The following is a 65,997-nucleotide window of genomic DNA, read 5'->3' on the forward strand; positions in this document are numbered from 1 at the left end:
TGGTTGGCCCACTTGGAGAGGTTTTCAAAGTGTCACTTATTTATTTGCCATGTGCGTATGATTTGGCAATTTTGATGGTTAGATACCAAGAGAATAGTTTGGAGAAAAAAATCTTTTGCAGTGCACCGATCTGGCAGTGTGCTACGATGCAGCTTTGCGAGCTCAACATGTGGACACGGCAACATTCAACGGGGCCAAGCTCGAAAGGAAAAAAAAAAAGAAGTGCAATCGTGCTCGCATCATTGAAAATCACCACATCCATGTATCGAGCTCGCAAGGCCGCACTGCAGGGGTGCACTAAAAAAATTTTTATCCATAGTTTGTATTGCTCATGTGAACATGTCTCAATTTTTGTACCAAATATGACCATGCATCTCTTAATTTCTCAATTATTCATTTCACTAAAGTTTATTGCATTAGCACACTTGTGTCTGCCTCTTTCCTCTCCCTATAAAATGATTTTCTTGCCCCCATGGATTGAACCAAAAGGGAGGTATTGATTGACTCTCGCATAGGTGTACAAGTTGTGCTCCCAAACAAAGAGCACTTCCCCTATAATAAAATAATTTTTCACCCAAAAAAATAAAATAAAATAAAATAGCTTCCACACTTTTTTTTTAGGGTAAGAAATAGTTTCCACACTGCTACTTTTGCCATTTGGATAAATGAATTGGTCATTCTAACTGTTAGATATGTTGAGTTTTAAATACGAATTGCAAAAAGGTACAACATAGCTTAACAAGGTGGGCCAAATATTTACCGCATAGTAAATCTAATAAAGCCCAAATTATATGGACAAGTTGATAATAAGATCCTCTATTCATATGTAAAATTTTAGCCTAAATAAAGTTTACCAAATGACAAAATATTGAATTGAAAATTATGATTATGGAATAGTGCACAGTCTTGGCCAGAGTTCTGTAGACATGCATGGACGTACACGAGGATACAAGTTGGTAAATATGAGGGTATTTTATTAATTTAGAATTAAAGTTTGACATGTAAATAATTCTAGTAGCACAATGAGTAGGTGTCCAAACCATTTAAACGAATTTTTGTTCTATTAATTATTGTCACAATGGTTTGCTATTTTTTCAAATGTCACAAGATGTTTATTTTGCCATGTTGATTATCGATATGTCCATTATGACCTTTGGATATGAAAGACATGGTCTAGATTAGCTACGTATCAAATTTGAGAGCCTAATTTAATCAAAAACCCCCTTTTTGTAGTGGATGGGCTGCTATCCTTCTATCCAATTTGCGTTTTCACTCTGTCTCTTCAAGTTGTGGTGTTTCAGGGAATGTATTGGCACAAAAAGCTTGAGGGATCCCGCAAGGATTTTACTGCGCTATGGCCCAAGGACTCCAACAGGTAGAGATGTGGATTGACTGTGATAAGCTGCGCAAGTGGTTGGGCCAAGGGAATTCTCGTGGGTGGCCGTTTGAGCTATTTGATATCATCTTACCTATTGTCCAACTTATGTCTCATTTATGTGTCTCTTGTATGTAAATCTAAACAATGACATATAAAATAACCAGGATCTTATCATAATAATGTATATTTGTTTTTATTTATTTAACAGTTTATTTCTTTCGCATAAAAAAATAAAGAGTGTTTCATCCAGGGCTATGACGCAACCAGTCGGTGCTTTAGATGCTTAGAAGGCAACCAACAGAAGGTACCCTGGTTTGTTTATTAGGCAGCTTATTCTGAAACCCTTGAAACTAATTTGCATGCTCTTAACTATAAAATTGGGCTCCTGAACTGTCTTCAGACTTGGAGAAATTAACCAGAAGAATGTTACAACCTGAAGTTGAATGGTCCATTTCTTCCTTGCCTATGAGAGTTCTCATGCCTGTTTGCATGTACATGTTCCTGCATTGTGTGTGTGCGTATATGTTTAGAAATCGAGGTTCAATTTCTGTAATATGGAATATTTTAATTTTTATTGGTTCACCCTCCTACAAGTAACAAAAAAAAAAAAAGAAAAAGAAAAAGAAAAAAAGAGATTCTTAAGGTGAATAATCATAGTTTATATTCTGGTAGTGGCTAAATTATGATTAGAAACCTTTGTTCTGTTTGCCCTCATTATTTTTTGTAAAACTGCATTACATCTGATCTATGGTTTGGTGGTTCTGGAAGCTTTTGCACTGGCGATGAGAGGTTGCAGTGTTGCAGTTAATGTTCAAATTGGTTAGTAGGTGCATGCGATTTTAATTTTCTTTTCTTTAACATGATCTATGAGTTTTAACTTTTTCATGTTTTTCCTGATAGGAAACATAGCTTTAGTGTTGTCTCTTCAATCTGTGGTGTATAACAATACTTTTTGGTTTTTCTAGGACATAGGTGCTAAGTTCATGGAATTCCAGTAAGTTCTTCATCTCTAATCCTATTACTCCATTTTGTCATGGTTCTGGTTGTTTCAGGTATTTCGTTTCATGCATATTTATAAGGAGATCATGTAAATGTTGTTACTTGTATGGTTGATCATACTCATGAAACCTTTTAGATTTGCACATTTAGTTGGATGTATTCCTCATCTTGCCTCTAGCCTGCATTGCTCTTTTCAATGACAGCCTAGAGTGGTCAATGAGATGGCTGATGAGTTGAAAAAAGCAAGGCGTTTTACTTTTGAGTTTTGCTATGGGATAATGGGAATACCATTCCATTATGAGGTGTGGGCTTTTATAGGGGGTGAGGGTGTAGTTCTTTGTTGTTGTATATTATCTGTGCTCTTGCCTCCTTGGAGGTCTGTTATACCATATTATCTTTCTTTTAATAAAATTTATGTTAATTAAAAAAAACATATTGTTAGTGTTACCAATTAAAGTGTTCCATATGTTTCAGATATTCTTTTTTCCCTTCAAATTATATTCCTCATAGATATCTTCTGAACTTTTGACTCATGAGGAGGTTTGATTTATCTGTTGCTTGATATACTTGCAGAGCTTGTGTGGGTATCCCTTATTATTGTACACCATACTTTTGCAACATCAGGTTCTGATGGTGCTTTCAATTTTTGGGACCAGGACAGTAAACAGAGACTTAAGGTTTGGTTACCTTCTTTCTGTTTTATACGTATCTAACCCCAATAGTTGTTATTAGTTTCATTGAATGACAATTATTTTTATATGATATTTCACTACTAATTACCAGCCTGTTTGTGGAGGATAAGCAAATTCCTAATGAGAAGATGATGTAGAGAAGATTCACCAAAATCTGTGGAATATGAGTTGGAACCTAAGAAAAATGCTCACTTTGGATAACTCTCCTGGTGCATGGTCTGAAACCCAACCCTAAATTGAGATTAGGGCAGAATTTGCAAAGGCTCTAAAAGGACAGAATAGGCTAGTTAGGAAACAAGAAACACTGACTACAGGAACTGGGTAGGCCACCATAACAGCATGTATGATTAGAAGATTAAAACAGAAATGAAGGAAATCGAAAGCTCATTAACAGAATGGGGGATATTTTGTTACTCAAAACTACGGAGCTGTTGAGCCTGAAACTTGGGTTGAGTAACTCTTTAGATCAAACCTATCAGTGGTTAAACCACGACAGATATCTCTGGCTAATAATAGCAGGGTGTGATCGGGGCTGATATGGGAACTAACAGAAACAGAGCAGGGGTGTGGAAAGTGGTAACAGCAGGTGTTAAAGTAGTGTTAGAAGATCAGAATCAATAGAGAATGAGGGGGGATTAATTATGATTAGAAACCTTTGTTCTGTTTTCCCTCATTATTTTTTGTGAAACTGCATTACATCTGATCTATGGTTTGGTGGTTCTGGAGGCTTTTGCTTTGGCGATGAGAGGTTGCAATATTGCAGTTAATGTTCGAATTGGTTAGTAGTTGCATCCGATTTTAATTTTCTTTCTTTAACATGATCCATGAGTTTTAACTTTTTCATGTTTTTCCTGATAGGAAACATAGGTTTAGTTTTGTCTCTACATTCTGTGCTGTATAACAATGCTTTTTGGTTTTTCTAGGACATAGGTGCTCCATCAGACAAAACCTGGATAAAAGTCCTAGTCCAATACAGCGAGGCCCACGATTATCTGTTGGCATTTTCATTGGTAATTTTTGTTCAATTTCAATGCCTCGCTTCACTCTGTTCTATTGAGTTCATTTTTTGAATTGCTATGCTTAGGTTATTCTCTGTATCCCTTCTTTCTTATATTTAAAAAAGAAAGATAGTCATTGAAGGGAAAGGAATTTTTTCAATAATGATTAATAACTCTCGTCTCTCTCTTTTTTCCCTCTAAACAGTTGTGTGCTTGTACAGGAGGGCCTAATAACCTTGAAGTGAGGTTTGGGCCTTTCTTGGCTCTAAAGTGTCACTAATCCGTGCTGTGATGTACATGGTGGCACAATGCTTGGGTGCAATGTGTGGTGTAGGGCTAGTTAAGGCCTTCCAAAGTCTTACTATGTGCAGTATGGTGGTGGGGTGAACGAGATCGCCGATGGCTACAGCAAAGGTATGGGTTTGGCAGCAGAATTTATTGATACTTTCATCCTTGTCTACACTGTTTTCTCTGCTACTGATCCCAAGAGAAGTGCCAGAGACTCCCATGTCCCTATAAGTTCACCTTGGTGGGTGGGACAGCCAGGTTTCTTTATCGCCTCCACAATTGAATTTTTTCCTTCTTCCTCTTTTCTCTTCTTTATTTTTTAGTCATTCCCTTGCAGTGCACATTCTAATATGCGTTATTTTGAAGTGAAGCTTGTGATCTAATCTTTATGCATTTCTTTTTATGGGTGAAACTTGATAGGGTTTTAAGAACCGACTTGAGTTTAAAATCCTTAGTTGGCCTGGCAAACTTGGAAAAAAAGAAAAAAAAAAGGGGAAGCATCATTGCCCACATTTTAATTTAGCCTTGTAAATTATGTCTGCAGACCGTGAAGAGGGTGCTTCTCAATATTTAGCAAAAAGATATTGGTTCCTTAATTACAAGCTCCCCTGGTGAGGATCCGACGATGTTGGTGAATTTCTAAGATCTTCTAGAAAAAATATTCGTTTTAGATCCACATAAGAGAATGACAGTATCTCAAGCATTGAGGCATTCATTCATCTCAGGCAAGTGACCAAAGATACTGATTTTATGACCCCAGAATGCTGTTGAGCTAGATACATGTACATTATGATCTGAATTTATTTTTAGCTCTCTAATCATTGGGCATTTCTCTGTCTTTATCTCTCTGTGATTGCCTAAGAGGATCGACACACTGTTATTGGCGTGGATGAAATGCAAAGAAGATGATGTTTGGTCTGAAGACCTTCCTACATGGCGGTTCTTTCAGTGTGATGGCTTCTGTTTCTATTGTAAGACAACTCGCCAAAGGCGTTTACATCTCTTTTAATTATTCTTAATGATGGGCTTTGAGAAGATTTATCACATTTATCCCCCCCTTGAAATTTTTGTTTGAAGTTTGAAAACAGTGTGCTGCAACCTTTTGCAGGCTTTAGTGCATTAGAAATTCACACCAATGCTAGTTACTAAATTAAACTCAATGAGGTTGTGAAAAGTGTTCCTATGGCTTTTGGAAAAGATAGACTCGAGTCACTCGACAGAATCTTTTCCTTTCAGATAGCGTCCATCTTACATTGGATTTCATCTTTCCAATATTTAGTGGATACTTGGATATTAATTTTTTTTTTGTTGTCTACATTGTTTTTCATTTATCCAAATCACTTGGGTCCTGGAGTCTAGTTCTATTTTTCATTCAGGGTTTCATCCAGGGGAATGACGCAACCATTCAGTGCTTTACATGCCTAGAAGGCAACCAAAAGAAGGTACCCTGGTTTGTTTTTTAGGCAGCTTATTGTGAAACCCTTGAAACTAATTTGCAAGTTCTTAACTATAAAATTGGGCTCCTGAACTGTTTTCAGACTTGGAGGAATTAACCAGAAGAATTTTACAACCTGAAGTTGAATGGTCCATTTCTTCCTTGCCTGTCGAGCTCTCATGCCTGTTTGCTTGTACATGTTCCTGCATTGTGTGTGTGCGTGTATGTGTAGAAATAGAGGTTCAATTTTTGTAATATGGAATATTTTAATTTTTATTGGTACCACCCTCATACAAGTAACAAAAAAAAAGAAAAAAAATAGATTCTTAAGGTGAATAATCATAGTTTATATTCTGGTAGTGGCTAAATTATGATTAGAAACCTTTGTTCTGTTTGCCCTCATTATTTTTTGTGAAACTGCATTACATCTGTTTTATGGTTTGGTGGTTGTGGAGGCTTTTGCACTGGCGATGAGAGGTTGCAGTGTTGCAGTTAATGTTCAAATTGGTTAGTAGTTGCATCTGATTTTAATTTTTTTTTCTTTAACATGATCCATGAGTTTTAACTTTTTCATGTTTTTCCTGATAGGAAACATAGGTTTAGTGTTGTCTCTTCATTTTGTGGTGTATAACAATACTTTTTGGTTTTCCTAGGACATAGGTGCTAAGTTCATGGAATTCCAGTAAGTTCTTCATCTCTAATCCTATTACTCCATTTTGTCATGGTTCAGGTTGTTTCAGGTATTTCGTTCATGCATATTTATAAGGAGATCATGTAAATGTTGTTACTTGTATAGTTGATCATACTCGGGAAACCTTGGAGATTTGCACATTTAGTTGGATGCATTCCTCATCTTGCCTCTAGCCTGCATTGCTCTTTTCAATGACTGCCTAAAGTGGTCAATGAGATGGCTGATGAGTTGAAAAAGTAAGGCGTTTTACTTTTGAGATTCTGTTATGGGAATACCATTCCATTATGAGGTGTGGGCTTTTGTAGGGGGTGGGGGTGTAGTTCTTTGTTGTTGTACATTATCTGTGCTCTTGCCTCCTTGGAGGCCTGTTAGGGGGTGGGGGTGTAGTTCTTTGTTGTTGTACATTATCTGTGCTCTTGCCTCCTTGGAGGCCTGTTATACCATATTATCTTTCTTTTAATAAAATTTATGTTAATTAAAAAAAATATATTGTTAGTGTTACCAATTAAAGTGTTCCATATGTTTCAGATATTCTTTTTTCCCTTCAAATTATATCCCTCATAGATATCTTCTAAACTTTTGACTCATGACGAGGTTTGATTTATCTGTTGCTTGATATACTTTTAGAGCTTGTGTGGGTATCCCTTATTCATGTACACCATACTTTTGCAACATCAGGTTCTGATGGTGCTTTCAATTTTTGGGACAAGGACAGTAAACAGAGACTTAAGGTTTCGTTACCTTCTTTCTGTTTTATTCTTATCTAACCCCAATGGTTGTTATGGGATTCATTGAAAGGCAATTATTTTTATATGATATTTCACTACTAATTACCAGCCTGTTTGTGGAGGATAAGCAAATTCTTAATGAAAGGATGATGTAGAGAAGATTCACCAAAATCTTTGGAATATGAGTTGGAACCTAAGAAAAATGCTCACTTTGGATAATTCTCCTGGTGCATGGTCTGAAACCCAACCCTAAATTGAGATTAGGGCAGAATTTGCAAAGGCTCTAAAAGGACAGAATAGGCTAGTTAGGAAACAAGAAACACTGACTACAGGAACTGGGTAGGCCACCAAAACAGCATATATGATTAGAAGATTAAAACAGAAATGAAGGAAATTGAAAGCTCATTAACAGAATGGGGGACATTTTGTTATTCAAAACTACAGAGCTGTTGAGCCTGAAACTTGGGTTGAGTAACTCTTTAGATCAAACCTATCAGTGGTTAAACCATGACAGATATCTCTGGCTAATAATAGCAGGGTGTGATCGGGGCTGATATGGGAACTAACAGAAGCAGAGCGGGGGTGTGGAAAGTGGTAACAGCAGGTGTTAAGGTAGTGTTAGAAGATCAGAATCAATAGAGAATGAGGGGGGATTAATTATGATTAGAAACCTTTGTTCTGTTTGCCCTCATTATTTTTTGTGAAACTGCATTACATCTGATCTATGGTTTGGTGGTTCTGGAGGCTTTTGCACTGGCGATGAGAGGTTGCAGTGTTGCAGTTAATGTTCGAATTGGTTAGTAGTTGCATCCGATTTTAATTTTCTTTTTATTAACATGATCCATGAGTTTTAACTTTTTCATGTTTTTCCTGATAGGAAACATAGGTTTAGTTTTGTTTCTACATTCTGTGGTATGTAACAATGCTTTTTGGTTTTTCATGGACATAGGTGCTCCGTCAGGCAAAACCTCGATAAAAGTCCAAGTCCAATACTGCGAGGCCCACTATTATCTGTTGGCATTTTCATTGGTAATTTTTGTTCAATGTCACTTTGTTCTATTGAGTTCATTTTATTTTCCTTATTTTGGTTTTGTTTCAATTGCTATGCTTAGGTTATTCTTTGTATCCCTTTTTTCTTATATTTAAAAAAGAAAGATAGTCATTGAAGAGAGAGAAAGTTTTTTGATAATGATTAATAACTCTCGTCTCTCTCTTTTTTCCCTCTAAACAGTTGTGTGCTTGTACAGGAGGGCCTAATAACCTAGAAGTGACGTTTGGGCTTTTCTTAGCCCATAAAGTGTCACTAATCTGTGCTATGATGTACATGGTGGCACAATGCTTGGGTGCAATGTGTGGTGTAGGGCTAGTAAAGGCCTTCCAAAAGTCTTACTATGTGCAGTATGGTGGTGGGGTGAACGAGATTGCCGATGGCTACAGCAAAGGTATGGGTTTGGCGGCAGAGATTATTGATACTCTCATCCTTGTGTACACTGTTTTCTCTGCTACTGATCCCAAGAGAAGTGCCAGAGACTCCCATGTCCCTATAAGTTCACCTTGGTGGGTGGGACGACCAGGTTTTTTTTATCGCCGCCACAATTGAATTTCTTCCTTCTTCCTCTTTTCTCTTTTTGATTTTTTAGTCATTCCCTCGCAGTGCACATTCTAATATGCGTTATTCTGAAGTGAAAGCTTGTAATCTAATCTTTATGCATTTCTTTTTATGGGTGAAACTTGATAGGGTTTTAAGAACCGACTTGAGTTTAAAATCCTTAGTTTGCCTGGCAAACTAGGAAAAAAAGAAAAAAAAAAAGGGGAAGCATCATTGCCCACATTTTAATTTAGGCTTGTAAACTATGTCTGCAGACTGTGAAGAGTCTGCTTCTCAATATTTAGCAAAAAGACATTGGTTCCTTAATTACAGGCTCCCCTGGTGAGGATCCGAAGATGTTGGCGAATTTCTAAGATCATCTAGAAAAAATATTCGTCTTAGATCCAGAGAAGAGAATGACAGTATCTCAAGCATTGAGGGATTCATTTATCACAGGCAAGTGACCAAAGATGCGGATTTTATGACCCCAGAAATGCTGTTGAGCTAGATACATGTACATTATGATCTCAATTTATTTTTAGATCTCTAATCATTGGGCATTTCTCTGTCTTTATCTCTCTGTGATTGCCTAAGAGGATTGACACAGTGTTATTGGTGTGGATGAAATGCGAAGAAGATGATGTATGGTCTGAAGACCTTCCTGCATGGCGGTTCTTTCAGTGGGATGGCTTCTGTTTCAATTGTAAGACAACTCGCCAAAGGCGTTTACAGCTCTTGTAATCATTCTTACTGATGGGCTTTGAGAAGATTTGTCACATTTATTCCCCCCTTGAAATCATTGTTTGAAATTTGAAAACAGTGTGCTGCAACCTTTTGCAGGCTTTAGTGCATTAGAAAATTCACACCAATGCTAGTTACTAAATTAAACTCAATGAGGTTGTGAAAAGTGTTCCTATGGCTTTGGGAAAAGATAGACTGAACAGAATCTTTTCCTTTTAGATAGCGTCCATCTTACATTGGATTTCATCTTTCCAATATTTAGTGGATACTTGGATATTAAATTTTTTTGGTTGTCTACATTTTTTTCATTTATCAAAATCACTTGGTTCCTGGAATCTAATTCTATTTTTCATTCAGGGTTTCATCCAGGGCAATGACGCAACCAATCAGTGCTTTAGATGCTTAGTAGGCAACCAAAAGAAGGTACCCTGGTTTGTTTTTTAGGCAGCTTATTGTGAAACCCTTGAAACTACTTTGCATGCTCTTATGCATAAAATTGGGCTCCTGAACTGTCTTCAGACTCGGAGAAATTAACCAGAAGAATTTTACAACCTGAAGTTGAATGGTCCATTTCTTCCTTGCCTATCAGAGCTCTCATGCCTGTTTGCATGTACATGTTCCTGCATTGTGTGCGTGCGTGTGTGTAGAAATAGAGGTTCAACTTCTGTAATATGAAATATTTTAATTTTTATTGGTACACCCTCCTACAAGTAACAAAAAAAAAAGAAAAAAAAAAGATTCTTAAGGTGAATAATCATAGTTTATTTTCTGGTAGTGGCTAAATTATGAATAGAAACCTTTGTTCTGTTTGCCCTCATTATTTTTTGTGAAACTGCATTACATCTGATCTATGGTTTGGTGGTTCTGGAGGCTTTTGCACTGGCGATGAGAGGTTGCAGTGTTGCAGTTTACGTTCAAATTGGTTAATAGTTGCATCCGATTTTTATTTTCTTTTCTTTAACATGATCTATGAGTTTTAACTTTTTCATGTTTTTCTGATAGGAAACATAGGCTTAGTTTTGTCTCTTCATTCTGTGGTGTATAACAATGCTTTTTGGTTTTTCTAGGACATAGGTGCTAAGTTCATGGAATTCCAGTAAGTTCTTCATCTCTAATCCTATTACTCCATTTTGTCATGGTTCTGGTTGTTTCATGTATTTCGTTTCATGCATATTTATAAGGAGATCATGTAAATATTGTTACTTGTATGGTTGATCATACTCAGGAAACCTTTTAGATTTGTACATTTAGTTGGATGCATTCCTCTTCTTGCTTCTAGCGTGCATTGCTCTTTTCAATGACAGCCTAGAGTGGTCAATGAGATGGCTGATGAGAGAAAAAACAAGGCGTTTTACTTTTGAGATTCTGTTATGAGAATACCATTTCATTATGAGGTGTGGGCTTTATTGGGGGTGGGGGTGTAGTTCTTTGTTGTTGTATATTATCTGTGCTTTTGCCTCCTTGGAGGCCTGTTATACCATATTATCTTTCTTTTAATAAAATTTATGTTAATTAAAAAAAATATATTGTTAGTGTTACCAATTAAACTGTTCCATATGTTTCAGATATTCTTTTTTCCCTTCAAATTATATCCCTCATAGATATCTTCTAAACTTTTGACTCATGACGAGGTTTGATTTATCTGTTGCTTGATATACTTTTAGAACTTGTGTGGGTATCCCCATATTCATGTACACCATACTTTTGCAACATCAGGTTCTGATGGTGCTTTCAATTTTTGGGACAAGGACAGTAAACAGAGACTTAAGGTTTGGTCACCTTCTTTCTGTTTTATTCTTATCTAACCCCAATGGTTGTTATTGGTTTCATTGAAAGGCAATTATTTTTATATGATATTTCACTACTAATTACCAGCCTGTTTGTGGAGGATAAGCAAATTCTTAATGAGAAGATGATGTAGAGAAGATTCACCAAAATCTGTGGAATATGAGTTGGAACCTAAGAAAAATGCTCACTTTGGATAATTCTCCTGGTGCATGGTCTGAAACCCAACCCTAAATTGAGATTAGGGCAGAATTTGCAAAGGCTCTAAAAGGACAGAATAGGCTAGTTAGGAAACAAGAAACATTGACTACAGGAATTGGGTAGGCCACCAAAACAGCTTGTATGATTAGAAGATTAAAACAGAAATGAATGAAATCGAAAGCTCATTAACAGAATGGGGGATATTTTGTTACTCAAAACTACGGAGCTGTTGAGCCTGAAACTTGGGTTGAGTAACTCTTTAGATCAAACCTATCAGTGGTTAAACCACGACAGATATCTCTGGCTAATAATAGCAGGGTGTGATCGGGGCTGATATGGGAACTAACAGAAACAGAGCAGGGGTGTGGAAAGTGGTAACAGCAGGTGTTAAAGTAGTGTTAGAAGATCAGAATCAATAGAGAATGAGGGGGGATTAATTATGATTAGAAACCTTTGTTCTGTTTGCCCTCATTATTTTTTGTGAAACTGCATTACATCTGATCTATGGTTTGGTGGTTCTGGAGGCTTTTGCACTGGCGATGAGAGGTTGCAGTGTTGCAGTTAATGTTCGAATAGGTTAGTAGTTGCATCCGATTTTAATTTTCTTTTCTTTAACATGATCCATGAGTTATAACTTTTTCATGTTTTTCCTGATAGGAAGCATAGGTTTAGTTTTGTTTCTACATTCTGTGGTGTGTAATAATGCTTTTTGGTTTTTCAAGGACATAGGTGGTCCATCAGGCAAAACCTCAATAAAAGTCCTAGTCCAATACAGCGAGGCCGACTATTATCTGTTGGCATTTTCATTGGTAATTTTTGTTCAATGTCACTTTGTTCTATTGAGTTCATTTTATTTTCCTTATTTTGTTTTTGTTTCAATTGCTATGCTTAGGTTATTCTCTGTATCCCTTCTTTCTTATATTTAGAAACGAAAGATAGTTATTGAAGAGAAATTTTTTTTTTCGATAATGATTAATAACTCTCGTCTCTCTCTTTTTCCCTCTAAACAGTTGTGTGCTTGTACAGGAGGGCCTAATAACCTAGAAGTGATGTTTGAACTTTTCTTAGCCCATAAAGTGTCACTTATCTGTGCTGTGATGTACATGGTGGCACAATGCTTGGGTGCAATGTGTGGTGCAGGGCTAGTAAAGGCCTTCCAAAAGTCTTACTATGTGCAGTATGGTGGTGGGGTGAACGAGATCGCCGATGGCTACAGCAAAGGTATGGGTTTGGCGGCAGAATTTATTGATACTCTCATCCTTGTGTACACTGTTTTCTCTGCTACTGATCCCAAGAGAAGTGCCAGAGACTCCCATGTCCCTATAAGTTCACCTAGGTGGGTGGGAGAACCAGGTTTTTTTTATCGCCGCCACAATTGAATTTCTTCCTTCTTCCTCTTTTCTCTTCTTGATTTTTTAGTCATTCCCTCGCAGTGCACATTCTAATATGCGTTATTTTGAAGTGAAGCTTGTAATCTAATCTTTATGCATTTCTTTTTATGGGTGAAACTTGATAGGGTTTTAAGAACCGACTTGAGTTTAAAATCCTTAGTTTGCGTGGCAAACTAGGAAAAAAAGAAAAAAAAAGGGGAAGCATCATTGCCCACATTTTAATTTAGGCTTGTAAACTATGTTTGCAGACTGTGAAGAGTCTGCTTCTCAATATTTAGCAAAAAGACATTGGTTCCTTAATTACAGGCTCCCCTGGTGAGGATCCGAAGATGTTGGCGAATTTCTAAGATCATCTAGAAAAAATATTCGTCTTAGATCTAGAGAAGAGAATGACAGTATCTCAAGCATTGAGGGATTCATTTATCACGGGCAAGTGACCAAAGATGCTGATTTTATGACCCCAGAAATGCTGTCGAGCTAGATACATGTACATTATGATCTCAATTTATTTTTAGATCTCTAATCATTGGGCATTTCTCTGTCTTTATCTCTCTGTGATTGCCTAAGAGGATTGACACAGTGTTATTGGCGTGGATGAAATGCGAAGAAGATGATGTATGGTCTGAAGACCTTCCTACATGGCGGTTCTTTCAGTGGGATGGCTTCTGTTTCTATTGTAAGACAACTCGCCAATGGCGTTTACATCTCTTGTAATCATTCTTAATGATGGGACTTTATCTATAGTTGGTTGAATGTGATCACATATTCACGAAGATATTGATTGAACGCAGAATCCATCAATAAAGCATAGTATTTTTTAGTAACTAGCGAAAGAAAATAGGTAAAGACCTCTTAGGGAGTTGCCTAGTTTGGGAGTTTTATCGTGTTAAAAAAATGAGTGCAACTCTGGATTTAGGAGTCAAATACAATAGTTAACACTTAGACAACCCAACACTTTAATATGCATAACGAATTAAAGTGGTTGAAACTTAAATCTGATTCCAAATTAACATCTGAACCAAAACAACCCGACACTATCGCATCGAGCAAATTAAACTTGATGAAACTTAAATTTGATTGCTAATGAGCATACTATGCTAATTTTAAAGGGAATTGCATAGTTATGCTAAACTTTTAAAAAGTTGCTTGGTATTGCAAATTATTTAAATAAAAAAAAGCTGGGTATTATAGTACGGTGATTTTGCAGATCAAAAGTAAACTCAATCAGGTATCTAGTTCAGTTGCCCTATAAGAAAATCTCTTTGACCTGACGTAATCTGTTGGACCAATGGAAAAGCCATGTGTACTGCCTTAAAGAAAAAATGATCCGGAATGTCCGGAAATTGACCACTCTGCCCTATTTTTTCCCTCTTGACTCTTGCAAAATTACATCTTCTGATCCTTACAAGGGTGTGGGTTGGTGAAGCTGCAATGATTTACTGAACAGAAAATGGAATATCTAGGATTGAGATGTCTATGGAATTGCTATTCCTTTGTTGTTTTATCTTTTTTATTTTAATTTTCTAGGGTTATTCTGCTTTGCTCTTGTTGGGTCTTTATAAAATTTCTTGTTATTTATCCCTGGGTGGGTTGTCATTTTTTTGGTTTTTGCTATAAAAAGCATAATATTGTGGTGGTGGAGTTATTTTACTCCCACTTGTATTATACTTCATTTATTAGATACAGTGGTTGCTCTCTCTCTTTATCTCTCTCCCCCCACCCCTCCCAAATGACTTCTATTCTTCACTGATTTTGTATTGAACAGTTATCGTCATGCTTAGTAATTTTTGCAGGGAAAAGGAGATGGTTCACATCTTGAAAGAAGTGGTCTTCATGACAACTGGGACGATGCAGAGGGTTATTACAGTAAGTCCTTCATCAAACCTTTCTTTGTTTTCTTTTGTCATCTGCAAGCAAAAGAACTATTATGTCTCTATGGTATCAACTGGATTTCGGGTTGACCTATCTTTTGCAGGAATTGTACTTTGTTATTTCTCTTCATGGTATTCACATATTCTCTGTGCAGGCTATCGATTTGGAGAAATACTTGACAGTAGGTATGAAGTTACTGCAGCCCATTGGAAAGGCGTTTTTTTGACAGTAGTTCGTGCAAAGAACCTCAAGGCTGGGAAGGGAGATCCTGAAGAGGTGGCTATAAAAATCATACGCAATAATGACACTGTATGAGTTGATGTTACTCTTTTTGCCCTCAGTTTGCTTTAGTTCTAGCTAAATATTGATTTTAACTGGATAGTGCAAGTTACTGTTGACTGTATTTCAATGCACAGGTACAAGGCAGGTTTAGAAGAGCTGATAATATTGAAGAAATTAGCTGGTGCAGATCCTGAGAATAGTCGCCATTGTGTTCGATTTTTCTCAAGTTTCAAGTACTGAAATCATCTTTGTTTGGTTTTTGAATCTCTTCATATGAATCTTTGTGAGGTACTAAAGAAGTTTGGTCGTAATATTGGCCTTAATCTGGGAACTGTAAGAGAATATGCCAAACAGCTTTTTATTGCATTAAAGCATCTGCGGAACTGTGGAGTCCTGCATTGTGACATAAAGCCAGATAATATGCTGGTGAGTTTAAATTATTCTTCCATTACTGGGGTGGTTTCTTTTATGACTTTCTAACAAATGTATGTTGTCCCGTTCAGGTAAATGAGACAAAAAATGTGTTGAAGCTTTGTGATTATGGTATTGCCATGTTTGCCGGAAAAAATGAGATCACACCGGATCTTGTGAGCTGCTTTTATTGAGCTCCTGAAATAAGTAAGTTCTTTGTTTCATATCCCTTGATTTTTTATTTTTTATATATTTTTTTTGGGGGGGGGGGGGTTATGTGTTTGTTGTGATATTGTTTTTTTTTTTTTTTATTGGTTTCTGTCAGTAAAATATGTAAATTTTCTTTTCCTGCTGCAGTTCTTGGCTTGCCATATGATCATCCCATGGATATATGGTCTGTTGGTTGCTGTTTGTATGAGCTTTATTTGGGGAAAATCGTTTTTCCAGGCCCATCAAACAATGACATGTTGCGTCTCCACATGGAGTTGAAGGGATCTTTTCCAAAGAAGATGCTCCGCAAGGTTGAAATTTGATTTTTGTTTTCTTCAGATTCCCTGCAACCCTCACGAGGGGTGTTTAAACCCTTTATTTTTTGCTGCTTTGTTTCCATGGTCATCAATATCTTTAGCTTATTATTTTAGTTTATTGAATGGAAATACTATGTTATGATTCTTATTTTTATTGCTTGTGCTGATTTCAACATCTCTTTCTTTTTCTACAGGGTGGATTTACCAATCAGCATTTTGACCAGGATTTGAATTTTCATGCTACTGAAGAAGATCCTGTTACAAAGAAGGTGAGAAGTTACTTGTCTATGCAATCTGTTGTGATTATGTTTCAGTGACTGTTTCTATTGTTTTACCTACTACTGCAACCACCGTCTTCCTTCCCCCCCCCCCAAAAAAAAAAGAAAAAGAAAAAAGAGAAACAAAAGGGGAAGCATCCTTGCCCTCATTTTAATTTAGCCTGGTAAACTATGTCTGCAGACTGTGAAGAGGCTGCTTCTCAATATTAAGCAAAAAGACATTGGTTCCTTAATTACAAGCTCCCCTGGTGAGGATCCGAAGATGTTGGTGAAGAGAATGACAGTATCTCAAGCATTGAGGCATTCATTCATCACAGGCAAGTGACCAAAGATACTGATTTTATGACCCCTGAAATGCTGTTGAGCTAGATACATGTACATTATGATCTCAATTTATTTTTAGGTCTCTAATCGTTGGATATTTCTGTCTTTATCTCTCTGTGATTGCCTAAGAGGATCAACACAGTGTTATTGGTGTGGATGAAATGCGAAGAAGATGATGTTTGGTCTGAAGACCTTCCTACATGGCGGTTCTTTCAGTGGGATGGGTTCTGTTTCTATTGTGAGACAACTCGCCAAAAGCATTTACAGCTCTTGTAATCATTCTTAATGATGGTCTTTGAGAAGATTTATCACATTTATCCCCCCTTGAAATTTTTGTTTGAAGTTTGAAAACAGTGTGCTGCAACCTTTTGCAGGCTTTAGTGCATTAGAAAATTCACACCAATGCTAGTTACTAAATTAAACTCAATGAGGTTGTGCAAAGTGTTCCTATGGCTTTTGGAAAAGATAGACTCGACAGAATCTTTTCCTTTCAGATAGCTTCCATCTTACAGTGGATTTCATTTTTCCAATATTAGTGGATACTTGGATATTGCATTTTTTTTGTTGTCTACATTTTTTTCATTTATCCAAATCACTTGGGTCTTGGAGTCTAATTCTATTTTTCATTCAGGGTTTCTCCCAAGGCTATGACACAACCAATCAGTGCTTTAGATGCTTAGTAGGCAACCAAAAGAGGTACCCTGGTTTGTTTTTTAGGCAGCTTATTGTGAAACCCTTGAAACTACGTTGCATGCTCTTATGCATAAAATTGGTCTCCTGAACTGTCTTCAGACTCGGAGGAATTAACCAGAAGCATTTTACAACCTGAAGTTGAATGGTCCATTTCTTCCTTGCCTATCAGAGCTCTCATGCCTGTTTGCATGTACATGTTCCTGCATTGTGTGCGTGCATGTATGTGTAGAAATAGCGGTTCAATTTCTGTAATATGGAATATTTTAATTTTTATTGTACACCCTCCTACAAGTAACAAAAAAAAGAGAAAAAAATAGATTCTTAAGGTGAATAATCATAGTTTATATTCTTGTAGTGGCTAAATTATGATTAGAAACCTTTGTTCTGTTTGCCCTTTTTATTTTTTGTGAAACTGCATTATATCTGATCTATGGTTTGGTGGTTCTGGAGGCTTTTGCACTGGCGATGAGAGGTTGCAGTGTTGCAGTTGTTCAAATTGGTTAGTAGTTGCATCCGATTTTAATTTTCTTTTCTTTAATATGATCCATGAGTTTTAACTTTTTCATATTTTTCCTGATAGGAAACATAGGTTTAGTGTTGTGTCTTCATTCTGTGGTGTATAATAATGCTTTTTGGTTTTTCTAGGACATAGGTGCTAAGTTCATGGAATTCCAGTAAGTTCTTCATCTCTAATCCTATTATTCCATTTTGTCATGGTTCTGGTTGTTTCAGGTATTTCGTTTCGTGCATATTTATACGGAGATCATGTAAATGTTGTTACTTGTATGGTTGATCATACTCAGGAAACCTTGGAGATTTGCACATTTCGCTGGATGCATTCCTCATCTTGCCTTTAGCCTGCATTGCTCTTTTCAATGACAGCCTAGAGTGGTCAATGAGATGGCTGATGAGTTGAGCAAGCAAGGCGTTTTACTTTTGAGATTCTGTTATGGGTATACCATTCCATTATGTGGTGTGGGCTTTTATAGGGGGCGGGGATGTAGTTCTTTGTTGTTGTATATTATCTGTGCTCTTGCCTCCTTGGAGGCCTGTTATACCATATTATCTTTCTTTTTATAAAATTTATGTTCATTAAAAATGTTAACAAACAGAATTTAGGGAATGGCTAGAATAATCGATGTGATTATTTAGCCCTTATATTTATAACTTTCATTTGACCCTTGGCACGCAGTTGGCATTCTCTATAATATTCTTGGCCCCAGGGCCATCTCCTACTCTGGCCTCCCTAAGGCAGCCCCTGTCTCCTCCCTCATCTCTGCTGGCTCTTGGACCCCTCACCCTTCCATCAACCCAGTCATCATCTCGCTGATCTGGGCCACCTTCCTCCTTTACCCCGTTTACCCTCCTCCCACGCAGATAAGGTTATTTGGCTCCCCTCCCCCACCGGTCTCTTCTCCTCCTCTTCTGCTTGGAACCTTTCCAGGGTCTCTAGCCTCTCCGTCCCCTAGCATAACTTGGTTTGGTTCAAAGGCCATATCCCTCGCCATAGCCTTACTGTTTGGAGTGCCCTCAGACTCTGCCTGCTCACACAAGCCTTCCTTATTCACCGAACCATCCCCGCTGCCCCCGCTTGTATCCTTTGTTGGATTGGCCGTGAAGATGTCCCTCACCTCTTCTTTGACTGTCCCTTCTCTTCCACCATCTGGAAACAAGCTTTAGCCTCTATTTGGCCGCGCAGTAGAAGGATCAGGAGATTTGATCGTGAATGGCTTTGGTTGCTCAATGCTTTTCCTGGGAGCTCTATATGCGACACTATTGGGAAGCTAGTTTTCTGCACTACTATCCACCATATCTGGATGGAGAGAAACCTCAGAAGATGGACTTCCAAATCAAGGTCTTTTGATGTGATTTGGAAAGCCATCTCCTTTGATGTATCCTCTAAGCTCAGCTGCATCCGTCAGAGACCCTCCACGGATACCACTAGGAATAGGCATATTTTGGATTTTTGGGGCCTTGATTCTGCCCTTTTGTGGTCAGTCACCTCTGCGTAGGCAGGCTGCCCGCCTCCCCTCCCCCTTTTGGTTGGCTGGTTGTCGGCCTTGTGGGCTTCCTTGTTCTTGCCCCTTTCCCCTCTTTGTATATTGTTTCTTTGTTCTCTCTTCCCTGCCCCCTCCTGGGGTTCGGTAATATATTCATTTACCAAAAAAAAACTTTCATAAAAGCACTGCAATTACATCAATAACCCTGTATAGCGGACCATGATAGCTATAGGGAAATAAAAGGGGAAAAATACCAAAACTACCTTTATAATATCGGGTAACATAACTCAACACTCCCCCTCAAGTTGGGGCATAGATATCACACATGCCCAACTTGACTAGACTAGGATGAAACAACTTCCCACTCAACCCTTTGGTAAAGACATCAGCCAGTTGATCTCCAGACTTCACAAAAGGGATACAAATCTGCCCACTCTCTAACTTCTCCTGGATGAAGTGTCTGTCGATCTCCACATGTTTGGTATGGTCATGCTGCATTGGATTGTGGGCAATGCTAATTGCTGCTTTGTTGTCACAGTACAACATCATTGGAAGATGAACAAAACCACGGATATCTAGGAGTAAACTCTGAAGCCACAATAACTCACATATGCCCTGGGCTATAGCACGGAATTCAGCTTCAGCACTAGATCCACCATGGGTAAGCATGATTTGTATGAATCAACCCCAAGCTTGTCTACCATGGTTCTTGTGATTCCTTATGGGACCTTGGATGGTTTGTTTTTAATTTTTTGAGCCTGGATATAATAACTGCGGTTACTTTAAGATGTTAATTTCCACTGCTTCATGGTCACAATTTCACCAATTTGTGCAGAGTGAGAGACCAGCAGATATGTTCTGTGATGGTATATTTGGAGAGAGACCTGCTGGAGTTCGTAAAACTGTAGATGTCGTTCTATTTCCTCTCCTCTCTAATTGCATTAAGCTCTTGCATTCTCACATTCAAAGTGTTGGCTTTCTTCTTTGTTTGCTGAACATTTAATGTAGATAATAGAAAGCTGAACTAGGTTTCTGGAAAATTGTGTATAATAGAAAACTGATTTGAATAACTAAATGAAGTACATGGTTTGTCTTGCCTGAGATAGCATGTTCAACTGAAGCCACTTTGGACCTTCTGATAATCCCATGTTCTCTCCTTTTTCTTGTAATTTGTACATGCACTACATGAGCAGTATGTTATGGGTTTTTAGTGATGGCCTGCGATTGCGGTTAGAGAAATGTGTTTTGGCATTCATGGATGTTTCCATAGTGATGTATTGTAATCCAGCGATTGACAGAATATTTCTTTTATATGTTATCATCTATTTTTCTTATAAATTTGTTATTTATTGTGACTTTGTGAGATTGAAAAAGGTTTCACTGGTGAACCATATCTAGAGACTGCTAGGACTTTATCTATAGTTGGTTGACTGTGATCACATGAAGATATTGATCGAACATAAAATCCATCAACAAAGCAATAGTTTTTTTTAGTAACTAGCTAAAGAAAATAGGTAAAGACCTCTTAGGGAGTTGCCTAGTTTAGGAGTTTTATCATGTTAAAAAATTGAGTGCAACTCTGGATTTAGGAGTCAAATACAACAGTTAACACTTAGACAACCCAGCACTTTAATATGAATAACAAATTAAAGTGGATGAAACTTAAATCTGATTCCAAATTAACATCTGAACCATTAAACAATCCGACACTATCACATCGAGCAAATTAAACTTGATGAAACTTAAATTTGATTGCAAATGAATATACTATGCTAATTTTGAAGGGAATTGCATACGTATGCTAAACTTCTAAAAAGTTGCTTGGTATAGCAACTTATTTAAATAAAAAAAAGCTGGGTATTATAGTACAGTGATTTTGTAGATCAAAAGTAAATTCAATGTATCTAGTCCAGCTGCCCTATAAGAAAACCTCTTTGACCTGACGTAGTCTGTTGGACCTATGGAGAAGCCATGTGTACTGACTTAAAGAAAAAATGATCAGGAATTTTACTTGAGTTCTTGCAAATGGTAACATTTACTGGGCTGATTATGAAGGCCTTTATTGTATCAACTGTGAGGAGTATAAGGTGGTACCCGTCTTTGGTTTTAGGAAATCTTTGTTGCTTTATCAACTCTTTTACCAATATATGCCATGTATGAAGTATAAAAGCTCCTTGGTAGACACATGGAGAGGCTCTGCCAGCTGTGCCCAAGCACATGTAGAGATGAGATTCACCATTCAACCAACCAGCAATTCTTTCAAAGAACAAAAAATTTGGCCCAATAGAATGTGTAATGTTGATCACACAACTATTTTTGTAGATATGACAGACACAAATGTCCGTCATTGAATTGATTTCTTTTGAGTACATATTCTGCCGTATAGGTTTATTGCCATCATTAAGAATATAATGGATGGGGAGGCTATAATCATATTTTCGGTGGAGGATTGTTCCCTGGTGGAAGCCAATCAATTATTGGCCCTTTCCCCTGCATTTGTACCACATGTATTGATATGCTTTTATGTATAGGCTGTCCTCATTGTCTAACTGTTAACTATTATTTCTATTTGCATATATTGTTATTTATGTTCTTTTATTTCATTCCTAGACCTCAAGGAGATTGAATATTGTGTCCACTGTATGTCTTTTCTATTGGCATTGATTGTGCGATTGAATTGAGTATAAAGAATTACCACTTTCAGCATTTGCTGGAAAATGACATTACGACCTTTTAAGGACTTAATTCTTCAAAATATTCCTTTGGATAATTTGATGAAGAGTCATGTTTACATTTTCTAAACACAAAATTTCCTGTATTTTGCTCTAGTTAAAAATGCAGGATGAGAAGGATTTACTTGAAAACTACTGTTGCCCCTGCACCTAAAGCCTTGCATATGAAAGGAGGACAACTTCTTCGTATGCCTTATTGAAGTATCAAAAATCTTTGGAAGAGATTCTAAGTCAAAATGCAAACTCCATGCAGCCTTCTTTTCGTTTGAATGAGGTGAGGATGATAAATTTCCCCTTTTGTTTTGACTGAATTGTTCGCTTTTCCCTCTCTCTGTGTCTTTAATGACTGCTAACATGAAATATAGATAACGGTTTTCAACAGTTGGTTGGGTTAACATTTTTCCCCATTCCTTTACCGACTAGATTATTCTTCTTTTTTTTTTTTGGGGGGGGGGGGGGGAGGGGGGTGTTGGGGGCACACCATTGTTTTGGAAGTGATCATAAATATCACAGGAATCTTAGAGAGAGAATTAAGAATATTATTTTACAAGCTGACCTTACAAGACATACTTTTTTGCTCTAGCATACTATTTTATAGCATACTAGGTGATTGTTTTGTTTTATGAAGGTTGTGTGGAGCAGGAAAAATAAGAATGAATCAATTTCTTTTGAGGCCAAAATAAATGTTTAGGAAGGTGGATATGTTTAGGTTTTCATTTATTTATTTTTATCATTTTTGTATTTGGTGGCAGAATGTAATTTTAGTATGTCAGGCTCAATGTTCTTGTTGGGCTTTGCATTTTGGGTTTTAAATCTTTGTCCAGTTCTTAGTCTGAGTTTTTCATAATAATTTTTAGAAGACAGGGAGAGAGAGAAGGAGAAGGAGAAGGAGAAGGATCGGGACAGGGAGAGAGATAGGTACAGGAATAGGGAGGGGGAGAAGGAAAGGGAGAGGGAAAGAGTTCGGGATAAAGATAGAGGTAGAGAGACTGAGAGTGGTTGGGTGGGCAGACATCTATATGATGGTCATAATGATGCATATGGTGGTCGAGATAGGTCGAAAGATTCCAGGCATTTGAAAGATGAATCGGATTACCACTACAGGAAAGGAAAAAAAGATCCCGTAAAGGCGCCTAGCATCATGGATGATGATCTGGAAAGGCGTGAAAAGAAATCACTGAGGTATACAATGTCAGTCATTGGATGTATCCTAGTTAACTTCAAATTTATCTTATATGCTGCTCTCTGCTTTAGAGATGAAGAGGTAGAAGAAGATCATGAAGATCAACTAGCGGAACAAGAAGAGGAGGATGTTGACAGCATTAAGGAGGAGAGCAGGAAAAGAAGGCAAGCCATACTAGAAAAGTCTAAACAACAGCAACAGCAGTCACAAAAGCAGGTTGTAGCTCATGTTCAAGCCTCAACTAAAGGTGTTGTCCACTTCCAAGCTAATTATGTTTTTATATTTTGATGTTTCGGAATTTTATTTAAAGTTTATGACTGCTTTCTTTGTGGCCTTTATTCATTGTTCATACTAAACCATAAATGCTTTGGATCAGAGAATGGTTCTCTCAATGTTGACAAGGCAGCAGAACAGATACTTCTTCCAAGAGCGCGGTTAATTCTACGTCTGTAGCTTCTTAGGGTAGGCATGATAGTCCCGAGGCTGATGTCCCCGAGCCTATATTTTCTGTATGGAAATCACCTTCACGTAATAGAACATTTGCACATGAGAGCACTTCTGGTGCTGGGGGCTTAGGGGATGGGACTCCAATGGTTTGTAGATGACCAATTAACAGTTAGATATTTTTTAAATTTCTTGCATACGTGGGTAAGCATGATTTGCATGAATCAACCCCAAGCTTGTCTACCATGGTTCTTTTGATTCGTTATGTGACCTTGGATGGTTTATTTTTAATTTTTTGAGCCTGGATATAATAATTGCGATTACTTTAAGATGTTAATTTCCACTGCTTCATAGTCACAATTTCACCAATTTGTGCAGAGTGAGAGATCAGCAGATATGTTCTGTGATGATATTTTCGGATAGAGACCTGCTGGAGTTCGTAAAACTGTAGATGTCGTTCCATTTCCTCTCCCTTCTAATTGCATTAAGCTCTTGCATTCTCACAAGTGTTGCTTTTCTTCTTTGTTTGCTGAACATTTAGTGTAGATAATAGAAAGCTGAACTAGGTTTCTGGAAAATCGTGTATAATAGAAAACTGATTTGAATAACAAAATGAAGTATATTGGTTGTCCTGCCTGAGATAGCATGTTCAACTGAAGCCACTTTGGACCTGCTGATAATCCCATGTTCTCTCCTTTTTCTTGTAATTTGTACATGAACCACATGAGCTGTATGTTATGGGTTTTTAGTGATGGCCTGCGATTGCGGGTAGAGAAATGTGTTTTGGCATTCATGGATGCTTTCCATAGCGATGTATTGTAATCCAGCGATTGACAGAATATTTCTTTTATATGTTATCCTCTATTTTTCTTTTAAATTTGTTATTTATTTGGACTTTGTGAGATTGAAAATGGTTTCACTGGTGAACCATATCTAGAGACTTCTAGGACTTTATCTATAGTTGGTTTAATGTGATCACATCTTCACGAAGATATTGATAGAATACAGAATCCATCAATAAAGCAATAGTATTTTTTAGTAACTAGCGAAAGAAAATAGGTGAAGACCTCTTAGGGAGTTGCCGAGTTTGGGAGTTATATCATGTTAAAAAATGAGTGCTACTCTGGATTTAGGAGTCAAATACATCAGTTAACACTGACAACCCAGCACTTCAATATGAATAACAAATTAAAGTGGATGAAACTTAAATCTGATTCCAAATTAACATCTGAACGATTAAACAACCCGACACTTTCTCATCGAGCAAATTAACCTTGATGAAACTTAAATTTGATTGCAAATGAACATACTATGCTAATTTTAAAGGGAATTGCGTACTTATGCTAAGCTTCTAAAAAATTTCTTGGCATAGCAACTTATTTAAATAAAAAAAGCTGGGTATTGTAGTACGGTGATTTTGTACATCAAAAGTAAACTCAATCAGGTATCTAGTTCAGTTGCCTTATAAGAAAACCTATTTGACCTGACGTAGTCTTTTGGATGTATGAAAAAGCCATGTGTACTGCCTTAAAGAAAAAATCATCTGGAATGTTCAGAAATTGACCACTCTGCCCTTTTTTTTCCCTCTGGACTCTTGCAAAATTTTATCTTCTGATCCTTACAAGGGTGTGGGTTGGTGATGCTGCAATGACTTACTGAACAGAAAGTGGAATATCTAGGACTGAGATGTCTATGGAATTGCTATTCCTTTGTTGTTTTATCTTTTTTATTTTAATTTTTTAGGGTTATTCTACTTTGCACTTGTTGGGTCGTTATAAAATTTCTTGTTATTTAACCCCGGGTGGGTTGTCATTTTTTTGGTTTTTTCTATAAAATGCATAATAATGTGGTAGTGGAGTTATTTTACTCCCACTTGTATTATACTTCATTTATCTGTTTTCTTCAGATTCCCTGCAATCCTCATGAGGGGTGTTTAAACCCTTTATTTTTTGCAGCTTTGTTTCCAGGGTCATCAATATCTTTGGCTTATTATTTTAGGTTATTGAATCGAAATACTATGTTATGATTCTTATTTTTATTGCTTGTGCTGATTTCAACCTCTCTTGCTTTTTCTACAGGGGGATTTATTAATCAGCATTTTTACCAGGATTTGAATTTTCATGCTACTGAAGAAGATCCTGTTACAAAGAAGGTGAGAAGTTACTTGTCAATGAAATCTGTAGTGATTGTGTTTCAGTGACTGTTTCTATTGTTTTTCCTACTACTGCAACCACCCTCTTCCCGCCTCCCCAAAAAAAAAAGAAAAAAAAGAAAAAAAGGGGAAGCATCATTGCCCTCATTTTAATTTAGCCTTGTAAACTACGTCTGCAGACTGTGAAGAGGCTGCTTCTCAATATTAAACAAAAAGACATTGGCTCCTTAATTACAAGCTCCCCTGGAGAGCATCCGAAGATGTTGGCGAATTTCTAGGATCTTCTAGAAAAAACATTTGTCTTAAATCCAGAGAAGAGAATGACAGTATCTCAAGCATTGAGGCATTCATTCATCACAGGCAAGTGACCAAAGATGCTGATTTTATGACCCCAGAAATGCTGTTGAGGTAGATACATGTACATTATGATGTCAATTTATTTTTAGCTCTCTAATCATTGGGCATTTTTCTGTCTTTATCTCTTTGTGATTGCCTAAGAGGATCGACACAGTGTTATTGGCATGGATGAACTGCGAAGAAGATGATGTTTGGTCTGAAGACCTTCCTACATGGCGGTTCTTTCAGTGGGATGGGTGCTGTTTCTATTGAAAGACAACTCGCCAAAGGTGTTTACATCTCTTGTAATCATTCTTAATGATGGTCTTTGAGAAGATTTATCACATTTATCCCCCCCTTGAAATTTTTGTTTGAAGTTTGAAAACAATGTGCTGCAACCTTTTGCAGGCTTTAGTGCATTAGAAAATTCACAGCAATGCTAGTTACTATATTAAACTCAATGAGGTTGTGAAAAGTGTTCCTATGGCTTTTGGAAAAGATAGACTCGATAGAATCTTTTCCTTTCAGATAGCTTCCATCTTACATCGGATTTCATCTTTCCAATATTTAGTGGATACTTGGATATTGAATTTTTTTTGTTGTCTACATTTTTTTCATTTGTCCAATTCAGTTGGGTGTCCTGGAGTCTAATTCTATTTGTCATTCAGGGTTTCATCCAGGGCTATGACGCAACCAATCAGTGCTTTACATGCTTAGAAGGCAACCAAAAGAAGGTACCCTGGTTTGTTTTTTAGGCAGCTTATTGTGAAACCCTTGAAACTACTCTGCATGCTCTTAACTATAAAATTGGGCTCCTGAACTGTCTTCAGACTTGGAGGAATTAACCAGAAGAATTTTACAACCTGAAGGTGAATGGTCCATTTCTTCCTTGCCTATCAGAGCTCTCATGCATGTTTGCATGTACATGTTCCTGGATTGTGTGCTTGCGTGTATGTGTAGAAATAGAGTTTCAATTTCTGTAATATGGAATATTTTAATTTTTATTGGTACCACCCTCCTAAGAGTACCAAAAAAAAGAGAAAGATTCTTAAGGTGAATAATCATAGTTTATATTCTGGTAGTGGCTAAATTATGATTAGAAACCTTTGTTCTGTTTGCCCTCATTATTTTTTGTGAAACTGCATTACATCTGTTCTATGGTTTGGTGGTTGTGGAGGCTTTTGCACTGGTGATGAGAGGTTGCAGTGTTGCAGTTAATGTTCAAATTGGTTAGTAGTTGCATCTGATTTTAATTTTTTTTTTCTTTAACATGATCCATGAGTTTTAACTTTTTCATGTTTTTCTTGATAGGAAACATAGGTTTAGTGTTGTCTCTTCATTTTGTGGTGTATAACAATACTTTTTGGTTTTCCTAGGACATAGGTGCTAAGTTCATGGAATTCCAGTAAGTTCTTCATCTCTAATCCTATTACTCCATTTTGTCATGGTTCAGGTTGTTTCAGGTATTTCGTTCATGCATATTTATAAGGAGATCATGTAAATGTTGTTACTTGTATAGTTGATCATACTCGGGAAACCTTGGAGATTTGCACATTTAGTTGGATGCATTCCTCATCTTGCCTCTAGCCTGCATTGCTCTTTTCAATGACCGCCTAGAGTGGTCAATGAGATGGCTGATGAGTTGAGCAAGCAAGGCGTTTTACTTTTGAGAGTCTGTTATGGGAATACCATTCCATTATGAGGTGTGGGCTTTTATAGGGGGCGGGGGTGTAGTTCTTTGTTGTTGAATAGTATCTGTCCTCTTGCCTCCTCGGAGGCCTGTTATACCATATTATCTTTCTTTTTATAAGATTTATGTTAATTAAAAAAAATATATTGTCACTGTTACCAATTAAAGTGTTCCATATGTTTCAGATATTCTTTTTTCCCTTCAAATCATATCCCTCATAGGTATCTTCTGAACTTGTGACTCATGAGGAGGTTTGATTTATCTGTTGCTTGATATACTTTCAGAGCTTGTGTGGGTATCCCTTATTCATGTACACCATACGTTTGCAACATCAGGTTCTGATGGTGCTTTCAATTTTTGGGACAAGGACAGTAAACAAAGACTTAAGGGTTGGTTAACTTCTTTCTGTTTTATTCTTATCTAACCCCAATGGTTGTTGTTGGTTTCATCTGATGGTGCTTTCAATTTTTGGGACAAGGACAGTAAACAAAGACTTAAGGGTTGGTTAACTTCTTTCTGTTTTATTCTTATCTAACCCCAATGGTTGTTGTTGGTTTCATTGAATGGCAATTATTTTTATATGATATTTCACTACTAATTACCAGCCTGTTTGTGGAGGATAAGCAAATTCTTAATGAGAAGATGATGTAGAGAAGATTCACCAAAATCTGTGGAATATGAGTTGGAAGCTAAGAAAAATGCTCACTTTGGACAATTCTTTTGGTGCATGGTCTGAAACCCAACCCTAAATTGAGATTAGGGTAGAATTTGCAAAAGCTCTAAAAGGACAGAATAGGCTAATTAGGAAACAAGAAACACTGACTACAGGAACTGGGTAGGCCAAAGAATCAGCATATATGATTAGAAGTTTAAAACAGAAATGAAGGAAACCGAAAGCTCATTAACAGAATGGGGGATATTTTGTTACTCAAAACTACAGAGCTGTTGAGCGGAAAACTTGGATTGAGTAACCCTTTAGATCAAACCTATCAGTGGTTAAAACAGGACAGATATCTTTGGCTAATAATAGCAGGGTGTGATCGGGGCTGATAAGGGAACTAACAGAAACAGAGCAGGGGTGTGGAAAGTGGTAACAGAAGGTGTTAAAGTAGTGTTAGAAGATCAGAATCAAAAGAGAATGAGGGGGCTTAATTATGATTAGAAACCTTTGTTCTGTTTGCCCTCATTATTTTTTGTGAAACTGCATTACATATGATCTATGGTTTGGTGGTTCTGAAGGCTTTTGCACTGGCGATGAGAGGTTGCAATGTTGCAGTTAATGTTCAAATTGGTTAGTAGTTTTAACTTTTTCATGCTGTTCCTGATAGGAAACATAGGTTTAGTGTTGTCTCTTCATTCTGTGTTGTATAACAATGCTGTTTTTCTAGGACATCGGTGCCCCATCAGGCAAAACCTCGATAAAAGTCCTTGTCCAATACAATGCTGTTTATCTCTTGGCATTTTGATTGGTAATTTTTGTTCATTTTCAATGCCTCGCTTCACTTTGTTCTATTGGATTCATTTTATTTTTCTTATTTTGTTTTTGTTTCAATTGCTATGCTTAGGTTAGTCTCTGTATCCCTTCTTTCTTATATTTAAAAAAGAAAGATAGTCATTGAAGAGAAAGGAATTTTTTCAATAATGATTAATAACTCTCGTCTCTCGCTTTTTTCCCTCTAAACAGTTGTGTGTGTGTACAGGTGGGCATAATAACACAGAAGTGACGTTTGGGCTTTTCTTAGCCCATAAAATGTTACTAATTCGTGCTGTGATGTACATGGTGGCACAATGCTTGGGTGCAATGTGTGGTGTAGGGCTAGTAAAGGCCTTCCAAAGTCTTACTATGTGCAGTATGGTGGTGGGGTCAACGAGATCGCTGATGGCTACAGCAAAGGTGTGGGTTTGGCAGCAGAAGTTATTGATACTTTCATCCTTGTCTACTCTGTTTTCTCTCCTACTGATCCCAAGAGAAGTGCCAGAGACTCCCATGTCCCTCTAAGTTCGCCTTGGTGGATGGGACAACCAGGTTTTTTAATCGCCGCCATTATCGAATTTTTTCCTTGTTCCTCTATTCTCTTCTTGATTTTGTAGTCATTTGCTCGCAGTGCACATTCTAATATGTGCTATTTTTAAGTGAAGCTTGTAATCTAATCTTTTTATGTGTGAAATTTGATAGGGTTTTAAGAACCAATTTGAGTTTAAAATCCTTAGTTGGCCTGGCAAGATGTATGTAAAATTGCACGTGGTGATTATTCAGTTTACGCACATGAGTTGTACGAAACTACTGCTGGCACGTATCTCTTATGCCACCTCCTCTATGGAAATATTTTCCATTGACCGTTTTTGGTTTGCACATGTGACCAATATAAGGCTGGAGCTGTGTCCGTATAACAATGATTAACATCTATTTAGCTGACATAATGAAGAAGCTTAATTCTATTCATGTGGTATGCTAGGTTGATTCTAACAATGTTTTAGGCTGGAGGTCATGGGTAAGAGATTCCTTGACAATATTTGACATTTTAGAGAAACCAGGGGGGTAGACGGCTGCATCAACTGCATCATTCTTGAGTTTCCCAACTCCCATTAATGATTTGGTGGACTCCCTAGGCAAGGATGGGTTTTTTTATTATTATTATTTTGGTTATGATCCGAGTTTTCATCGTTATTCCTATCAGAAAAATTGCTGTTCTCAGCCTGTTTCTCTTCTTTAATAAGCTCTCTAGTACTTTAAAGCAACAGCCAATCACCGGTTTACTCAGTATTCTTTTTCTTATTAAAAGAACTGTATGCGATATGTTTGCCAATTCTACCAGGTCTCAATAGCATCTCTATGTGAAATGTTATTTTCCATTGCTCTCTATAAGCTCTGAAGCATGATGTAACTGGTCAATTCTTTCTTTCTGATATTAATTCTGTGTTATCGTTCTCTTTATGTATGTCTCATTTGACGCCAAGTTAAGTGTAAATTGTTCTATATTTTCTCAATTGACAGGTTGACACAACTGCGTCTGAAAGGGAGCAGTTATTGCTTGTGAAAATCTCCGAGCTTGAAGTCAGGTAGATCATATTATGAATCAAGTAACTGGGTTGAACCTTCATAATTGCACATTATCTCTTTCTGTTGGACTTCGTGTTTGCTTGGCCAAATGAAACAAGAATCTGAATTACAACTAAGACATAAAAGTGATTCTGACATCCTTTCACAAAAGAAAAAGGAATCTCTCTTTCCTGTTATATATTTACTTCCCTTTTCCTTTAATGTAGGATGATTAATCTAACTGATGAGGTAGCTGAGTCAAGGTTCCTTCTGAGCTATTCTGAATTGAAAGGTACCTCTTGATTTTGTGATAGAAACACTGACTTTCCCAGATTAAGTGTATTTTAAGTTGAAAAAATTTGATTGAATACCCATTTTGCTATACTGATTCAGTCATAAACTTATAACTTGAGAGGGAGGGAGGGAGAAACATTGACTTCCCCGATAAAGTATATTGCTGGACTTAATACCCATTTTTATGTATTAGTTCATCGGTCATAAACAACATGAGAGAGAGAGAGAGAGAGAGAGAGAGAGAGAGAGACGGGTGATGGTGTTTTCAATTGGAATTTGAACTGGGCAAGTGCAGAGGAGGAACTTTGGGAGTATTATTTGATGGCTGTATTCCGTTCAAGCTGAAGGTGAACTTTTATGGATTTATGACCAGTACTGCTTTTCGGAGCTCAATGTTAGGAGTTGAAAAAAAAAAAAATAGGGGAGGAAGCGGACGTGGAAGAAGAAGAAGCCGTTGAGGAGGGGGAGGAGGAAGAGGCCTCGTCTTCAAATTTTGTACTGCTAAAACCCTGACCGGAAAAAATCCTTAGAGTCATGAGACGAACTCTGTTAAGATTCGCTCCCCTCTATTCTCGCCGCAATCTGCTCTCCCCTGCTAATTGCAGAAGACCAAACCCTTTTTCTGCTTCCATCATCAATGTCACTTCAACTCCTTCGAAGCTGAGGAGCTGGTTCTTCTCATCCATCAACGACAGCCCTCCTCCTTTTCTCGAGACCAGGTTAACCAACCCACAGAAGAAGAAAGCAGTTCCGATCAATTTCAAAAACATCAGAACCGAACGTAGAAGAAATTGATTAAGGAAAACAGGCCTGTCCTATGCATCTTCTACCCCCAATCCCTCCCTTACTATAGCAGCCATCACAGTGGATTCTTCTATATTTAATTGCTTGCAATTTTATAATCTTTGTTCTTTTCTATAGCGCAGAGTTCAAGTTCTTGTTTTAGTCTTGAGGGAAATTACCTTGTCGCTACTTCTTGGGACAATCGGGTTTTTTGATCGCTGCCTCAATTGAATTTCCTTCTTCCACTTTTCTCTTTTTTTATTTTTTAGTCATTCTAATTTGTGCTATTTTGTAGTGAAGATCGTAATCTACTCTGTTCTTATTTCCTTCTTCCTCTTTGGCTTTTGATTTTGGGTTTTAAATCTTAGTCCTGTTCTTAGTCTGAGTTTTTCTTAATTATTTTTGGAAGAGAGGGAGAGAGAGAAGGAGAAGGATCGGGACAGGGACAGGGAGAGAGATAGGTACAGGAATAGGAAGGGGGAGGGGGGAGAGGGAAAGTGAGTGGCAAAGAGTTCGGGATAAAGATAGAGGTAGGGAGACTGAGAGTGGTTTGGTGGGCAGACATCTATATGATGGTCATAATGATGCATATGGTGGTCGAGATAGGTCGAAAGATTCCAGGCATTTGAAAGGTGAACCGGATTACCACTACAGGAAAGGTGTGAAAAGAAACCATTGATGTATACAATGTCATTTAATCATTGGATGTGTCCTAGCTTACTTCAAATTTATCTTATATGCTGCTCTCTGCTTTTAGAGATGAAGAGGTAGAAGAAGATTGTGAAGATAGGGTTTCATTACAACTAGCGGAACAAGAAGAGGAGGATGTTGACAGAATTAAGGACGAGAGCAGGAAAAGAAGGCAAGGCATACTAGAAAAATATAAACAACAGCAACAGCAGTCATAAAAGCAGGTTGTACCTCATGGTCAAGCCTCAACTAAAGGTGTTGTCCTCTTCCAAGCTAATTGTGTTTTCTATATTTTGATTGTGAAGATAGGGTTTCATTACAACTAGCGGAACAAGAAGATTGTGAAGATAGGATTTCATTACAACTAGCGGAACAAGAAGAGGGGGATATTGACAGAATTAAGGAGGAGCACAGGAAAAGAAGGCAAGTCATACTAGAAAAGTATAAACAACAGCAGCAGCAGTCACAAAAGCAGGTTGTACCTCATGGTCAAGCCTCAACTATAGGTGTTCTCCACTTCCAAGCTAATTGTGTTTTCTATATTTTGATGTTTCGGAGTTTTATTTTTAGTTTATGACTGCTTTCTTTGTGGCCTTTATTCATTATTCATACTAAACCATAAATGCTTTGGATCCGAGAATGGTTCTCTCAATGTCGACAAGGTAGCAGAACAGAAACTTCCTCCAAAAGCGGTTAATTCTACATCTGTTGCTTCTGAGGGTAGGAATGATAGTCCCGAGCCTACATTTTCTGTGTGGAAATCACCATGATGTAATGGAACAGCTGACCAATTAACAATTAGATATTTCTTAAATTTCTTGCGTACGTGGGTAAGCATGATTTGCATGAATCAACCCCAAGCTTGTCTACCATGGTTCTTTTGATTCCTTATGTGACCTTGGATGGTTTATTTTTAATTTTTTGAGACTGGATATAATAACTGCGATTACTTTAAGATGTTAATTTCCATTGCTTCATAGTCATAATTTCACTAATTTGTGCAGAGTGAGAGATCAGCAGATATGTTCTGTGATGATATTTTTGGAGGGAGACCTGCTGGAGTTCGTAAAACTGTAGATGTCGTTCTATTTCCTCTCCCCTCTAATTGCATTAAGCTCTTGCATTCTCACATTCAAAGTGTTGGCTTTCTTCTTTGTTTGCTGAACATTTAATGTAGATAATAGAAAGCTGAACTAGGTTTCGGGAAAATCGTGTATAATAGAAAACTGATTTGAATAACCAAATGAAGTATATGGTTTGTCCTGCCTGAGATAGCATGTTCAACTGAAGCCACTTTGGACCTGCTGATAATCCCATGTTCTCTCCTTTTTCTTGTAATTTGTACATGCGCCACATGGGCAGTATGTTATGGGTTTTTAGTGATGGCCTGCGATTGCGGTTAGAGAAATGTGTTTTGGCATTCATGGATGCTTTCCATAGCGATGTATTTTGACAGAATATTTCTTTTATATGTTAACATCTATTTTTCTTATAAATTTGTTATTTATTGTGACTTTGTGAGATTGAAAAAGGTTTTAGTGGTGAACCATATCTAGAGACTTCTAGGACTTTATCTATAGTTGGTTGAATGTGATCACATCTTCATGAAGATATTGATAGAACACAAAATCCATCAATAAAGCAATAGTATTTTTTAGTTACTAGCTAAAGAAAATAAGTAAAGACCTCATAGGGAGTTGCCTAGTGTGGGAGTTTTATCGTGTCAAAAAATTGAGTGCAACTCTGGATTTAAGAGTCAAATACAACAGTTAACACTTAGACAACTGTTTGAGTTTAAAATAATAACCGCAAGCGTACGGGTCAATCGTAGCTACGGGTCGAACACGAGGAGGTCAACCTTGAATAAATTTTCACTTTTAATTAACGCGAAGTGTACAACTTACCAAATATGGAAACAACCTATATATAGAAACTACCAATTATGGAAACTAGCAAATATAGAAGCAACTAAATTACCAAAGATAACAAATTAAAAATAGAAACTAGGGCAACCACTAAGGTAATGAAAGAATTAAAAATAAGAAAGTCACTTGGGAATGAGTTCCACCATGAGAATTAGGGCAGATCAATGACTAGCATATTAGGGCAAAGCATGCATACGGCCTAAGTCTATAAGACATGCGGCATGGCTCATATACGGCTAACATATCCTATGAAAACAGTGCTCATACAACATACAATGTAAACAAAAAAAAAAAATACATGAACATAATGGTGTCACAATGGATATGGCTAACGAACATGTATATAGTTCCCCTTGGAATGACATACAAGCTGTGGGCGGTCATCCATCGTAAGTCTAATATTGATCATGTCCATTAATCACATAGACAATGCTAGCCATCAATTCTTCATTCTCTCATGGTTTCACCCACTCCCAAAAGGAGAGGTTTAGCTAGCCATGAAAGCAATGAAGAGGGAAGGAAGGATTGATGGAGAAAAAGACAGAGAAATTATTAAAACTAAAATTTATAAGAAGAAGAACTTAGCTGATTCGAATAACTCCAATGAAGATGATTCCGTTACTTGAATCCCATCACTTGAAGTCGCATCCAATATTGAAGAACAAATTACCAAAGTGCATTACACATATGATCGAAGGGATGGGGAAATAAAATTTATCCTAACAATGATTCTAAAAAATAATAAAATTACATATGATAACCTAATTACATCAGATCTAAAAACTAAAAATAAAAAGAAGAGGATGAGAGATCGGGTATAACGAAGAGGAATGGCACTACTGCTGCTATTATCATTCTAGAATAGAAAATTAAAACTGAAAAAGAAAAAAACGAAGGACTGAAGGGAGAGAGCGGCTGGAGTGCGGTCAAGATGGGTTTTATATGGGGGAGAGAGAGCTCGTGAAAGGGAGATGGGAAGGAGATAGGAGAGAAGAGGGAATTTAAGAAGAAGTGGGAGAGAGAAGATATAGAAACCGAATTTACCAAAATAAAAGAGATACAATCCGAGAGAGTTAGGAGAGAGATTAGAGAGAAAAGATATTTTTCTCATTTTTTTTAATTATATTTTTTTATCCTAAATTCCAACTTCACTAAGAATCGTTTTTGGGCTATATCTTTTTATCCTAGGTCCAGATGGAACTAACCCGAGAATTAAAGTTGCACCATTTTAAATTTCAAACAATATGAGCCCAATATCCGATATCTTTTGAAAGATTCTTGATTCTCCAAAATTGCCGTTATGCCCCTATGCTTGATTTTTCTCTCTTCTTCTTCTTCTACACTCGAATCGGCTCTAATCAAGTGACTTCCGATGTTGCGCATTGGAAAGCTAACCCGACTGAAGTCTTCAACCCTTGTAACCTGGCGTTTGGCGGTCCAATTAGACATGTATTCTCCACTTTGACCAAAATGCCCCTAAACCTGAAAAATGACAAAAAGTACCCGAGTAACACTATTCAATGTGGTAAAATGAATGCTTTATACACTAAGATTTCACACATAATTGTGCTCATCAGATTCCCCCAACACTTTAATATGAATAACAAATTAAAGTGGATGAAACTTGAATCTGATTCCAGATTAACATCTGAGCCAATAAACAATCCGACACTATCACATCGAGCAGATTAAACTTGATAAACTTAAATTTGATTGCAAATGAACATACTATGCTAATTTTAAGGGGAATTACATACTTATGCTAAACTTCTAAAAAGTTGCTTGGTATTGCAACTAATTTAAATAAAAAAAGCTGGGTATTATAGTAGGGTGATTTTGTAGATCAAACGTAAACTCAATATATCTAGTTCAGCTGCCCTATAATAAAACCTCTTTGACCTGATATAGTCTGTTGGACCTATGGAAAAGCCATGTGTACTGACTTAAAGAAAAAATGATCAGGAATTTTACTTGAGTTCTTGCAAATGGTAACATTTACGGGGCTGATTATGAAGGCCTTTATTGTATCAACTGTGAGGAGTATAAGGTGGTACCCGTCTTTGATTTTAGGAAATCTTTGTTGCTTTATCAACTCTTTTACCAAAATATGTGCCATGTATGAAGTGTAAAAACTCCTAAGTAGACACATGCAGAGGCTCTGCCAGCGGTGCCCAAGCACATGTAGAGATGAGATTCACCATTCAACCAACAGGCAATTCTTTCAAAGAACGAAATATTTGACCCGATAGAATGTGTAATGTTGATCACACAATTATTTTTGTAGCTATGACACACACAAAATTCTGTCATAGAATTGATTTCTTTTGAGTACATATTGTGCTGTATAGGCTTATGGCCATCATTAAGAATATAATGGATTGGGAGGCTATAATCATATTTTCGGTGGAGGATCGTTCCCTGGTGGAAGCCATCATTATGTATAGGCTATCCTTATTGTCTAGCTGTTAACTATTATTTCTATTTGCATATACTGTTATTTATGTTCTTTTATTTCATTCCAAGACCTCAGGGAGGTTGAATATTGTGTCCACTGTATGTCTTTTCTATTGGCATTGATTGTGTGATTAAATTGAGTATAAAGAATAACCACTTTCGGCATTTGCTGGAATATGACATTACTACCTTTTAAAGACTTAATTCTTCTAAATATTGACTTGGATAACTTTATGAAGAGTCATGTTTTCATTTTCTAAACGCAAAGTTTCCTGTATTTTGCTCTGGTTAAAAATGCAGGATGAAAAGGATTTACTTGAAAACAACTGTTGGCCCATGCACCTAAAGCCTTGCATACGAAAGGAGGACAACTTCTTCTTTGCCTTATCGAAGTATCAAAAATCCTTGGAAGAGATTCTAAGTCAAAATCCAAACTCCGTGCAGCCTTCTTTTCGTTTGAATGAGGTGAGGATAATAAACTTTCCCCTTTGTTTTGACTGAATTGTTCACTTCTCCCTCTCTCTGTCTTCAATGAATGCTAACATGAAATATAGATAACGGGTTTCAGCAGTTGATTGGGTCAACATTTCCCCCCATTCCTTTATTGACTAGATTATTCTTCTTTTTTTTTTTGGCGGGGGGGGGGGGGGAGGGGGTGTTGGGGGCACACCAATGGTTTTGGAAGTAATCATAAATATAACAGGAATCTTAGAGAGAGAATTAAGAATATTATTTTACAAGCTGACCTTACAAGACATACTTTTTTGCTTTAGCATACTATTTTAAAGCATACTTCCAAAACCAATCAATTTTTTAATAAGGTTGTGTAGAGCAGGAAAAATAAGAATCAATCAATTTCTTTTGAGGCCAAAATAAATGTTTCTTCAGAGCATCAAACCTCTAGAAGGTTACAAAAAAATATGGAAGGTGGATAAGTTTAGGTTTTCATTTATTTATTTTTTATCGTTATTGTATTTGGTGGCAGAAAATGTAATTTTAGTATGTCGGGCTCAATGGTCTTGTTTGGCTTTGGATTTTGGGTTTTAAATGTTAGTCCAGTTCTTAGTCTGAGTTTTTCATAATAATTTTTAGAAGAGAGGGAGAGAGAGGAGAAAGAGACGGATCGGGACCGGGACAGAGAGAAGGTCTGGGACAGGGAGAGAGATAGGTAAAGGAATAGGGAGGGGGAGAGGGAAAGGGAGAGGGAAAGAGTTCGGGGTAAAGATAGAGGTAGAGAGACTGAGAGTGGTTGGGTGGGCAAACATCTATATGATGGTCATAATGATGCATATGGTGGTTAAGATAGGTCGAAAGATTCCACACATTTGAAAGATGAACCGGATTACCACTACAGGAAAGGAAAAAAAGATCCAGTAAAGGTGCCCAACATCATGGATGATGATCTGGAAAGGCGTGAAAAGAAACCACTGAGGTATACAATGTCATTTAATCATTGGATGTATCCAAGCTTACTTCAATTTTATCTTATATGCTGCTCTCTGCTTTTAGAAATTAAGAGGTAGAAGAAGATTATGAAGATAGGGTTTCATTACAACTAGCGGAACAAGAAGAGGAGGATGTTGAAAGAATTAAGGAGGAAAGCAGGTAAAGAAGGCAAGCCATACTAGAAAAATATAAACAACAGCAACAGCAGTCACAAAAGCAGGTTGTACCTCTTGGTCAAGCCTCAACTAAAAGGTGTTGTCCACTTCAAAGCTAATTGTGTTTTCTATATTTTGATGTTTCGGAGATTTCTTTATAGTTTATGACTGCTTTCTTTGTGGCCTTTATTCATTGTTCATACTAACCATAAATGCTTTGGATCAGAGAATGGTTCTCTCAATGTCGACAAGGCAGCAGAACAGAAACTTCCTCTAAAAGCGGTTAATTCTACATCTGTCGCTTCTGAGGGTAGGAATGATAGTACCGAGGCTGATGTCCCCGAGCCTACATTTTCGGTATGGAAATCACCTCACGTAATGGAACTTTGGCACATGAGAGCATTTCTGGTGCTGGGGGTTTAAGGGATGGGACTCCAAAGGTTTATAGATGACCAATTGACAATTAGATATTTTTTAAATTTCTTGCTTACGTGGGTAAGCATGATTTGCATAAAGCAACCCCAAGCTTGTCTACCATGGTTCTTTTGATTCCTTATATGAGCTTGGATGGTTTATTTTTAAATTTTTTGAGCCTGGATATAATAACTGTGATTACTTTAAGATGTTAATTTCCTCTGCTTCCTAGTCACAATTTCACCAATTTGTGCAGAGTGAGAGATCAGCATGTATGTTGTGTGATGATATTTTCAGAGAGAGATCTGCTGGAGTTCGTAAAACTGTAGATGTCGTTCTATTTCCTCTCCCCTCTAATTGCATTAAGCTCTTGCAGTCTCACATTCAAAATGTCGGTTTTATTCTTTGTTTACTGAATACTTAATGTAGATAATAGGAAGCTGAACTAGGTTTCTGGAAAATCGTGTATCATAGAAAACTGATTTGAATAACCAAATGAAGTATATGGTTTGTCCTGCCTGAGATAGCATGTTCAATTGAGGCCACTTTGGACCTACTGATAATCCCATGTTCTCTCCTTTTTCTTGTAATTTGTACATGCATCACATGGGGAGTGTGTTATGGGTTTTTAGTGATGGCCTGCGATTGCAGTTAGAGAAATGTGTTTTGGCATTTATGGATGCTTTCCATAGCGATGTATTGTAATCCAGCGATTGACAGAATATTTCTTTTATATGTTATCCTTTATTTTTCTTATAAATTTGTTATTTATTGTGACTTTGTGAGATTGAAAAAGGTTTCAGTGGTGAACCATATCTAGAGACTTCTAGGACTTTATCTATAGTTGGTTGAATGCGATCACATCTTCATGAAGATATTGATAGAACGCAGAATCCATCAATAAAGCAATAGTATTTTTTAGTAACTAGCGAAAGAAAATTGGTAAAGACCTCTTAGGGAGTTGCCTAGTTTGGGAGTTTTTTCGTGTTAAAAAAATTGAGTGCTACTCTGGATTTAGGAGTCAAATACAACAGTTAACACTTAGACAACCCAACACTTTAATATGAATAACAAATTAAACTTGATGAAACTTAAATTTGATTGCAAATGAACACACTATGCTAATTTTAAAGGGAATTGCATACTTATGCTGAACTTCTAAAAAGTTGCTTGGTATTGCAACTTATTTAAATAAAAAAGTTGGGTATTATAGTACGGTGATTTTGTAGATCAAAAGTAAACTCAATGTTTCTAGTTCAGCTGCCCTATAAGATAATCTCTTTGACCTGACGTAGCCTGTTGGACCTATAGAAAAGCCATGTGTACTGACTTAAAGAAAAAATGATCAGGAATTTTACTTGAGTTCTTGCAAATGGTAACATTTTCCGGGCTGATTATGAAGGCCTTTATTGTATCAACTGTGAGTAGTATAAGGTGGTACCCGTCTTTGATTTTAGGAAATCTTTATTGGTTTATAAACTCTTTTACCAATATGTGCCATGTATGAAGTGTAAAAACTCCTAGGTAGACACATGCAGAGGCTCTGCCAGCGGTGCCCAAGCACTTGTAGAGATGAGATTCGCCATTCAACCAACCGGCAATTCTTTCAAAGAACAAAAAATTTGACCCTATAGAATGTGTAATGTTGATCACACAATTATTTTTGTAGATATGACAAACACAAATGTCTGTCATAGAATTGATTTCTTTTGAGTACATATTGTGCCGTATAGGTTTATGGCCATCATTAAGAATATAATGAATGGGGAGGCTATAATCATATTTTCGGTGGAGGATCGTTCCCTGGTGGAAGCCAATCAATTATTGGCCCTTTTCCCTGCATTTGTACCATATGTATTGATATGCTTTTATGTATAGGCTGTGCTCATTGTTTAACTGTTAACTATTATTTCTATTTGCATATACTGTTATTTATGTTGTTTTATTTCATTCCTAGATCTCAGGGGGGTTGAATGTCAACTGTATGTCTTTTCTATTGGCATTTGCTGGAATATGACATTACTACCTTTTAAAGACTTAATTATTCTAAATATTCCCTTGGATAATTCGATGAAGAGTCATGTTTACATTTTCTAAACACAAAATTTGCTGTATTTTGCTCTGGTTAAAAATACCGGATGAGAAGGAATTACTTGAAAACAACTGTTGCCCTATGCACCTAAAGGCCTTGCTTACGAAAGGTGGACAACTTCTTCTTTGTCTTATCGAAGTATCAAAACTCCTTGGAAGAGATTCTAAGTTAAAATCCAAACTCCGTGCAGCCTTCTTTTCGTTTGAATGAGGTGAGGATGATAAACTTCCCCCTTTGGTTTGACTGAATTGTTAACTTGTCCCTCTCTCTGTGTCTTCAATGAATGCTAACATGAAATATAGATAACGGTTTTCAGCAGTTGAATGGGTTAACATTTTACCCCGTTCCTTTATTGACTAGATTATTATTCTCCTTTTTTTTTGGGGGGGGGGGGCGGGGGGAGGAGGTGTTGGGGGCACACCAATGGTTTTGAGAGTAATCATAAATATCACAGGAATCTTAGAGTGAGAATTAAGAATATTATTTTTCAAGTTGACCTTACAAGACATACTTTTTTGTTCTAGCATACTATTTTAAAGGATACTAGGTGATTGTTCTGTTTTAAGAAGGTTGTGTGGAGCAGGAAAAATAAGAATCAATCAATTTCTTTTGAGGCCAAAATAAATGTTTCTTCAGACCATCAAACCTCAATGGGATAGAAGGTTACAGAAAAATATGGTGTAGAAAACCTAAGACCTGTAACCAATAACTTGAGAGAGATGAGAAGAGAGAAATAGAGAAAATAATAGCTTAGAATAATATCATTGATAGGTAAGCCCCTCTATTTATAATAGAGGGGAAATTACAACGAGACTAAACTAGGCGATGTGGGACTAAAACCCACATAGCCGACTGTACCTAATAACATAATAAATAAACTAACCCCAAAGGGACCAGAATACCCCCACGGTATTCTGGATTACATATTCCAACACTCCCCCTCAAGCTGGATTATACAAATAAATACAAATAAGTAAAGAAAGAAGATCCAGCTTGAACTAAAGAAAAAAGAACTCCTAATAATGCTAACACTCCCCCTCAAGTTGGCGCATTCAAGGTAATAATGCCCAACTTGAACAAAATGGGAAAAAAACTAAGGTGCAGCAGAATCCAGCTTGACATATGAATGCAGCTCCCAAATAAACTTTTAAGAACTTGAAAAATAGATCTTCAAAACTTGGACCGACATGATCAGCAAACCGGGATTGGAATGTCTTCCAAAAAAGGCAGCTTTCATCGATCTTCAATAGCTATCCAGTGATGAATCTCAGATTGTCATAATGACATAAAATCTTGAAGTTAAATAACTAGAGCAGCAAGCAGCGAAAACAAACTGAATCAGGCAGCGGAAAAAATACTGTATCAACCCAACTGAAAGTCCTCAAATAGGCAACAACCAAATATCTTCAATACTCTTCAATACTTCAATCTCCCCCTTACGGCAAATTCAACCCTATAACGAATGATACCCAATGGCTGCAATGGTGGAGAAAATTGATCTTCTATGTTTTGCACCAATGTTCCTGCAAGTTCTGCGTTATGCAATGTCTGCAAGTGTATTGTACATAATCCCCCCCTCACGTGTAGTACACGTGGACATAACAGAGATGATGTAAGAGATAAGGCAAAAACATAATATTCCAGAATTTTCCAAGAGGTGCTAAGGGTAATGGAAAAGGAAGAAATGGCAAATTAGAGAATACCATTATCATCCAAAGTGGTTATGGGTATATGCCAAAGATATAGGATATGAAGGGAATTAGAATTATTGAAAGGGAACGGTGTTGGAAAAAAGGATGGCATGGCTGTAATTTGGTGGAAATCCACTTTTAAATACAATCCAAGCTAAATGGCAAACTGGTAATAAATCAGAATTTTCAAGGGTCAATTGGGTAGTCAAATAGGGGAATGTATGAAAAAGCAATGGCAGTTCCGTAAATAACCAGAATTATGCAAGGAGCCAATGGTAAATAAAGAAGTAATGGGACATGAAGAATTAGTATTGTTGTATGGGGACAAATTAGGCAATGACATGAAATATGGATATGAGCTAAATTAAGCATAAAACCAAGGGTTTTTATGGAAAATGATAAATTATGGGATTGGCATGGGATATGGTGACATAAGTGACATGGGGACATGGATGACATAGGGAACATGGGAGACATGGGGACATGGATGACATAGGGAACATGGGAGACATGGGGTAATAAAGGACAAAAGAAAAAATTACTTAAAATAGGTAATGTGACTGTCCTTAGTTTTCTTGATGACCACGTAACAAAGAAAAGAACCCAAAACTCACGTTAACTCTAGAAATCATGTTCTACCTCCAAAAACGAAAGCAACACTTTTGACGAAAATCAAGGAACAAGAGCTGCAACGACATCATTTACAAGGATAGGGCCTCAACAGACACCACGGTCGTCTTCAACCTTTGTAAAACCAATACTAATCGAAACACAACCAGCAATCGAGGCGGAAACCCATGTCGTCGTTAGTATCAGGATTCAAACAGATATTCAGATTCAATAGTATGCCATCGCACTTCAAGGACCTACAACTAACGAAACCAGTGGGGAAAAGAGTGCGACCCATCGACCAAGAGATCATGCCGAGAAACAAGCAAATCAGGAAGAACCAACAACAAACCCATCAAGAACCTAGGGCTCGAGTAACGGTTCACCAACCTCTAGCATGAACCAGAGGGGAAAGACAATGAATCAAAACAGAAGACTGGCGGTAACCAAGCACATATCACAGGTGCAATCGAGGCAGAAAACCAATAGCGTGAACCAAAAACTGAGAAATCTGGGAAATAAAACAAATAAAGTACCGGACGGAACTTGCAACCGAGAAATTCGGAAAAAAAACGTCTTCAACCTTGCAACCAAGAAACCTGGTAAAGAAGGAGGCGGCAAAGCAAACAGAATAGCAGACTCAACGATTCAGTATGATTAATATACATCAATCTTCAACGAAACTTATAGGAAACCCTAGTTCTTCTTCGTTTATGAACAAGGGTTTCTCCATAAATCGGAGAACTTTGAAACGACTCTCAAAACTGCAAATCTTGGAGAGAATTAGTCACTGGTTGCCCAGCTCTGATACCATGTAGAAAACCTAAGACCTGTAACCAGTAACTTGAGAGAGACGAGAAGAGAGAAATAGAGAAAATAATAGCTTAGAATAATATCTTTGTTAGGTGAGCCCCATAAATAGAGGGGAAATTACAACGAGACTAAACTAGGCGATGTGGGACTAAAACCCACATAGCCGACTGTACCTAATAACATAATAAATAAACTAACCCCAAAGGGACCAGAATACCCCCACGGTATTTTGGATTACATATTCCAACATATAGAAGGTGGATAAGTTTAGGTTTTCATTTATTTTTTTGTCATCGTTTTTGTATTTGGTGGCAGAAAATGTAAATTTAGTATGTCGGGCTCAATGTTCTTGTTTGGCTTTGGATTTTGGGTTTTAATTCTTAGTCCAATTCTTAGTCTGAGTTTTTCATAATAATTTTTAGAAGAGAGGGAGAGAGAGAAGGAGGAGTAAGAGAAGGATCGGGACAGGGACAAGGTGAAGGTCTGGGACAGGGAGAGAGATAGGTACAGGAATAGGGAGGGGGAGAGGGAAAGGGAAAGGGAAAGAGTTGGGGATAATGCATATGGTGGTTGAGATAGGTCAAAAGATTCCAGGCATTTGAAAGATGAACCGGATTACCACTACAGGGAAGGAAAAAAAGATCCAGTAAAGGTGCCCAACATCATGGATGATGATCTGGAAAGGCGGGAAAAGAAACCACTGAGGTATACAATGTCATTTAATCATTGCATGTATCCTAGCTTACTTCAAATTTATCTTATATGCTGCTCTCTGCTTTTAGAGATGAAGAGGTAGAAGAAGATTATGAATATCAAATGGCAGAACAAGAAGAGGAAGATGTTGACAGAATTAAGGAGGAGAGCAGGAAAAGAAGGCAAGGCATACTAGAAAAATATAAACAACAGCAACAGCAGACACAAAAGCAGGTTGTACCTCATGGTCAAGCCTCAACTAAAGGTGTCGTCCACTTCCAAGCTAATTGTGTTTTTTATATTTTGATGTTTCGGAGTGTTATTTATAGTTTATGATTGCTTTCTTTGTGGCCTTTATTCATTGTTCATACTAAGCCATAAATGCTTTAGATCAGCGAATGGTTCTCTTAATGTCGACAAGCCAGCAGAACAAATACTTCCTCCAAAAGTGGTTAATTCTACATCTGTTGCTTCTGAGGGTAGGAATGATAGTCCCGAGGCTGATGTCCCCGAGCCTACATTTTCTGTATGGAAATCACCTTCACATAATAAAACTTTGGCACATGAGAGCACTTCTGGTGCTGGGGGTTTAGGGGATGGGACTTCAAAGGTTTGTAGATGACCAATTAACAATTAGATATTTTTTAAATTTCTTGCGTACGTGGGTAAGCATGATTTGCATGAATCAACCCCAAGCTTGTCTACCATGGTTCTTTTGATTCCTTATGTGACCTTGGATGGTTTATTTTTAATTTTTTGAGCCTGGATATAATAACTGCGATTACTTTAAGATGTTAATTTCCACTGCTTCATAGTCACAATTTCACCAATTTGTGCAGAGTGAGAGATCAGCAAATACGTTCTGTGATGATATTTTCGAAGAGAGAAACTGTAGATGACGTTCTATTTCCCATATCCCCGTAAGTTCACCTATTTTACTTGGAAAACAGAGTATTATTAGAAGCAATATAGAAAGCATTCTCAATTTTCTTCTTAACCCCCATGGAAAAACGTTTTAATAGAGAACTTTTGCTCCTCTCATGTCACCGTGGGTGAATGATAACCTTGTTCCTTGAGGAAAGAGAAGAAAAATATGATACAACAACAACAGAGGAGCAAGATGCTCCAATACAGCGTGGCCCACTATTATCTGTTGGCATTTTCATTGATGATTGTTGTTCAATTTCAATGCCTTGCTTCACTTTGTTCTACTGGGTTCATTTTATTTTCCTTCTTACATTTAAAAAAGAATGATAGCCATTGAAGAGAGTATTTTTTTAAAGTAATGATTAATAACTCTCGTCTCTCTCTTTTTTCCCTTTAAACAGTTGTGTACACAGTAGGGCATAATAACCCAGCAGTGACGTTTAGGCTTTTCTTAGCCCATAAAGTGTCACTAATCTGTGCTGTGATGTACATGTGGCACAATTTTTGGGTGCAATGTGTGGTCTAGGGCTAGTAAAGGCCTTCCAAAAGTCTTACTATGTGCAGTATGGTGGTGGGGCAAACGAGATCACCGATGGCTACAGCGAAGGTGTGGGTTTGGCAGCTGAATTTATTGATACTTTCATCCTTGTCTATACTGTTTTCTTTGCTACTAATCCCAAGTGAAGTGCCATAGACTCCCATGTCCCTGTAAGTTCATCTTAGTGGGTGGGACAACCAGGTTTTTTTTTATCGCCGCCACAATTGAATTTCTTCCTTCTTCCTCTTTTCTCTTCTTTATTTTTCAGTCATTCCCTCGCAGTGCACATTCTAATATTCGCTATTTTGAAGTGAAGCATTTAATCTAATCTTTATGCATTTCTTTTTATGTGTGATACTTGGTAGGGTTTTTAGAACCGATTTGAGTTTAAAATCCTTAGTTGGCCTGGAAGATGTATGTAAAATTGCGCGTGGTGATTATTCAGCTTGAGCACATGAGTCGTACGAAACTACAGCTGGCACGTATCTCTGATGCCACCTCCTCTATATAAATATTTTTCATTGACCGTTTTTGGTTTGCACCTGTGACCAATATAAGGCTGGAGCTGTGTCCGTATAACAATGATTAACATCTATGCAGCTAATATAATGAAGAAGCTTAATTCTATTTATGTGGTAAGCTAGGTTGATTCTAACAATGTTTTAGGCTGGAGGTCATGGGTAAGAGATTCCTTGACAATATTTGACATTTTAGAGAAACCAGGGGGGTAGACGGCTGCATCAACTGCATCATTCTTGGGTTTCCTAACTTCCACTAATGATTCGGTGGACTCCCTGAGCAAGGATTGGTTTTTTTATTAGGGTAAATTACACGGCGACCCCCTGAGGTTTGCCCTAAATACAGTACAATCCCCTATGTTTCTAAAATATGCACTGTGACCCCTTGAGATTAGGTTACTTGTTACACTCAACCCCTATCCGTTAGATCATTCCCGTTAGTTGCTGATGTGTTGGTCATTGATGCCTTAAATTGACAAATTTACCCTTAATGGGGTGTAAGCTTACCATTTTGCCTATAGGGCATCCTGTACTTCACACGATCGTCTCTGCTTCTTTTTCTTCTTCTCTTCTTCTTCTTCATCTTCTTCCTCCTCCTGCAAACTCACCTGCCCCCACCCTTTGCAACCCCATCTTCTTGCTTTGCTTCACTTCCTTTACCTGGATTGTTACCAAATGAAGAGCGGGCACAGGAGGAGGAAGAAAAACTGGTGGACAAAAAGGAGTTGCAGCGACGAAGCAGGACTTTGGCACTTTCAACGTCAAGAGCTTCGGCTCTAAAGGCGATGGACGAAACGACGATAGCAAAGTAATTATGCTTAATTCCCATTCTTTTTTCCTCTCTAAATAATTTATTCTTCTTTTTTTTCATCTTGATAAGTTTTAGAGATCTTTAACCCTAAATTTCATTCTAACTTAAGCTTGCTTTCATGGTGGCATGGAAAGCAGCATGTGGATCTAAAGGTTCTGTGAAGCTTTTCATACCAAAAGGGACTTTCTTACTCGGTCCCGTTAAATTTGTTGGTCCCTGCAAGATCATTGATTCCATTACTGTTCAGATGCAGGTTATCATCTCATTTCTTCATTTCTTTACTTTCCTTTCTTCTCATACAGATTGAATTTGTCCAGTAATGTGTCTATTAATTATCTCTGCAGGGTTTCTTGAAGGCAACGACAGATCTGAACAGGTATGGTTCTTCGGATGATTGGATCGAGTTTGGATGGGTGGGAGGATTGACATTGACCGGATGGGTCGAAAAACCTGGTTGCAAGCTTAAAGGGCCAATCACAATTATATAATTGTTCTCATGTGAATGAAGAATCTCCATTCATCTATGAATCATTGGGGAAATTGATTCAGGAACTATAAGGAAGAAAGCTTAAATCTTTCAGCTCTAAGTGAGAAATAAGGGAGAAATCAGAGAAGACCCATTACCTGGTGGCTGGTTGAATCCAAGAACATCATATTGACACCGGTTCCAATCGCCTTTATTGCATTTGATATCGACAGACACATCTTTAAGGACTGCCAATCCTGGAATAGTGAGGTCTCTCTTCTCTTCTTCATTGATCAAAACTAACCTTTCTTTTCCTTGACAGAACTTCAATCTGAAATCAGAGGTTATATCAAACCCTTTCCCTAAGCTGCTCAGTGCTCTCTCCACAATCGCAACAGGACCTTCACTCATCTCTGAATGTCTGAGTCTCCTCACTCTTATGAATCTGATGAGAAGAACAAAGATGCAGAGAAAGATATAAGAGAAGAGGAACAAATGTGAAGGGAAATTGTCAAAGGCGAGTATATGGGCTCAGGTATTTTAAAATGATGAGATTGAGATAGTTATGTCTTAAAAGGAAGGTAGAAGAGAGGAGAGAAGAAAAGGGAAGGTGGGTATCTGTAAATTGTAGGAAGGAAAGTTCCGTTTCATTGTTTCTGTTGTTGATGAGCCACAATTGTAGGAGGGAAAGGCGCTCTGTCTTGGCCTTTCTCTTTTCCGGCCTATGGGATCCTCATTAGACGGTTGCCGGAGTTTGCGAAGCACTCACTGGTGCTGGTGTAGGATGGCGTCAGACCTTGAGGCCTCCACTGCGGATCCCATAACCTCCCTGTGGCTGTTAAGGTCTCTAAGAGGGGGATTTGGAGCTCTTTTAATTGAAGGGCAAAATTGGCATTTAAATTTTATTCTTAACACCGTCCACTAAAAGGTGCTGAGTGTATATTTTAAAAACACAGGGGGTCGTACTTTATTTAGGGCAAACCTTAGGGGGTCATCGCATAATTTACCCTTTTTATTGTTATTATTTTTATTATGATCCAAGTTTTATTCCTATCAGAAAAATTGCAGTTATTGGCCTGTTTCTCTTCTTTAATAAACTCACAAGTACTTTAAAGCAACAGCCGATCACTGGTTTGCTCAGTATTCTTTTTCTTATTAAAAGAATTGTATGCCATATGTTTGCCTATTCTATTAGGTCTCATTAGCATCTCTATGTGAAATGTTATTTTCCAATGCTCTCTATAAGCTCTGAAGCATGATGGAACTGTTCAATTCTTCCTTTCTGATATTAATTCTGTGCTATAATTCTCTTTATGTATGTCTCATTTGACGGCAAGTTAAGTGCAAATTGTTCTATATTTTCTAAATTGATAGGTTGAAACAGCTGCGTCTGAAAGGAAGCAGTTATTGCTTGTGAAAATCTCAGAGCTTGAAGCCAGGTAGATAATATTGTGAATCAAATAACTGGGTTGAACCTTCATATGTGCACATTATCTCTTTCTGTTGGACTTCGTGTTTGCTTGGCCAATGGACCAAGAATCTGAATTACAAACAAGACATCAAAGTGATTCTAACATCCTTTCACAATAGAAAAAGGAATCTCTCTTTCCTCTTATATATTTACTTTCCTTTTCCTTTGATGTAGGATGATTAATCTAACTGATGAGGTAGCTGAGGCAAGGTTGAAACATCTGCAGGTAAGTGGCTGAGGAAGGTTCCTTCTGAGCTCTTCTGAATTGAAAGGTACCACATGATTTTGTGATTGAAACACTGACTTTCCCAGATAAAGTGTATTGTGAGTTGAAAAAATTTGATTGAATACCCATTTTGGTATACTGATTCAGTCATAAACTTTTAACTTGAGAGGGAGGGAGAGAGAAACACTGACTTCCCCAGATAAAGTATATTGCTGGACTTAATACCCATTTTTCTGTATTGGTTCATCACTCATAAACAACTTGAAAGAGAGCGAGAGAGAGATGGGTGATGGTGTTTGAACTGGGCAGGTGCAGAGGAACTTTGGGAGTATTATTTGAGGGGTGTATTCCATTCAAGCTGATGGTGAACTTTTATGTATTTAAGACCAGCACTGCTTTTCGGAGCTCAATCTTAGGAGATGAAAAAAAAAAAAAAAAGGGAGGAAGCGGACGTGGAAGAAGAAGAAGCCGTTGAGGAGGGGGGGGGGGGGAGGAAGAAGCCTCATCTTCAAATTCTGTACTGCTAAAACCCTGACCAGAAAAAATTCTTAAGAGTCATGAGACGAACTCTGTTAAGATTCGCTCCCCTCTATACTCGCCGCAATTTGCTCTCCCGTCCGAATTGCAGATAAACAAACCCTTTTTCTGCTTCCATCATCAATGTCACTTCAACTCCTTCTTCGAAGCTGAGGAGGTAGTTCTTCTCATCCATCAACGACAGCCCTCCTCCTGTTCCTGAGACCAGGTTAACTCAACAACCACAGAAGAAGAAAGAAGTTCCGCTCAATTTCGAAAACATCAGAGCTGAAGGTAGAAGAAATTGATTCAGGAAAATAGGCCTGTCCTATGCATCTTCTTCTACCCCCAATCCCTCCCTTACTATAGCAGCCATCACAGTGGCTTCTTCAATGTTTAATTGCTTGCAATTTTTTAATCTCTGTTCTTTTCTATGGCATAGAGTTCAAAGTTCTTGTTTCAGTCTTTAGGGAAATTACCTTTTCGCTACTTCTTGGGACAACCGGGTTTTTTGATCCCCGCCTCAATTGAATTTCTTCCTTGTTTCTCTTTTCTCTTCCTTATTTTTTAGTCATTCTAATTTTTGCTATTTTTAAGTGCAGATCGTAATCTACTCTGTTCGCATTTCCTTTTTCCTCTTTTCTCTCCTTTATCTTCATTGAGCTCCAGAAGCAAGCATATTAAGGACCGGTTCCATATTCGTCAGAATCCGTTTTCTATGCTGTCATTGAAATCATCTATGCTTTGCACTTGCAGAAGCCAACTACACAGCCGCCAAGAACAATCCACCTCTGCAGAGCCTTTTATTCTCACAACGCCTTTTTATTTCCTAAATACCCCTCCCCACATGGGAGGCGCCTATACTACCATTGCCGCCGCCAAGAACAATCCATCTCTGGTTTTGTTTCATGATCTTCATCCTCGTTTACTGCCCCACTGGTATCTCTGGTGGGTAATCCATTTTTTTCCTTCTTTCTCTGTTTTCTGTTGTTTACAATTTGATTATAAACAATTGTGTGTGTGTGTGTGTGTACAGGAGGGCATATTGACCTAGCAGTGATGTTTGAGCTTTTCTTAGCCCGTAAAGTGTCACTAATCCGTGCTGTGATGTACATGGTTGCACGATGCTTGGGTGCAATGTGTGCTGTTGGGCTAGTGAAGGCCTTCCAAAAGTCTTACTATGTGCAGTATGGTGGTGGGGTGAACTAGATCACCGATGGCAACAACAAAGGTGTGGGTTTGGCAGCTGAAATTATTGGTACATTTGTCCTTGTCTACAATGTTTTCTGTGCTACTGATCCCAAGAAAAGTGCCAGGGACTCCCATGTCCCCGTAAGTTCACCTCTTTTCCTTTGAAAATAGAGTATTATTAGAAGCGATATAGAAAGCATTCTCAATTCTCTTGTTAACCCCCATGGAAAAACGTTCTAAGTGAGAAATTTTGCTCCTCTTAATTAACCGTGGGTGAATGATAACCTTATTCTTTTAGGAAAGAGAAGAAACTTATGATACAATTGTTAGAGTTTATATGTGTTGGAGTTTATATGTTGTAAGGGTATTTTAAGGACTAGTTAGTTTACTAGTTGCCTTATATTGTAATTCTCTTTTTTCCCTTTTACCTCCCTAGGGAGGAGTATGTAATTTGTTCTATTCTCATTAGTGAAGTAATATAGGTGTGTGAGAGACATTCTCTCTAACACACAACTTTCCACCGAATCCTTCTTTCTCTCCATTTCTTCTATCTTCTTCTTCTTTTCTTCTTCTATCTTCTTCTTCTTCCTTACCTTACATCCATTGCCTAAATCTCAACTAGAACAACAACAAAGGGGCAAGATGCTCCATTAGGCAAAACCTCAATAAAACTCCTAGTCCAATACAGTGAGGCCCACTATTATCTGTTGGCATTTTCATTGGTTATTGTTGTTCAATTTCAATGCCTTGCTTCACTTTGTTCTACAAATTACCCTTTTATTTTGTCCCGGTAAGTTACCCGGTTCAGTTAGCTAGATGATTGATTAGTGAGGTGCAATCGTGAGGTGTTTCCAATAATGGATCGGATGCTGGATTCCGAAAGGAACATAAATACATAATGGGATGTCGGGCTCATACCTCTGCCCTTATATTGTTTTTGTTTCAATTGCTATGCTTAGGTTATTCTGTGTCCCTTCTTTCTTATATTTAAAAAAGAAAGATAGTCATTGAAGAGAAAGGATTTTTTTTCAAGTAATGATTAATAACACTCGTCTCTCTTTTTCCCTCTAATCCGTGCTGTGATGTACATGGTAGCACAATGCTTGGGTGCAAGGTGTGGTGTAGGGCCGGTAAAGGCCTTCCAAAAGTCTTACTATGTGCAGTATGGTGGTGGGGCAAACGAGATTGCCGATGGCTACAGAGAAGGTATGGGTTTGGCAGCTGAATTTATTTATACTTTCATACTTGTCTACACTGTTTTCTTTGCTACTGATCCCAAGAGAAGTGCCAGAGACTCCCATGTCCCTGTAAGTTCATCTTGGTGGGTGGGACAACCAGGTTTTTTTATCGCAGCCACAATTGCATTTCTTCCTTCTTCCTCTTTTCTCTTCTTTATTTTTTAGTCATTCCCTCGCAGTGCACATTCTAATTTGCGCTATTTTGAAGTGAAGCATTTAATCTAATCTTTATGCATTTCTTTTTATGTGTGAAACTTGATAGGGTTTTTAGAACCGATTTGAGTTTAAAATCCTTAGTTGGCCTGGAAGATGTATGTAAAATTGCGCGTGGTGATTATTCAGCTTAAGCATATGAGTTGTACATAACTACAGCTGGCACGTATCTCTGATGCCACCTCCTCTATATAAATATTTTTCATTGACCGTTTTTGGTTTGCACATGTGACCAATATAAGGCTGGAGCCATGTCCGTATAACAATGATTAACATCTATTTAGCTAATATAATGAAGAAGCTTAATTCTATTCATGTGGTATGCTAGGTTGATTCTAAAAATGTTTTAGGCTGGAGGTCATAGGTAAGAGATTCCTTGACAATATTTGACATTTTAGAGAAACTAGGGGGGTAGTCGGCTGCATCAACTGCATCATTCTTGGGTTTCCCTACTTCCAATAATGATTCGGTGGACTCCTTAGGCAAGGATTGTTTTTTTATTACGGTAAATTACACGGCGACACCCTGAGGTTTGCTCGAAATACAGTATGATCCCCTGTGTTTCTAAATTATACACTGTGACCCTCTGAGATTAGGTTACTTGTTACACTCAACCCCAGTCCGTTAGATCATTCCCGTTAGTTGCTGACGAGCCTGGCGTGTTGGTCATTGATTCCTTAAAATGACAAATATACCCCTAATGTGAGCTTACCATTTTGCGCATAGGGCAGCCTGAACTTCACACGATCGTCTCTGCTTCTTTTTCTTCTTCTTCTTCATCTTCCTCCTCCAGCAAACTCACCTGCCCCCACCCTTTGCAACCCCATCTTCTTGCTTTGCTTCACTTCCTTTACCTGGATTGTTACCGAATGAAGAGCGGGCACAGGAGGAGGAAGAAAAACTGGTGGACAAAAAGGAGTTGCAGCGACGAAGCAGGACTTTGGCACTTTCAACGTCACGAGCTTCGGCTCTAAAGGCGATGGACGAAACGACGATAGCAAAGTAATTATGCTTAATTCCCATTCTTTTTTCCTCTCTAAATAATTTATTCTTCTTCTTCTTTTTTATCTTGATAAGTTTTAGAGATCTTTAACCCTAAATTTCATTCTAACTTAAGCTTGCTTTCACGACGGCATGGAAAGCAGCATGTGGATCTAAAGGTTCTGTGAAGCTTTTCATACCAAAAGGGACTTTCTTACTCGGTCCCGTTAAATTTGTTGGTCCCTGCAAGACCATTGATTCCATTACCGTTCAGATGCAGGTTATCATCTCATTTCTTCATTTCTTTACTTTCCTTTCTTCTCATACAGATTGAATTTGTCCAGTAATGTGTCTATTAATTCTCTCTGCAGGGTTTCTTGAAGGCAACGACAAATCTGAACAGGTATGGTCCTTCGGATGATTGGATCGAGTTTGGATGGGAGGAAAAACCTGGTTGCAAGCTCAAAGGGCAAATCAAAATTATATAATTGTTCTCATGGGAATGAAGAATATCCATTCATCTATGAATCATTGGGGAAATTGATTCAGGAACTATAAGGAAGAAAGCTTAAATCTTTCAGCTCTAAGTGAGAAATAAGGGAGAAATCAGAGAAGACCCATTACCTGGTGGCTGGTTGAATCCAAGAACATCATATTGCCACCGGCTCCAATCGCATTTATCGCATTTGATATTGACAGAAACATCCTGGAATAGTGAGGTCTCTCTTCTCTTCTTCATTGATCAAAACTAACCTTTCTTTTCCTTTACAGAACTTCAATCTGAAATCAGAGGTTATATCAAACCCCTTCCCGAAGCTGCTCAGTGCTCTATCCACAATCCCAACACGACCATCACTCCTCTCTGAATGGCTGAGTCTCCTCACTCTTATGAATCTGATGAGAAGAACAAAGATGTAGAGAAAGAGATAAGAGAAGATGAACAAATGTGAAGGGAAAAGGGAAGGTGCGTATCTGTAAATTGTAGGAAGGAAAGTTCCGTTTCATTGTTTCTGTTATTGATGAGCCACAATTGTAGGAAGGAAAGGCGCTGTGACGTGACCCTTCTCTTTTCCGGCCTATGGGATCCTCATTAGACCGTCGCCGGAGTTTGCGAAGCACTCACCGGTGCTGGTATAGGACGGCGTCAGACCTTGAGTCCTCCACTGCGGATCCCATAACCTCCCTGTGGCTGTTAAGGTCTCCAAGAGGGGGATTTGGAACGCTTTTAATTGAGGGCAAAATTGGCATTTAAATTTTATTCTTAACCCCATCCACTTAAAGGTGCTGAGTGGATATTTTAATAACACGGCGTCGTACTGTATTGAGGGCAAACCTCAGGGTGTCGCCGCATAATTTACCTTTTTTATTATGATCCGAGTTTTCATTGTTGTTCCTATCAGAAAAATTGTTGTTATCAGCCTGTTTCTCTTCTTTAATAAACTCATTAGTACTTTAAAGCAACAGCCAATCACTGGTTTACTCAGTATTCTTTTTCTTATTAAAAGAATTGTATGACATATGTTTGCCTATTCTATTAGATCTCAATAGCATCTCTATGTGAAATGTTATTTTCCAATACTCTCTACTAGCTCTGAAGATTGAGAGTTAAATTGTGTGAATATGCTGCCAAGAACCCCCTCCGAATTCCGAAGGTACTCCCTTCTTTCAACGTAATTTAACCTTCTTTCGTTATTTGCGTATCAATGGCTTCTACTTGGAGGTTGTTTTGGTTTCCTTTTCTTTGCTATAGAATTCCAAGTATCTTGAGCAAAGGTGCTCAAAAGAGTTGGCTTCTTCTAAATTGGTGATGCTCGACTACTATTTGATTTGATGGCAATGACACTGGAGAAGCTTCCATCTATGGGTTCTGCTGCGAACGCAACTGTAGGGTCATTGTTGATTCTGGCTCATGTAATTTCTTTAGCATCTGTGACCTTGCATTTACAACAGGTAGGAATTTGATCACCTTTTTTATTTTCATCTTAATTTGGTGTGCTTCATTTCTACTGACTCAAAATGAATCTCTTTGATAAGTTGATAACAATATTTTTTAAAACTGAACTGGGTGCTGGACCATTTTGTTCTGGTAGTTTGCAGTCCTCGTCAATTAAGAAGGGATAGAATTTTGCTACATACAAGAGTCCTTATGAACAATATTTTATAAGCAAGTTATGATTAAAGCATGCACATTCATTTATATATGCGAGTCTGATAATCAAGTCTCTCTACTTGTGAATTTACTTCCAATTTAAGCTTCTGTTTGTACATGTCAAAATTTTGGCTATATTAAATTTAATTGGGTTCCTCAATCATGAATTTCTTTTGAATGAAGGATTTATACTTTGTGCAGATTGTGCATGCTACACTGGATAACTGCGAACCAGATATAAATCTTGTAGATGATGGTGAAAGGGGGGAGCCAGATCTCAATTGGGTTGATGAAGTATTTAGATGTGAAGCAAGAGGTGGTGTGGGTGTTGGCATTGATCTCAGCCTGAGCTACCTTCGGCCAAGACGAGAAAAAAAAGATTGCACTCTATTGACTCGGTAATAATGAGGAACCATACATGTTTAACTCCAAAAATGAGGTCCTTCATTATCATATTCTTGATTCATTATGCATTTTTCTGATGGAACTTTTTTCTTTCCATTCCTCCTAAGATAAAAAAAATTAATGTAGTGGACTGTGGTTAATACACTGGTTTACTTGCACAACAGAGAAGAGATTGAAAATCGAAAAATATGGGCTCAAATTTATGTCCAGAAAATATTAAAATTGGCCAAGGAGAGTTTGACAAAGCACCCGGTTTGGGATCCAATGTTCGCTTACTTTGATAATGGGAAGCACTGGGTTCCTCGGCAGGGGTTAGCCATGGTTGTTCTGTCTGATATGTGCTACTTTGAGGACACTGCAGGTATTTAGTTGCCTTTTCTATTCTCTTCTCGCTAAAACTTCTTTTTCATTATACTTGATGTGAGATATTGATTTTTTTTGCCAGTTGGATGATGTAGGAATTATACAGGTTTGTAATTAGGCTTCTAATATGAAACTCTTCACGATATGCAGGAAGCTACTTATTGACAATATTAACCTTCAATTTCATGTTTTATTTCTCTCTTTCTCTCCCATGCATTCCCTCTTTTTTTTTTTATGAATAAAAAAAAATTTATTAGAAGAGAGACAAGCTATGCAGACATGAAGTAACTCTGAATCTTCTCTTTAATTGCTATGGAAATTTTTTCTTTAAGTCATTAACCACTATGTAGATATTTTTTGGACCTCATCATTGCCACAACTTTTTCTTTTGGCCACACAGAGACATTCCACACAGGGGCATGCTTGCTGCATCCCTTATCATGGTATAAAATCTCGCGAAATATCGGCGATATATCGCGATATTTCGTGAATCTCGACATGACCAGAGATACGAAACAAGGTCGAAATAAAAAAGTACAATAAATCGTCGATATATCGAGATATTTCGACGATATATCGTGGAACTCACGATATATCGCGAGATATCACGATATATCGCGAGATACTGTAAAGTGACAATAGTGCCACATTCAAAATCCTTATAAATTTCATATTTCGCAGCTCTTGGTCGATATTTCGACCAGAGAGCTGAAAATGAAATTTTCTCTCTTCTTCCTCCCTTCCAAGCCTCATTGAAGCTCCTTGTCGCCGGGAAGGCGTGGAGGGTCATCTAAGCTCATCATCCAAGCCTAATTTCATTATTTAAGGTAAATTATATTTCTCTAAAACAATTTTTTTAAAAAACTTTGTACAAATGTTGTTGGATGTTGATGATATTAATATATGTTAGACACGGAGGCCGATCTACTGACCTCACGATTGTCGAATTTTTTCCATATGTATTTTTTTATTTTTTTCTGGTTTTAAAAATTCATTTTCCTACAACTAAAATAGGAAATAATTAGGGGTAATATGACTTAGATGGTAATGAATTAAATATATGTTAGACACCAATGGCCGATCTACGGCTTCACGTGATGTACGGATTTATTTTCTGCTCTTAAATAATTCTTTTAATTTTCGAAAATTAAGAAAAATATATAAAAAATTAAAAAACAGAAATAAATAAGGAAAAATATGAGTTTTAAGTTTAAAAATAATGAAAAATATGAAAGTTATTTCTATATGTTTTGAGATGCATTACATGTATATTATGTTTACTAATTCATAGTTTTGTTGTGTTAGGTCAATACTTATATTAACATTATATATAAAAAATTGGTTTTAATTTTGTGAAAATATAAGGGTTAGGGAAAAATATTAAATAACTATACAAATTGTATTAGTAATCTAAAAGTGTCAATTGAAGTGCATCTACATTAAGTTTTTAATTATTTGTGTTACTTACATTGCGATAAACAAGTATCATTATGGCGGATCGTGATGACAGCGTGAGGGGCAAGCAAGGTGGGGGAAAGTAGTCAACAAAGGGGGCGGACGGAACAAAGAAAGAGAACAGAGGAACAAGAGAGACCAACCACCAAAGATAGGGTGACATTGCATGGTTACATGGTACTCCCATTGATGGGGATAAGAGAAAATCTATATGTAATTATTGTCACATACAATTTATGGGAGGTGGGTCCGGGAGGAGCCTAAACAACATCTCGATGGAGGATCTAAAGATGTTGTGAGGTTGTCATATGGTCCCCACCAAGTAGCCAGGGGAGATTGGTGATAGTTTGGGGAAGAAAGAAGAGGAAGGGGCAAGCGAAAAGGATAAGAGAACAACTTGAGGATACATGCGGTGGGGAGTTCGATGGGAGGAGGAAGGCGATACAATGATGATGATGACTCCTCCTCCTCCCTCCGATGATGACATTGCAGTACCCTGATGACATCTGGCAAAGAGAGGAGGCTAGGGATTTTAGGCGGACTGTTTGAGGAGTAGAGGAAGTTTTCAAGATGATCGAGAGACAAAGAGTAGGGGTAGTGGAGGAGCTGGCGAGTTGGAGGTCCTAAAACTTTGAATCCTTTTAAAAGATCACAAAGTGTGAGGCAACCCCAACACCTCTACTAGATGCAGTACCACCATCAACATCGATCCTAAATTGCATAAGAAGAAAGGAAGCGATCGACCCGAATCAAAGGAGCGTGGAAGGGGATGAAGGGATTGGTTAAAGAATCGATAGCTAAGTGGATGCTATACCATACCATCGCCAATGAACTTCTTGCACAAGGCCCCATTATGATACCATGATAGATACCATTGCAGAGGCTGGCCCAGGATTCAGGCCCCCCCGTACGAGGTAATGAATGTTTATCTACCTCAATGAAAAAGTGAATTGATGAGTACATTAGTGAGATGAAGAATATGTGGGAGACATATGGGGTGACTATAATGGCGATGGATGGACCGGGCCTCTGCAAGAAAGTCCATCATCAATTTCTACGATTTATCGTGATGGGAGGGCGGTTCCTCAATCTGTGGATGCATCCAAAGAGATAAAGGATGCAAAATATATTTACATTGTTAAAGGAAGTAGTGGAAAAGATGTGGTATTGAGAATGTTGTCAGTTACGGCAGACACGATGGAAGTAATCGCTGCCGGTGAGAAGATGATGAACAATAATAAGTACGGCTCTTGGACTCCTTGTGCAGCCCATTGCATTGACTTAATGCTAAAAGATATGGGAAAGTTAAAGAAGGCTGTGGTTGAAGCGCGACAAGTCACCAACTTTGATACAACCACTCCTATGCACTCAATCTATTGAGGGAAAAATGTGGGAGTGACTTGGTTAGGCCTGGCATCACAAGATTTGCCACCAACTACATTGCCCTCAAAAGCATTGAGACAAAGAAACCAGAGCTGAGAAGCATGTTTATACGAGGAGTGGTTTTCAATGGAAGGGTTCCAAGGCGCAAATGGGAGGGAAGCACAAACAACGATGTCATCGAGGACTTCGGACCAAACTAAGCGAAAGTGGTGAAAGTTTTAGAGCCGATGTCAAGTTCTACATGTTCTTGCGACTCCGCTCCGAAGGGCCCAACCATGCCAGTCCTATATATCTCGCAATAGACTTGATGAAAGATACTTCATAGCTGGTGTCCTCGCATGATATGCAAACACTTCTTAGATATCATAAATGTCTTTGGAGAATCAACTTACGCATCCATTATGATAAAATTTGGTGAGTAAATTTGTTTTATGTTTACTAATTCATAGTATTATTATTTACTAATTACCTATGCATTTGACAATACCTCTATTCTATATGTCATATTTCAGCATACTACCTTCAACCCTAAGTATCAATATAACAATAGGCTTGGGTTGGAAACTCAACTTATTGATCTTTGTGAAGCAAGTAGTGAAGAAGTTGGAGCGGATATGCGCTCTGAAGCAATTTGCAACAATGAAGTGAGTTCGTTTGGAAACTCGACTTATTGATGCTTTCAAATAAGTAGTGAAGAAGTACTTACTAATTTTCCACGTGGGTATAGATCGAGGTATTTAGGGATGCATTGGGAAGTTTTGGAGCGAGGCTCACGCGATGAGGGCGGAGCACGTGGTGATCTTTGGTAATTCTTTTAAGTTTTAAATACATATGTATTGAAATTTGAAAGTTGAAAGTTGAAACAACATTTGACACATGTCTTTTTTGTTGTAAACTTGTAATGCGGTGAATGGTGGGTGTTGTATGGGGGATCGGCTGAAAACTTAAGAAGAATAGCATTAAGTCCGGTACGCATCGGTTGTGGAAGGAAGGTACCTTTGTGCTGCATCCGAGAGCGCCCATTGGGGTCTCAACGTTTACCCGGGTGTATATGCGCTCTGACTTGAGGCTGGCTATGACTTAAATATCGCATAGGACATGAGGGACAGGGCCCATTGATCTAGGCGACATCTTTGAAGTTGGCTCCGGGCGATGAGGACCACATGGATTGTGAGGGTGAGGAGAGGCCGGTGTTGGAGAGGAGGGGAGGGGCCCGCCCCCACGCTCCCGAGAGGGCCGACCGGAGATGGGGCCCGAGGGTCGACTACCACGCGGGCGGCTGGCTCCCCCCCCATTCAAAAAAAGAGAGGGTCTAAGCCTCAAATGAGAGATGGTAGAGGTGTCTTGGTGGTGGGAGGACGTGGTGGTGATGTGGGGTGGTGACGCGAAGAATACGCGCGAGGGCGTGGGTAGCCGGAGGCCCGCCTGAGACCCCTCCGACCGGAGAGCCCCCCGATCGGACCACGGGCGCGCCCCGCCCCCCCCCCCCAAGCTACTCCAACGGAAGCGTAGCACAACCCCCCCGTCCCCCCCCCCCCCCTTGAAAATCTCCAGCTCGTTGGTGGTTGGTAGGGAAGGAGGGGGACCGACGTTGGCGTGCCCCCATCTTTTAGCGCCACACCGCTCCAATGGCATCGGGATTATAGTGCATCCGCGACCTTCACGGTGGATATGGATATGGATCATCATCATATGGGCGGTTTAGTGGGGTAGGGGGCTATGACTACCGATCCAGTCCCGAGGACATCTCTTGGATCATCTTTGTAGATAACATCTTTAAATACCCTAGCGGACCTGAGATACCAAGCCTCACACGGCCCATGCATGCGGCCAATGCCATCGCCTCTTGCGCCGGGCGCCCGACATCATATCACGAGTGGATCATCTTCTTCCCCGAATTTCTGGATCGATTGGTAACCCTAGTTTATATCTAGGATAGGTTACTCTGATGCACATTGATGATTCCATTCACGTGACACTTGTGGATGACTAAAAACCGTTTCTTCTCGATTCTATCACCGTGGTCCGCATATGTCATTGAAGCAGAGAAAGCGATGAGCGACGTCGGCCGAGCATGAGTGGGATTGATCGAGGAGAGCCACAATGACTATAATACTTAGCATTTAGCACTTGTAAATTGTAACTTAAGTTGTGATTTCATTAATCTATGTGTATTTAACTATTTATACATTAAGGTCGGCCGATCGTATGTCGTCAGTGCAAGCCCAAAACACCAATTTGAATTCACATTTTTACAATTTTATGGTTTAAATGTGTTTATTAAGCTTAAATAAGGCTGCATCCATGAAGTTTTCGGGCCTAAATATGGCCAAATACCCCGAGATGGACCCCGAAATATTGCAGAAAAATGCAATATTTCGAGAATATTCGCGATATCTCGGATATTTCGGATATCTCGGTAGGCCGAGATACCGATATATCGCGAGATATAGTACTATGTCCCTTATCCCTTTCTCGATTGTCTTGTACTGGTTAGAAGGGTATAGCAAGTATCTTTTTTAGTATGTTAATTTGGCATGCTTTTGTTCATTGCATCGGCCTAACCTTCTTTTTTTTGAATGGGTGACACAAAATAGTAGAGAAAATGGATATTCCAAGGAAGAAATTTATGGGAGATATTTATTATTAAATAGAGAAGGTGTGACGCCAAAGATACGCACCAGTCTCTACCGTTATTTCGTTCCCTCTCTTTCAAATCAATTCTAAATGTTTTCTATTTTCCCTCTCTCACTCGCAGGTAAGCACGCCGCGCCTGTACAAATTCTGAACTGCTAAAACCTTGACCGGAAAAAATCCTAGTGTTATGAGACAAACTCTGTTAAGATTCGCTTCCCTCTATACTCGCCGCAACCTGCTCTCCCCTCCGAATTGCAGAAGACCAATCCCTTTTTCTGCTTCCATCATCAATGTCACTTCAACTCCTTCTTCGAAGCTGAGGAGGTGGTTCTTCTCATCCACCAACAAAAGCCCTCATCTTGTTTCCAAGACCAGGTTAACCCAACCACAGAAGAAGAAAGAAGTTCCGCTCAATTTTGAAAACATCAGAACCGAAGGTAGAAGAAATTGATTCAGGAAAACAGGCCTGTCCTACGCATCTTCTTCTACCCCCATTCCCTCCCTTACTATAGTAGCCATCACAGTGGTTTCTTCTATGTTTAACTGCTTGCAATTTAATAGTCTTTGTTCTTTCCTATGGCGCAGAGTTCAAAGCTCTTGTTTCAGTCCCGAGGGAAATTACTTCGTCGCTACTTCTTGGGACAAAAGGGTTTTTTGATCACCGCCACAATTGAATTTCTTCCTTCTTCCTCTTTTCTCTTCGTTGCTTACTCGTTTAGGTTGTTTTCTGATTTTTTTTTTTTTTTGAATTTTTAACAGGCCCAAGCCCAACCCTAAAGGCCCGGCTCCAGCTGCTGCACTTCACCTTATTCAACCAATCAAAGCTCAAACTGCAGCCTGCGCGCAAAAAAATTTTGAGATGGAGAAGCCATCATCATCGTCGAAACGGCGAGGTTTTCTCGTTGAGGTTCTCTACTTCACTCGGACTGCATCACTGCCACCGCCATTTTCATTTCATTCAAGACCGCTTCACCGCAAATCAAACTCATCACTATTTTTTTATTTGTTTTTAATTTTTGGTATTCTTTTATTCCGTTCTCGGCACTTGGCACCTCATGATCGCTTGCTTAAATTTTCTCTTATCATACAGGACATAACTATGATATCTGGTTTTGTTTCATGATTTTCATCCTCGTTTACTGCACCGCCATCTCTGGTGGGTAATCCATTTTTTTGCTTCTTTCTCTGTTTTCTGTTGTTTACAATTTGATTATAAACAGTTGTGTGTGTTTGTGTTTACAGTAGGGCATATTAACCCAGCAGTGACGTTTGGGCTTTTCTTAGCCCGTAAAGTGTCTCATATCCGTGTTGTGATGTACATCGTGGAAAAATGCTTGGGTGCAATGTGTGGTGTAGGGCTAGTAAAGGCCTTCCAAAAGTCTTACTATGTGCAGTATGGTGGTGGGGCAAACGAGATCGCTGATGGCTACAGAAAAGGTGTGGGTTTTGCAGCTCAAATTATTGGCACCTTCATCCTTGTCTACACTGTTTTCTCTACTACTCATCCCAAGAGAAGTGCCAGAGACTCCCATGTCCCTGTAAGTTTACCTGTTTTTCACTTGGAAAATAGAGTATTATTAGAAGCGATATAGAAGTCATTCTCAATTCTCTTGTTAACCCACATGGAAAACGTTCTAATTGAGAACTTTTGCTTTGGATTTACAGGTATTGGCACCACTTTCAATTGGGTTTACAATTTTGTTCCCCTCCCCCTTTGGTGGGTGGGACAACCAGGTTTTTGATCGCCTCCATAGTTGAATTTCTTCCTTCCTCTTTTCTCTTCTTTATTTTTTAGTCATTCCCTCGCAGTGCACATTCTAATTTGCGCTATTTTGAAGTGAAGATCGTAATCTAATCTTTATGCATTTCGTTATATATGTGAAACTTGATAGGGTTTTTCAAACCAATTTGAGATTAAAATCCTTAGTTGGCCTGGCAAGTTGTATGTAAAATTTTGCGTGGTGATTATGCAGCTTACATACACCAGTCGTACGAAACTACAGTTGGTATGTATCTCTGATGTCACCTCCTCTATATTAATGTTTTCCATTGACCCTTTTTGGTTTGCTCTGTTTCAAATCAACTCTATTTTATCTTCTCCCTCTCTTTCTTTGTTCATCAGAAGCAATATAGGAAGGATCAGATATTTTAAATATCATTTTTGAAGATGTAGAAAGGGCTGAAAAAAGATTGAGAGTTCTTTATAGCCATTACTCTTTTCCAAGGCAAATGTGACCAAAATAAGGCTGGAGTTGTGTCCGTATAACAATGATTAACATCTATTTAGCTAGAATAATGAAGAAGCTTAATTCTATTAATGTGGTAAGCTAGGGTGCTTTTAACAGTGTTTTAGGCTGGAGGTCATGGGTAAGAGATTCCTTGGCAATATGTGACATTTTAGAGAAACCAGGGGGTATACAGCTGCATCAAGTGCATCATTCTTGGGTTTCCCAACTTCCACTAATGATTCGGTGGATTCCCTAGGCAAGGATGGATTTATTATTATTATTATGATCCGAGTTTTCATCGTTATTCATATCAGAAAAACTGCTGTTATCAGTCTGTTTCCTCTTCTTTAATAAACTCACTAGTCCTTTAAAGCAACAGCCGATCACTGGTTTGCTCAGTATTCTTTTTCTTATTAAAAGAATTATATGCCATATGTTGGCCTATTATATTAGGTCTCAATAGCAGCTTTATGTGAAATTTTATTTTCCAATGCTCTCTATAAGCTCTGAAGCCTGGTGGAACTGTTCAATTCTTTCTTTCTAATATTAATTATGTGTTATTGTTCTCTTTATGTATGTCTCATTTGAGGGCAAGTTAAGTGCAAATTATTCTATATTTTCTCAATTGACAGGTTGAAACAGCTGCGTCTGAAAGGGAGCAGTTATTGCTTTTGAAAATTTCAGAGCTTGAAGCCAGGTAGATCATATTGTGAATCAAGTAACTGGGTTGAACCTTCTGTAGGACTTCATGTTTGCTTGGCCAAATGGACCAAGAATCTGAATTAATACCAGACATATAAGTGATTCTGACATCCTTTTACAAAAGAAAAATGAATCTCGGTTTCCTCTTACATTTTTACTTTCCTTTTCCTTTGATGTAGGATGATTAATCCAACTGATGAGGTAGCTGAGGCAAGGTTGAAATATCTGCAGGTAAGTAGCTGAGGAAACATTCACTTTACCATATAATAGAGAGAGAGAGAAAGAGTACATATACTGATGTGTTTTCCTATCTAGTTTGTTGGGTTGTCATGTTGGATGTCTTGTATCCTTGTTTGAGGTAGACACATCTATCTTCTTGTTACGTGATGTTATAAAATCAGAGTTGTCCTACTTATCTTTTTAACATCCAGGATAACGATGTCTTGCTGTGTAATTTTGTAGAAGGGTGCTCCAAATGAACAGAAAATTGTTAAATTGTGTGAATATGCTGCCAAGAACCCCCTCCGAATTCCGAAGGTACTCCCTTCTGTCATTATAATTTAACCTTCTTTCGTTATTTGCGTATCAATGGCTTCTACTTGGAGGTTATTTTGGTTTCCCTTTCTTTGCTGTAGATTGCC

The 65,997-nt window shown here is 38.1% G+C and overlaps 4 long non-coding RNA genes and 1 pseudogene across 4 annotated transcripts; 4 read left to right on the plus strand and 1 right to left on the minus strand.

Moving 5' to 3' along the window:
- Positions 1-5,777: 5,777 nt before the first annotated feature.
- LOC122656311 lies at positions 5,778-6,538 on the plus strand. Its single transcript, XR_006332080.1, has 3 exons — positions 5,778-5,797; positions 6,246-6,297; positions 6,444-6,538. It is a non-coding gene; the product is annotated as an uncharacterized LOC122656311 (long non-coding RNA).
- An 8,621-nt stretch (positions 6,539-15,159) lies between these two features.
- LOC122656285 lies at positions 15,160-27,599 on the plus strand (annotated as a pseudogene).
- Positions 27,600-29,591: 1,992 nt separating this feature from the next.
- On the plus strand, positions 29,592-46,456 carry LOC122656318. Its single transcript, XR_006332082.1, has 3 exons — positions 29,592-29,674; positions 31,573-31,574; positions 46,415-46,456. It is a non-coding gene; the product is annotated as an uncharacterized LOC122656318 (long non-coding RNA).
- Positions 32,480-45,039, plus strand: LOC122656303. Its single transcript, XR_006332078.1, has 3 exons — positions 32,480-32,588; positions 38,358-38,457; positions 45,028-45,039. It is a non-coding gene; the product is annotated as an uncharacterized LOC122656303 (long non-coding RNA).
- Positions 37,102-41,172, minus strand: LOC122656325. Its single transcript, XR_006332085.1, has 3 exons — positions 41,078-41,172; positions 39,594-39,596; positions 37,102-37,224 (listed from the first exon to the last, which is right to left on the minus strand). It is a non-coding gene; the product is annotated as an uncharacterized LOC122656325 (long non-coding RNA).
- Positions 46,457-65,997: the final 19,541 nt, after the last annotated feature.

Source organism: Telopea speciosissima, chromosome 1 (assembly GCF_018873765.1).
Source record: "Telopea speciosissima isolate NSW1024214 ecotype Mountain lineage chromosome 1, Tspe_v1, whole genome shotgun sequence".
In the NCBI taxonomy this organism is placed as follows: domain Eukaryota; kingdom Viridiplantae; phylum Streptophyta; class Magnoliopsida; order Proteales; family Proteaceae; genus Telopea; species Telopea speciosissima.